Below are 72089 nucleotides of genomic sequence, written 5' to 3'. Positions count from 1 at the left end.
GCGTCTACTGTACCCCACTTCATTCATGTTTGTTTATATGGAAAACGATCAGTTGATAGGAGAACAGGAACCACATATTAGTGCTGAAGCTGCTGCTAGTGCTACCAGTCATGATGATACTAGTCCATCTACATCATCTACTAAAGCTGATGCCCAAGGGAATACAGTGCTTAAGTCAGGGCATCTACAGTCAGGTGCATAAATATTGGGACATTGACAGAATTTTCATATTTTGGCCTCTATTCACCACCACAATGGCTTTGAAATGAAACAAACAAGATGTGCTTTAACTGCAGAATTTGAGGGTAATTACATCCAAATCAGGTGAACGGTGTAGGAATTACAATGGTTTCTATATGTGCCTCCCACTTTTTAAGGGGCCAAAAGTAATGGGACAAACTAAACAATCCTAAATCTAACTTTCACTTTTTAATACTTTGTTGCAAATCCTTTGCAGGCAATTACAGCCTGAAGTCTGGAATGCATAGACATCACCAGATGCTGGGTTTCATCCCTGGTGATGCTCTGCCAGGCCTCTACTGCAAATGTCTTCAGTTCCTGCTTGTTCTTGGGGCATTTTCCCTTCAGTTTTGTCTTCATCAAGTGAAATGCATGCTCAATCGGATTCAGGTCAGGGGATTGACTTGGCCATTGAATAACATTCCACTTTTTAGCCTTAAAAAACTCTTTGGTTACTTTTGCAATATGCTTCGGGTCATTGTCCATCTGCACTGTGAAGCGCCGTCCAATGAGTTCTGAAGCATTTGACTGAATATGAGCATATAATATTGCCTGAAACACTTCAGAATTCATTCTGCTGCTTTTGTCAGCAGTCACATCATCAATAAATACAAGGGAACCAGTTCCATTGGCAGCCATACATGCCCACGCCATGACACTACCAGCACCATGCTTCACTGATGAGGTGATATGTTTTAGATCATGAGCAGTTCCTTTCCTTCTCCATACTCTTCTCTTCCCATCACTCTGGTACAAGTTGATTTTTGTCTCATCTGTCCATAGGATGTTGTTCCAGAACTGTAATGGCTTTTTTAGATGTTGTCTGGCAAACTCTAATCTGGTCTTCCTGTTTTTGTGGCTCACCAATGGTTTACATCTTGTGGTGAACCCTCTATATTCACTCTTGTGAAGTCTCCTCTTGATTGTTGACTTTGACACATATACACCTACCTCCTGGAGAGTGTTCTTGATTTGGCCAACTGTTGTGAAGGGGTTTTTTCTTCACCAGGGAAATGTGGTCTTCCGGATCTTTTGGTGTTGCTGAGCTCTCCGGTGCATTCTTTCTTTTTAAGAATGTTCCAAACAGTTGATTTGGCTTAATGTTTTTGCTATCTCTCTGATGGGTTTGTTTTTTTCAGCCTAATGATGGCTTGCTTCACTGATAGTGACAGCTCTTTGGATCTCATTGAGAGTCGACAGCAGCTGATTCCAAATGCAAATGTCACACCTATAATCAATTCCAGACCTTTTACCTGCTTAATTGATAATGAAATAATGAGGGAATAGCCCACACCTGTCCATGAAATAGCTTTTGACTTGATAGTCCCATTACTTTTGGCCCCTTAAAAAGTGGGAGGCACATATAGAAACCGTTGTAATTCCTACACCATTCACCTGATTTGGATGTAATTACCCTCAAATTAAATCTGACAGTCTGCAGTTAAAGCACATCTTGTTTGTTTCATTTCAAAGCCATTGTGGTGGTGAATAGAGGCCAAAATATTAAAATTCTGTCAATGTCCCAATATTTATGCACCTGACTTTAAAATCAAGAACCAATCTTTCACAATGGTAAAGAAAAAAACATCAAAAGGAAAGTTAGCTGCAGAAAGACATAAAATTGTCAATATGCCTTTCACCACATGAAGTTCCAAGGAAAGGATAAGGTCTTGGCCTTTATTTATGACTGGTGGTTCTGCCTCTTATGATGATGTAAGCACAAGTGAATATGCTGACATAGGAATCGAGGATGCTTCTGTGGAAGTGCACCAGGATGAGCAGGATATTTGTGTAGCTGACACTAATAAGGATGTTGTTGATGAGGATGTTGTTTGTATAAATCAGGCACCAGTGGAAGAAACAGTTATTGTCCCATGATAAGGAAAAGCCCATTGTCATGCCTGGGCACAAGACAAACAACATCCACTTCTTATGTGTGGAATTATTTCTACCCAAATCTGGACAACAATTGTCAAGTAATCTGTTCTCTTTGTAAAGCCAGAGTAAGTAGAGGTAGGAACCTTAACCATTTTGGTATCTCCTCCCTGTTACGTCATCTGCAGCACATCCATCCAAAAAGTTTTTTCAATATTCAGAAACTTTAACTAAAAAAACGTACCAACAAGCAATCCAGTGTCAGCTAGCTCCCTTCTCTCTGCTAGATCCAAGCACCTGCTGTCTTCACCACCAACACCTTCATCAACAATATCAATCATGAAACAATTGGTTTGTTTGGGCCCCCACAAAACAAGCTACCAATTGGCACCTGACATTGCTGGCAATGATCTCTATGTGCACAATCTGGCTTTACAGAGGCTAGATGTTGTCGCCATCATCATATAATTCCTCACCCTCATCAGTGTGTACATCATCTTCACACAATTTTAATTCATCCCTGCTGGAATCCACCATTACAGATGCCTCTGTAATTTTTGGATGTAATTGGCATAGAATTTGTAGTTCATTTTGATGGACATCATCTTTTCCACACTTTGAGGAAGTAACCTCCTACGCCGATCGCTGACAAGGTTCCAGGCTGTGCTGAAAACTCTTTCTGAGTACACACTGGAGGATGTGCAGCTCAAGTAAAGCAAAGCCAGTTTGTGCAAGGGCCTTCAGATTGCCTTTTTTTCCTGCCGGTAGTCAAATGGACTGTCTGACATGCCTATTTGCCATTGGACGCTATCATTAAAAAATGTAAAATCATCCTCAACCATTCTTCGAATGGTGACCATATCAGATGAAGTTATGGTAGAGGTCTCATTAATTGTAGGCAATTCCTTTAGACCCAACCAGATGTCAAAACTTGGTTGTGTTTACTCATCTGCATCACCATTGGATCTTTTGGGAAAATATTGTTTTTTATCGGCCGATGCACTTGCTGGAGAAACTGAAGGAGAAGCCATCGCTGCATAACCTGTCACTTGAGCTGACAATTTGCTTACCAACAGCTTTTTGCATCTCTTCAAATCTGAGTCCATTGGGAAGAAAGACAACGTATGACTTAAACCTTAAATCATGCGTTTGCCTTGTGTTCAGCTTGTCCACATATTTGTGGTTAAGTGGACAGTGGGTACAATGACATTTTGGAGGCCACTAATTAAGTTTTTTTTAATGTTCCTGTACAGGTTGGGAATTGCTTTTCTAGTGAAGTGGAATCTTGATGGGATTTGCTAACGGGGACACGGGACCTCAATTAACTGTCTAAAACCCACTGCATTATTGGCAGATATTGAACACACATCTAATACCAGCATAGATGTTATGACGTCAGTGATCCGCTGTGCAACTGGGTGACTGCTCTCATATTTGCTCCCCCTTGCAAAGTATTGTTTAACAGTCAATTGATTTTAAATTACTACTAGTAGTCTTCCTGGTCCTCTTCTGAGATGAAAATTCACTCCCATCAGCAGATATAGCCCTCAAGGATTCTTCTGAGGCAAGGACTGATGTGAATGATTTAAATATTTTTTTGCAAATGCCTCCCTTCCTCTCTCATAACTTTGCTTTGGAATCAAAAAATTAAATTAAATTTACTACTAATCAAATCTTCCTTTCTCTGCCTTCAACTACATACATACTCCAACTCACTCAGGCCTCTTGAATAATAAAAACATTTGTTTCTTGATGTGCCATGTTGGAAGTTGAACTGCCACAGCTGCTGCAATCTTTAACATGCAGTTGCTGAATGCCAAAAATGTCCAGAAATGTTTATGGCCTCAGACAGCATCTCCAGCATGCCCCTTTCACTTTAAAAAATATTCTGAACCACCAAGTTGATTTTGTGGGCAAAACATGGGACATATTGTTCACCCATGCTCTCCCCTTATAAGTTTACTTCGGAATCAAACATTTTTATAAATTTACTACCAATCAAAAATTCCTGTCCCTACCATCAACTACATACATACTCCATCTTCTTCAGTCCTCTTGATTAATGAAAACATGTTTGCTTATGTGCCATGTTGGAAGTAAAATGCCACGTGTTTGTACCACCCACTGCTGCCGCTTAGCTTAGTCAGCCAGATAGCTTAGTGCAAATTTTGGGCCTAAACCAGATTAAAACAATATTGTGAGCTGCGAGGTGGTTAAAATTTACTGGAAATGAGTGTAAAATAATGTTATTGAGGTTAATAATACTATAGGAACAAAGAAAAGCCAAAATATTGTGATTTTAGCTGTTTTTATGATTTTTTTTAGAAAAAAACAAATCCAAAACAGGCAAGGGTGATTTTGGCAAAACCAATCCAGATCCAAAACATGAAGGAGATACAAATCCAAAACCAAAACATGTGGGTCGGCGCATATCTCTAATAAAAACAGCTAAAATAATGTAACTTCCTTGGTCCTGTTTTTTGTTCCTACAGTATTATTAACATCAGTATCATTCATTTCAAGTCAATTTTGACAACCTCATTGCTCACAATATTGTTATCACCAATATTGGCCAAAGGCAGAAATTAGCTGGCTGGCTAAGCTAAGCAACATAGCAGTGGCACAAACACATGACAGTTTAAAAGAATATAGCACATCTATGAAAAACAATTGCAAGTGCAGATCACTTAAAGTTCACTTCTAACAAACATACTCAAGAGTCTATTTGCACTGGATTTCAGGTGCTAGCAAGTCATACTTGCCTACCCTCCCGATTTGGTCGGGAGCCTCCCGAAAATCGGGTGCCGCTCCCGACCTCCCGGGAAGAAAGGCAATCCTCCCGGCCCCCGGCGATGTGCCCGCACCCCCCGGCGCTTTTAAGTACAAACCCCGGCAGGAGGGGGGCCGGTGACGCGATTCGCGCTGAATCGCGTCATCGTGGCTCCGCCCCCGGCTGCACAATGCCATTAATCACGGCATTATGAAGAGGGGCGGAGCCACGATGACGCAATCGTGCTGTCACGCCCCATGCTCCGCCCCCAATGTCGCGTCATGTACCGGACCCCGCCCCCTTTGGCCGCGTCACTCCCCCATCCCTGTAAGCCCGACAACTCCCTCCCGGAAGGAGGGAGCTAAATGTCGGCAAGCATGTAGCAAGTGTCTGACAAACAAACATACACAGTGACAAAGATGCCTGCAGTCTTTTATATGCTTCCCACCCACTCCATCTACCTGCAATTGTCTAATGGTGACTAATATGTAGTATTACAGCATGAACTATAGCACGCACTCTCTCTATAAACTGTCCTGTGTGAAATGGCACCTAAAACCGCGAGGGATGAACTTACATGCAATCCAAAATATGCGATATCCGGTTTTTAGATCTGAATTCCAAACTTTCCAGAAGACCCGAGTCAGGACTCCGACCCCAAAGTGATTCCGAACTGGGACTCGGTTTGACTCAGAAATGGAACCCCACTTTTCAGGTGTGTCCAGTTTTCAGTAAAACCAAACCACTCATCTCTAATTTAAACCATACTGTACTTGCTGACATTCTGGCTACTCCCTACGAGAAGGGGCAGCCAGGTCAGCACAGCGGGAGAAAGTGAGGAAGCGTGGAGCGGCATAGGTGGATGGTGCTCGGGGTATGCCACCATGATTCAAACTTGCCGACATTTCTGCAGGGGGATCAGGGAGGGGGCTGGCAGGTCTGTCCAGCTGGGAGGTGGGGGCAGTTCAAGTAGGCGGAGCGGTGGCATGCCGACGCGATTCCGCCATAGTGGCCCTGCCCCCCGCTTTATAATGCCAATATTACTGGTATTATAAGGCAGGGGGCGGGGCTACGATGATACGATTCAATGTGAATCGCGTCATTGCACCCCCGGACCGCCCACTTTTGCGGCTGGCGTGGGGATTTGCGGGGTGCCGGCAGCCTTTCTGGGGGACTTGCCTAGTCTTGCGGGGTGTCGGGAGCGGCACCCGATTTTCGAGAGGCCCCCGACAGTCCTGGGAGAGTAGGCAAGTATGGCATGATTGCAACATCCAGGCCAGGCCCCCCACTATACAATGTCGATACTAATGGCATTGTAAAGTGGGGCGGGGCCACAATGAAGCGATTCAGCACGGATCATGTCATCACCCCCTACCCCCCCAGACCGCCCACTTGTACTCGAACCCACTTGTACTTGCCACACAATTTTTGGGAGAGTCTCCTGGCCGTGTGTGTATATACAGTAAATACAACTAACAGTAGAATCACAGTGACTTATAACAGTTTTATTAATATTTAAATGTTTTAAACAATTGTTACATTTCTGTGATGATTTCTACATAATTATTCTAAACTTTAAGGTGGCGCTACCCACTCTCTTTCCTTGCATTATCTACTCTGATGGGTACAGATCCTTCTCTAATGTGAGCTACAAAAATCCCTTATCTGGAGAAACTTGTATGTATTATTATGTTTTTAGAATTGTTTTATATATTTCACATTGAGTTTTTATTAATTACATCTGTCCAAATGTATATGTAAGCTCAATGTTTTTTTTATAAAAAAATTATATAAACACATTTTCAAGGTGACCCCTACAGAGTAGCTGCATGACTTGTCCTTTAATGTTTAACCATAAAAGATTGTGCCAAAGCTGCAGCCAAATCATGTGAATATTGAGAAATGCCAGAGGGCTGTTATCCAGATCTCTGGGACCTTTCTTCTATTACTTAGTCATGTATGTTCCTACGGCCAGAAAAAAAACAGAATTTACACCATTATGACAAATATTATACAATACGGAAGTATAAACCATTACAATCAATATAAAATTGGACAAGTAAAATGAAAACATATAAACTGTGCTATTTGCCTTGGAATATGTTAAATTAAAGCCATTAAAATAATTTTAGTAAATTCCTCATGTATACACATAAAGTCGTATAGCAGTGTATATGAATTTCTGCCAGTCTTTGGATTTATCTAGATAATCAATAGGGATCTCGTACCAAACAAGAAAATCACTGGGGCAGCGAAGCAATGCTCATCTACACAGCTATACTTCTGGCAGCAGTAAGCAGTGACCTACCGCATTGCCAGGTCACATAAGGGCACTGCACCTGGAAGCCTGCTCTGGGACTTCCAAGGGCAATTTCGTTGAAAAGAAAAAATAAATAACAATCTACAATTATAGAAAGAATATATATAAGCAACTGTCAGAAGAAAAAATGCTTTATTTTTAATAAGAAAGCAATTTTCTGTATCTCATGATGGCAATAGGAGGCCAGATGGCAGTACAAGTGCCACCTCTGTCCTTCATAAATATGCAGTAAATACATTATCCAGGCTTAGCATGAAGAAGAGCCCCTACAAGAGCCCCTACATGAAGAAGAGCCCCTACAATGGGCACCCATGACATTGACCTCAAAGATGTCCACAGATGGCCGTCTTAGGCTGCAAGGAATAGTAAATAATGAGAATACCAAAATCCTGGTAAACACACATTTTCACAGGATTTATTGATCTTTAACCTTTAGTTCAGTGTTTCCAAAACATGGTCTTCTTTGAACCCTAACAGTGCTTGTTTTACAGATCTCCTCAATATCACAATTGAAATAATTAGCACCATCTCTGGATCTTTGAAAATGTAATAGTCAGCAATGAATAGATTTGCACACCAACTAGGTGATCTGGAAAACACTGGACACTCCAGACATAGACACTGCAGCCTATACAGCCCCCCAAAACATCATGAGGAAGCTCTAGGAATTGCTGTTCTTTCATGCGTTTGTGACCCTGACACCCCCTCACCTTGGAAAGACGTCATTTGCTGGGGGCATGGCTGGCACAGGGCTGAGTGTGTTTTTTTGTGTTGCGAGTGTAATAACTTCCAATTCCAATTTCCCAGCTAATATATATGGTCCATGCGAGACAATTTCTGGATTGCAAGCATGGACAGTGGTGGTTTCTTATGATGCTAGTTTTCACATCCATGCAGGAAACAGTGGGCCTGATTCAGAGCCGGACGCTATTTGCGCTCGCTCGTCCAGAAAAAGGGGCTGGCTATTTAAATTAACCGTTCGCTCTTTGTGGTCTGTTCACGCCTCTATGTCTGAGCGAGCGAACAAAACATGCGAACGTAATTTTGAAAAAAACGCCCCCTGGCTGCTCACATCATATGTCATGTCCGCTATTTATTAGATTAATCGAGTACATCGGATGGCATATGAACTGCTCGCTATTCTTGTGGTTGGTTTTTCCTACCACAATCCTGCGAGCAGTTCTAACTATAAAACAACCAAGTGACGTGGTCGATGACGCTGCTTTAGTAATTATGCACACCCATAAAACGCCCGTTTTGACCTTTAAGCACGCCTGCGTTCTGATCTCCACTCCCCGTTTTCAAGCACCTTCCCCTGTTACCACCCACAAACGCCTCATTCTGTCACTCAAAATAGCAGGCATTCGCTATTTAGCGAGCACACGATTTTCGGCCGCACTGACTGGTTCGCGCATGCGTATTAAAATCCATACGCATGCGCAGTTGTGCGAACATCGGTCGGAACGAACGAGCGCCCGCTTACAAGCGGCTCTGAATCAGGCCCAGTGTCTTGGAATGTCACCAGCACCTATATCATGTCACTTCTGAATCACACCTCAAAAGCTTGTAAAACGCGCTCATCATTTTTGTGCAGCATGAAATGGGCCTTTACATGTCTTCTGATGAAACCGGGAATTCTCAAGCCTGGAGAAACGCGTCTAGGGATCTCCCCTAACTGGACACGGACACCTTTGGTCATTCTCCCTCTACTTGCATATCCATTCACACGCAGGGAGAGTCAGCTGAGAGAACGTTCACTACCGCTTTGCCGGAAAGAATACCTACACTTACGGAGCACCTAGCCTGTTCAGCAGACGGAGATTGCATAGCCGCTAGGCAGGTCGTCAGCGGCTCCTGTCACCACACTCAGAAACAGCCACGCCAGTGTGGAGCGCCTGGTCCCCGCTTGGAACGGATCCCGGTGCACTCCAGATACAGGCCTGACGCTACCTATACAGTGTTAGTACTGGCTACATCATTACAGGTGATTACAGATTTCCGGTTATTTGGAATCTCCTTTTGGCAATACTGTTCAACGTTCTTGCTGACATATTACCACAGTGGATTTATACAGAGCTTGTTTGTGGACATTATCATTTACTGGACCCTGGAGTGGTCTTATGTTACAACTTTTTCACCTTCCATATGCTCATCCACACTATGGGCTCTATGTATTAACATTATTTTTACTAAAATAAAGTGAAAAAGGGTGTTTTCACACCCTTTTCGCATTATTTTAGTATCACCTACAGTTACTAAAGGGCAATTGAAGTAGAATTTGTAAAATTCTACTCCAACCCCTAAGTATCACTTATTTTTAGTAATCAAATTGCATTTCCCATAATTGTAATGGAAAATGTGATCCAACCAAAGTTACTAAAAATAAATTGTAAAAATATATCGGGAAAAGGCCTGTGATAATAACGCCACCTGGAGGTGGCGTTATCCAGTATCTCCCCCGGTTACCGGCCTCCTGCTCTGCTCTAACGGGGAGAGCAGAGCCGGGAGTCGGTCCCAGTAATCAGCTGTGTGGTCTAAACAGACCGCAAGCTGATTACTGTAAAAAAAAAAAAAAAAAATAGTCAAAATTTTTTTTTACTTACCTGACTCCAGGGATCGGTGATCGGGCCTCCGGTGATGTCTCCCCTCCGGTCAGCTGGTCTCCCATAGTGCACTGCGGCCCGGTCATCAGGTGATCGGATCCCAGTGCAGTCTGGTGGGAGATCACCTGATTGGAGGCATGGAGGACATCACCGGAGGCCCGGAACATACAGGTAAGTGTAATTAAGGGAGAGGGGTCTATGTACAAAGCCTTGGATGGAGATAAAAGTACCAACCAATTGAGCACCCAACTGTCATTTTTCAAACACAGCCTGTGATATGGCAGTTAGGAGCTGATTGGCTGGTACTTTATCTTCATTCACTTTATCGCTATCCAAGGCTTAGTAAATAGACCCCTAAGACTTAATGGTGCTAGAATGGTTACACTGAGGGACAGCAGGTTGCGCTGTTACGTAAAATGGTGTTGTGTTATCACTCTGTACACAGTTATGTACTTGGTTGTTGTCGTTACAGGTATGTTACAGGAGAATGTATGTGATGAAGTAATGTCTGTTGTTCATGTAATCCTGTATTGTCTGTATGCTGTTAAATGAAACCAATTTATTACATAGGTTTACCACAAACATAGCTTCCCAGGGTGTGCCTATGAAAGAAGAGATACCAACCTCTTCTGACAAATGTGTAGATATAATATGTGGACTTTATGCTGCATGGACTGTATATCTGTATATCTCCACCTCTTGAACATTTTAAAGAAATAATTGCATGGATGATGTTAAGTTTGTCTCTAAGGAGGACTTAGTATACATGGGCAGAAAACCAATAAGTGTGAACATAAAGGATACACAGCTAGTGAATCCCTGGGTTATGGGAACATAATTTGCCATCAAATTGTAAGTCAGAAGAGATAGTAGAGAAACCAAGGTCATATAATTCTGTAAGTGGTAAATATTTTAAATAAACAGGTTAATAAAACCATGTGGAAAGATAGTGTATTTTCCATGTAAAATGTAATTAAATACGAACATCCACACATCCTTTATACCCACAATTTGACATAATAGAGCTCTAATGTATGTAATGTAAATGTACTATGACCAGGAGGGTTCAAAATACAAACAGCCAGTCAGAAACGGCTTGATATTGCTGCTGCTGCTGCTGCTATCATCATCATTATCAACACCACAACGTATACTTACACCAGGTCTCCACTACCTGCAAAATATACATCTCCTAAGAAGCTGAGAATGCATTGATGTTTGCATCTCCAAAGGGCATATGACACTTTTGTGCACACAACCTTAGTGTATTGAACTAACACATGCCCACCCATCTTATGTCTCTACAGGTGTAAGATACCCTAACATTAATCATGTACACATTTTGCCATGCAAAAGCAGTACAAATACACATATTGCTGCCCGAGGATAGGCCCCATGTCTTAGTAGTGATTTGTAGAAAGTAAGGGGTACATTTACTAAAGTGCTGGTTTTTAGAAGTGGAGATGTTGCCTATAGCAACCAATCAGATTCTAGCTATTATCTTCTAGAAGGTGCTACATACATGTTAAGTAGAATCTGATTGGTTGCTTTAGGCAGCATCTCTTCTTACTCCAAAAAACCTGCACTTTAGTAAATATACCCATAAGGGTATATTCTGATGATATATTGTGCGTTAGGTTCAAACAAATCCCCAAAGACTGAAGATAGTTTTCTAAATTAAGAATAGTTGAAAGCAGGAATTTAATCCTATCAATGCTGCTGAGAACAAACTGAGCTTACTGTTGATGAACTGTGTTCTCCAGAGACTGGTATGCAAATGAATGAGTAACAAGCTCACATATCCACTAGCATTTTGAAAACAACATGCTTCAAGTAATTAATGCTGGCTGATTTAATTCACTGAATTAATTAAATGTATTTCCTGAGTTAGGAATTTCCTGTTGTCTGCACCTGGATGGATGGTGCTACACATTTACATAAGTATGCCCATAATTCATGTAACCTGGATGCACCGTAATTATTAAGTGACCTGAAAAGTGCAGTCAGTTAGATGTGGAGATGAGCGAAGCATTTGCAAAATTCTATGTGCATGAAATTTTGCAACAGAACAGGATAATTTGTAGCGATGCAGAGTTCCAGCAATACCATTTTCGAGTTTAGTTTTTGCTTCGTCATTTCGTGGAATTCCTATTTCTCACTGTAATTGTAAAGTCAGATTTCACTAAATGTATACAGTAGTCAGGAAATAGAGCTAGGAAAGTTAAAGTCAATTTATTTTGCTGTTTGGTGACTATAAGATTGAAAATTGAAAGCGAAATTTGGTCAGAGCAACTTTCGGAATTCAGTAGTGAGGATCCATTAGTGAGGACAGTATAGGTGGCAGTATGGTAAGATCTAATAAAGATGTTATCAGAGAGCATTTGAAGACTGTGGGAGGGTCAGTTTGGACATGATAGGGAATTCCATAAGTGGGTATTGGCCACAAGCCTGGTGTGACAGGAAGAGTATTTTGAGATGAGATCTGAGAAGATGGTTTTGCTCAAGCCTTTATAGGTAATCTGTGTTATATTATGGAGGACACAGAGAGTCATTGTAAGGATTTATAAATTGGTACAACAGATGTAAAGTAGCAGGAGAAGATCAGTTGCGACTTGGTGTTATCCTCTACTCCACTATCTCCTTCACTCCCCACATTCAGGCCATTTCTAATTCCTGCCTCTTGCATCCCCAGAACATTGCCAGAATCTGATCCTTGCTTACCCCCCATGCCACCAAAAACTTTCTTCCACGCTCTCATTATTTCACCTCAGACTGTTGTAACCTCCTCCTCTCTGGTCTGCCTCTCTCTTGCCTCTACCACACTTCAATCTATCCATAATGCTGCTGCTCATCTGCATTCCTTTCCCTCTGCATGGCATCTGCCTCCCGTCTTCTGCTTCACTGGCTCACTATCATGCAGAGAATTCAGTTCAAGCTTCTCACCTTCACATTCAAAGCCTTAAACCATTAATCTCCTATCTACATCTCTAATCTCATCTCTCTCCACACTCTTTCACATCCTCTCCACTTCTCCTCTGGTCAGTGCCTCTCCTCCACTCTGGTCACTTCATGTCCTCATGCTTGCCTCCAAGATTATGCTTGAGATGCCCCCATCCTCTGGAACCCACTGCCTTGCCCAATCAGACTCTCAACCAGTTTATCCAGCTTCAAATGTAAAATATACCTTTTAATTAAAGCGTACCAGCCTTCCTGATTACTAGATTCTGTTATCCTCCAACTCTCCATTATATATCCTTCAAAGTTCATGCCTGTGATCATCACAAGGTTGTTAATGCTGACTGGGGAGTCTAGTATGTGGCAACATTATCATACTTGATGTGCGTTAAACATAACTTCCATCAGATGCATTTTTGCAACACACACATACATTTAGGATGCATACAATTACAATTCTAAATGACTCTATTATCCAAATAAATACGATTTTAAACTTACTTCATTTAGTGTATTATCATAAACAGGAGTTTCAAAGTATGCCACATGGGATTTTGATGCTATGTATCATTAATAAAATGGCAAAAATATCCCATACCATTGAAGGTTTATAGTAGAGATGAGCGGGTTCGGATTAGTTCAGATTTCCATGCCAAGTTCGGATTTTTCCCGCAAAAAAACGGACTCAGAAAGAGGAAAAACGTAATTTTTCATGGACAAACATCATCATTCCTAGACAAAAGTCCAGGAATGATGATGTTTGTCAATGAAAAATGATCTCTTTCTGACTCCCGTTTTTTTGCGGGAAAAATCCAAACTTGGCGTGGAAATCCAAACTAATCCGAACCAGCTCATCTCTAGTTTATAGGTATTTTTTGCTCACACAATCACTAATCAAATTATATATTTGGTTTAACGTAACACTTTAAGGATGAACTTAGTTGCCAAATTTCTGTCAACTGAGTTTGGGTCCAGTTTTGGAAGGAATCATTTATTGATGCAAGAAGATAATTATGAACTAGTTTTAATTGGTATAAAGAGGCAGGGTGCTGATTTACGCCATCACAAGATGTGTGTGTTGAAACTGGACAAAAAGGCTGCTGTCTCCCTGAAATAGATATACTATTCAATCTTGAACATTGTGGGAGTATCCTCTTGACTGGCTTGATCATTGTTTATCTTCTGAACATCTAAGAACCTCTGTATACTGTATGCATTAAATAGATTTTTATCAGAGTTAATAAACATCTTCTTGTTTCAAGGTGCTTATATCTACTTGTATCATTTTGCATCAGATAAGTGCAAAAGCCCAATCCATTCTCAGACTGTCTTATGGTTGAGCTCTGTGTTCCCAAGCACAAGCTCTCCTCTAGTCCATAGTAATCGTTAAGAGGGGAATAGGCCAACACCAAGCAGGAGGTTTTGCGGCAGCGTGACCACACATTTCCAAGAATTAACCAGTTCCAGGTGCTGTCGAAGGAGTAAGATACAGATGAAGGAGTCAGTAATAGGTGGTTGATGTGCATATAAACAAATAAACACTGTTAAAGTTACTGTGTAATTTTATATATATATATATATATATATATATATATACATATATGTTAATATATAATAAAAGAAGAGCGCTCCATAGTGCAAAGTAAACGTTGATTTTATAAAGCATCTGTTACTGATATAACATACACATCACATGGTACCGCTCGTACCTCATTAAAAACAGTGTGGGCTGGTTACCACGTGGTTTGATAAAAGATATACTCCACCGGATGTCTCTGGACACTGTCTGGGATGTCCGCCGGGCTCACACACCCTGCCGCTGGGTGCTGCTAACAGTCCGCCGCAGGTCGGACCTCGTGCGCTCCCGATCAGATCCACAGAGCATCGGGGATCCGTGTAGTGGACGTCACTGAAGCCCCACCCTAATGCGTTTCATCAGAGACTTCGTCAGAGGGCGGTGCTTCATGACATTCTAGGCTCTATACAAAGGCTGACTTAGCCAATCATTACGGGGGGGTGTATATCACTACATTTACATCCTCATGGTTTCACTTCATTTATTATCATTTATATGTGCTAAACGGACCTAGTTTTCTTTGCCGTTCATATCACTAGTTATTAACAATATGTGCCTGCTCAAATATAAAAACATATACATCTATACATAATACAATTGTAAAACTACATTATACCTATATAAAATATATTTTACAGATCAATATATAAAAAAAGGAGGTGTATGAACAAATGATCGTAATATAGCTGTGATAAACATTTTTTTTCACTGTTATTACTTTTCTACAACACGCATATGCTCAGACATTTATAAAGCTTTTCTTAATTCATACAAATTAGATTATTCTAAACTATTACATATGCTATTTTGTAGCTTGGTTATTAATTATTTAAAAAAGGTGTGATTTCTATCCCTTCATTCAGACCATTTGGTATTAAAAGTATCCAGTGCCAAAATCCAATATGTTTCCCTCTTCATCAAATCTTTATCATGGTCACCACGCTGATTTTTCACAATCATTTTGTCAATACCTTTAAATTTTAAAACATCAGGGTTACTACTATGATATTCTTGAAAATGCCTCGGCAGGCTATGATTTGTAACCTTGTTTTTTATATTTCTCATATGTTCTAAAATACGAATTTTTAGAACCCTTTTTGTCTTCCCTATATATCTTAGGCCACATGGGCAAGTAACCATATATATTACAAACATAGAATTACAATTTATAAAAAATGTTATCCTATGTTGTATACTGGAATTTTTTCCCACAAAGCTTTTTGCCCCACGTTCTCCTAGCTTGCAAACCTTGCAATTACCACAAGTGAAAAAACCTGATATTTCTCCTAAAACATTGTTTGCACATTTGAACGTGGGATACAAAGGGTCCAATTTGCTTTTAGACACATAAGACTTAATATTTTTGGCTTTTTTATAAACCATACTTGGACCTTTGGGGAGACATTTACCAAGTACAGGGTCTAATTTTAAAATATGCCAATTTTCTTTTAGAACTTTTTGGATCATCTTTGCCCCACTATTGTAATTGGTTACAAATGGGCAGAAGTGATCTTTTACTGATTCATGAGAGGTGGTTTTATTTTTATAAACCAACAAGTCCTTACGATCTTTTTCCCTAACTTTCCTTCTAGCTTTTGGATAACATCTACTGGATATCTACGTTCTAAAAAACGTTGATTATATATTTCAGACTGTTGATCAAATTTTTGAAGAGTACTACAATTTCTGCGTAATCGTGAAAACTGGGAAACCGGTATATTTGTTTTCCATTTCTCAAAATGGCAGCTAGAAAATTCCAAATAACTGTTTGAATCAACTTTCTTAAAGAATGTATATATCTCAATTTCTTTCGTTTTCTCAAATTCAGTCGTGTCAAATACCAAATCCAAAAATTCACTCTTTTTCATTAAAGGTATAGGTAAATGTTAAATTAAACAGGTTGTTATTTTGAGAGTTTTGAGAGTTTCATGAAAGAGTTAAATAACAACCTGTTCAAATGTGCAAACAATGTTTTAGGAGAAATATCAGGTTTTTTCACTTGTGGTAATTGCAAGGTTTGCAAGCTAGGAGAACGTGGGGCAAAAAGCTTTGTGGGAAAAAATTCCAGTATACAACATAGGATAACATTTTTTATAAATTGTAATTCTATGTTTGTAATATATATGGTTACTTGCCCATGTGGCCTAAGATATATAGGGAAGACCAAAAGGGTTCTAAAAATTCGTATTTTAGAACATATGAGAAATATAAAAAACAAGGTTACAAATCATAGCCTGCCGAGGCATTTTCAAGAATATCATAGTAGTAACCCTGATGTTTTAAAATTTAAAGGTATTGACAAAATGATTGTGAAAAATCGGGGTGGTGACCTTGATAAAGATTTGATGAAGAGGGAAACATATTGGATTTTGGCACTGGATACTTTTAATACCAAATGGTCTGAATAAAGGGATAGAAATCACACCTTTTTTAAATAATTAATAACCAAGCTACAAAATAGCATATGTAATAGTTTAGAATAATCTAATTTGTATGAATTAAGAAAAGCTTTATAAATGTCTGAGCATATGCGTGTTGTAGAAAAGTAATAACAGTGAAAAAAAATGTTTACCACAGCTATATTACGATCATTTGTTCATACACCTCCTTTTTTTATATATTGATCTGTAAAATATACTTTATATAGGTATAATGTAGTTTTACAATTGTATTATGTATAGATGTATATGATTTTATATTTGAGCAGGCACATATTGGAAATAACTAGTGATATGAACGGCAAAGAAAACTAGGTCCGTTTAGCACATATAAATGATAATAAATGAAGTGAAACCATGAGGATGTAAATGTAGTGATATACACACCCCCGTAATGATTGGCTAAGTCAGCCTTTGTATAGAGCCTAGAACGTCATGAAGCACCGCCCTCTGACGAAGCCTCTGACGAAACGCGTTAGGGCGGGGCTTCAGTGACGTCCACTACACGGATCCCCGGTGCTCTGTGCATGTGATCGGGAACACACGAGGTCCGACCTGCAGCGGCCTGGTAGCGGCGCCCAGCGGCAGGGTGTGTGAGCCCAGCGGACATCCCAGACAGTGTCCAGAGACATCCGGTGGAGTATATCTTTTATCAAACCACGTGGTAACCAGCCCACAATTTTTTTAATGAGGTACGAGCGGTACCATGTGATGTGTATGTTATATCAGCAACAGATGCTTTATTAAAAACATTTACTTTACACTATGGAGCGCTCTTCTTTTATTATATATTAACAGATCTATTGGACCCGGACTCTGGTCATTTAAAGGAGAGCTGCAGTCCTTGGACAAACAGATTAAGGACCTGGTGTTATTATACCTTTTACACTACGAATTATTCCAGTGTTTCTTTCTTGCTGGACTCAAGTGGGACTTAAGTGTTTGTGCTACAGTGCATGGTTTATTTCAAGCGCACCTTCTGATATATGTCCATATATATATATATATATATATATATTTTTTTTTTTTATTATTATTATTTTTTTTCTTCTTTTGTTTGTACCTATAGTTGCCTGTTTTAATCTCATATGTCTGAAACAAATATTCTATTTTATCATTTAATAACAGATTATTAATATCTTTACTCGCATAGTGTTGCCCAGGAATCATGTACCTTTGAATCATTAGGATAATTTCATTTCAATAAGACATTGTAAACCAGATGTACTAAAGTAAACATGTATTTATATAATTAAATTGATGCTCTAAAAGTTCACATACAATATAGTATATAATAAAACAGTATTTAAACTTCACAATATTAGTCAAAATACAATATAAGATATGCAGAGATGATTACAGAGAGAGAGTATGGGAGTGTGGGGGATGGAATGGCACATATTCTTTGTCTAAACCTCATGGCACAAAGATAAACTCCATTTTGAATGGGAGGAAATTCACATAATGCTATAGCTCTGTAATACCAACGTAATGCATCCAGTAATTCACATATCTATCCATCCACCTCCTTCATTACACCAACTTCATCAGACATTACTTGTAATACTATTATAAATATTCAAATTGGATATTGTATGCCAATTGCTAACAAAACATGGTAATAAACCTTAATGCATTCGCAGATACGATATCTATTAGTGAAATGTGTAACTCATTTCACCTTAAGCTATTTTTGGTAAATTGGACACCATTCTCACACAGCACAACTGTGTGATATCTTCAGGCAAAAATTGCATTATACTGTATAGTATTCCAGACTGCATAACATAAGCTGATTCCAATGTCTAACCATATCAACTTAATACCGACCTCACAATCCTTCCAGAATACAGCCAGCATTCACTAGGCCATGCTATTGTTCAGCACATGGTTCAATGGAGGGAGAGGGAGGGGGATAGCATGAATACCTTTGTTTAAACCACATGGAATTGGCCATATTAACAAACTACCGACACCATTCCAAATTCATCTCTCCTGTTTGAACTATACAATAACATCCATCCCTAGTATCACATTATACACACAACCCTTATTGTATCAAGTACATGGTTCAAAGCCTTATCACCAAAGGGAAAAGCACATGGCAGTCGCCATTCTCCTACAACAAACCACAATCACCAGCTGACATCAAACTGAAATATACACATTCTATAGATTACATTATTTATAATATTTCATAGGTATAAACTATCAAACAGTTCCATCTTATTTCTAACCACACCCTATTACAGCTAAACCACAAGAATACAACACGTACCAAACCTATCTTTCCCAGGCCATGCTATTATTCCAAGCACATGGGGGGAGCACATGGAATCCCTTGGATTATTTAAACCACATGTGGCAGCCATTTTGACAATATACAGCAAACAGTATATAGTACTTATGGGCCTATTACAATATCTGTGTATATGAACAAAGATTCTACTATAAATTCCTTTCCTGAATGTTGCCCACAAAACATCACATACTTACTATACCATCTACTGCATGTTAACACAAATCACTACAAGACTAAACTACTGTACAGATCACTACATTATTATACAAATCAAAGCATAATTAACCATCACCATCAAAACACATGGTTTCAACTACAGTTTCCCTGTAAGGCATGTGTGGGTTGAGGGACAGATATACTTATATAGAGAAAAAGAGCCAGCTTCTCCACTGAGGAGTGTTGAGATCCCATCCTTCTTGTATGGCTGTAGCAGCATGAGTGAGTGTCTGGGCTGTGTTCCCTCTCCGGTCTGTGTGGGAAATCCAACCATTCCTCATCTGTGAGGTGTGGCTTCTAGAGGAAGTAGACTCTTGTGGGGAGTTAGTTCTAAACCTTATTGTGTTAGGTATTCTGTCTGTGAACACCAAGAATCTCATGTCCAAATGTATTGAAATGTTAATTGGCTTGTACTGTGAGAGCTAACTATATGTGTTCAAATGCAACGGGACCAACCAAGCTAGTTTCTGGGCTATGGAATAAGTAATTCATATCATGTGACTATATAGCTGTATAAGAATTTAATATTCATTTATATATATTGAATGATTAATAATTAGTCTACAAATGGTGATATTAATTACACATTCTTTAACATTCCCCCTGTATCGGTTTGCTGACATTTGACAGATGAACTGACATACAGTATGTTTATGTATTATCATCATTTTAGTATATGTGTATGTATGTTTATAGTACAGGTGGTCAAAGAGAGAGAAAATTCAGTTTGGAGAAAATCATGATAATGTAAGTTTCACAGTTCAAAGTAAGAAGTAATGAAAGGGCGGAGAACTAATGGTTCTCCCCTGCGTTGCATACCTGGATGGAAAAAACCTTGTTTTTGTATATTTGTGGCTTTATGCAAGGATAAAAAATCTTCCATATGTGAGGCAAACCCTTTCCTAATAACACATTCTTTTACAGGCACCCATGGGTCTTCTAAGCGCATAATACACAATGACAACTGTGTCAGGTCTTGTTCACGTCCTGTTCAACATTTACATTGATGAAGTGGAGAAGTTTGAGCCAGACAGGGGAGCAAGGAGTCTACGGGGGAGTGAAGATGACAGAGTCGGCCGGACATAGAGGTCTATTGTAAATAGACCTCTATATAACAATGATTGTCAGAGACCTGCAAATTGTTCATACATTCTTTTTAGATAAAGTTACAGTTGCATTTTATTGGAACTCCACAGTGCTGACTGATAATCATTTTACAAAAAAATATGAGTTGTTCTGCTTGTCTATCAGTACTGAACTTGCAATAAATAAACTAAGCTGAAGTGACATTTTGAACTACTGTCAAGTCTATACTGATACAGTAATTGGTTGGGGTGAGGCATTCATTTGGTGAATATAGAACCAGTATTATAATCTAAAATAAAAACCATAACAACATGGCACTGTCATAGGATGGCACATTTCCAATAAGCCAGTTTGTCAAATATTTGCCCTGCTAAAGCTACCCCAGTAAAGTGTAAGTGCTGTTATTGTGAAGTGGATATGTCTCGGACCACTTTATCCACAAATTGTAGGTTCTACAAGCTCACAGAATGGATCTGACGAATGCTAAAGCAGTTAATACTGTACATAAAAACCGACTGTCTTTGGTAGCAATGTAAGCAGTGGCGGCTCCGGGGCTAGGGCTGCAGCGCCGTCCAAAATTCAAATAGGGGAACCATACCAACTGCCAGTGAGTCCCAGCCGTTTATGTTTGGCAGCATTTGAAATGACAATTGGTGTGGCTCCCCTATTTGAATTTTGGACTGTGCTGCAGCCTCACCCCTGGAGCCACCACTGAATGTAAGCATAAGCACTATTCATATAGAGCTTCATAAATTGGGTTTCCATTGTTAAGTAGCTGCACACAAGCCTCAGTGTGGTAAAAGGCAAACAACTATTGGACTCTGGAGCATTTTAAGATGCACTCCCTGGAGGAATGATTCACTCTTCATCATGTGGCATTCTGATGGACCAATCTGGCTTATATCTGAAGAATGGTCCCTGTCAGAATGTGTAGTACCATCTCTATACTTTGGTGCAGAGAGTCTGGGACTGTTTTGCATAGTTTGGTCTTGGCCCCTAAGTTGCAATTGAGGAAAACTTAATGCTATAATGTACAGTTACATTCTAGAGAATCAGTGTGCTTAACTCTGAGGCAGCAATTTGGAGAAGACCTTAACATGCTTCACCATGACAATGCCACCATGCAGAAAGTGAATACCATTGTAAAATTATTTGGCAACGTTGGTGTGGAGGAACTTGACTGGCCTGCACACAGTCATGTTGAAGACCTATGGAAAATATAAAAATTAACTAAGCCATATCTCCCATCAACAGTGCCTCGCCTCAGTAATGATTTTGTGGCTGATTGGATACAAATTTTTGTAGTCATGTTCCAAATTCGAGTGGAATGCTTTTTCAGTGTTATGAGTGTCTACCATGATCCTGAGCCTGCAGAACCAACATGCTGAGTGCTTCCCCTATAACAACCCCCTTTCCTGGAACTGCTATCATAGTACTCAGGTGCTGCAATGACTGAAAGTAGTGCAGGCTCACAGACACATATATTTAAAGGGAACAAGACATTTAAATGACTAGATGGATTAAGAAACTAAAGCACTAGCTGAATGTACCATTTAAATGTACCATTTAACTAAATGGCACAAGGAACTAAATGAACTGAATATGCCAACTAAATAAGAATAACAAAATGATACTAAAACTATATATAGAAAATAGCTAATCAAATCTTCATGATAGCACTGGTAATTACAAAGAAGAATATGCTAGTAAGTATTCTGAATAGCACAGACAATTGCACTGCATGAGAATACTGAGCACATCTTTAGAATAGAACAGGTTATTTGCACAGTGGAGAAATGCTAATAGGTAAAAAAAAAATTGCAAATCACAGATAATTGCACTGTAAAGAAATGCTGGCCAGATCTTCCAAATAGAACAAATAATTTGAACAGTAGAGAAATGCAGGACATAACTTTCAAGTAATTTACACAATATATAAATATAAATATATATATATATTGTATGTAATACTGACAGGTAGCAGTCTTTCTGCATAAAATGGAAAATAACAATGTAGGGAAATGTTAGTCAGATTTTTCAAATATCACAGATGATTTACACAGTAAAGAGATGCAGGGCAGACCTTCTGAATAGCCCAGATTAGTTGCACTGTAGAGACACTGACAGCGCTCTGGACTCCTAAACAGCACATATGAGTAAACTGTAGAGAGATGTCGGGCAGGTTTTCTTAACAACCCAGATTAATTGTACGGTGAAGATATGCTTGCAGATCTTCCACATAGCACAATTTGCACAATAGAGAAGGTAGCAGGTGACAGGTAGCAGGTTTTCTGCATAGCACAGGTAATAGCACTATAGAGAAATATAAGTCAGATATTCCAAATAGCACAGATAACTAAATTGTAGAGATATGCTGGACAGGTCTTCTGAATAACCTAGATCAATTGCACTGTGGCAAAATGCTGGCAGATCTTCCTAATAGAACAGACAAATGAGCTCCACAAAGCAGCTGATAGGATCAGACCAATTACAACCCAATGCTCTAAACTCAGCTGCAGCAAACAAGCTTCAGAACACAGCCCAGCATGATGACTCCTGGTCTACACAACTGATGATGGCCAGGAGACTGATTGAAGCTGCTAGAGCTAACCTCAGCAGTAGCTGCTGAACTGTGCTTCTTCTGGATTCTAACACCCAAAAGAGTGGAGGTTGTTAGAGCAGCATAGGTAGAACTAACTTCATAATATTGCCCATGTTTTGGAAATAGATATTGATATCCATATACTTTTACTGTACTGTACAGTATGTACTATATGTGTTATGTTCATTTAAGTACATCTATGATGGAAAACATTAGGCCAAGAGAAATTAGCTAAAGGAAACATATCAGGAATATAAGGGTGCATAAAATAAAAAAATTTTGAGTGTTACATGGAAAGGCATAATGGTGATCCTAATTTATTACATTTTTGTATGCATTGTATATAGCAAAATGTAGAAAGACTTACTGTACATGTATAGAGGAAGCGGTCATAATTAGATACATCTTGATAATGTGAGTCTACGCCACAATATGATCACATGTGACAGACTTACTATCCACCGTTATGCTGCAGATCTCTGAGTAATGCTGGGTGATACTGTGATTGCAAGTTTTGTTAGGTAATTTGCAATCATTTACCTAACATGAATTCCTTAAACATTTATGTTTTTACTGATTTATACATGATGCTAAATATTTAAATTTATTGTAAGTCTGAGGTGTTGACTGTTTCTCATTTCAGTACAAATGTAAGCTGCACTGGACTTGCAAATAATTAAAATAGTTCAGTTGAAACTTTTTTTAAGCTGCTGCAGGTGAAGTACTTTATCTTGTTATTTAGATATACTGGGGAATATATGCACCTTTCATCCACACTCATTACCTGCTCACATTCATGGTTACACAGATTTTCAGACTGTACTTACTGTGTTCAATGTCTTACTTTGCACAACAAGGGGAATATCTACTAAAGTGCGGGTTTATAGAAGTATAAGTGTTGCCCAAAGCAATCAATCAGATTCTAGCTATTATCTTCTAGATGGTGCTAGATAAATGATAAGTAGAATCTGATTGGTTGTTATGGGCAACATCTCCACTGCTATAAACTCTCACTTTAGCAATATACCTCCAAGACTTTCTTCTAGCTTAGAAACTATGAAGTGTGCACTAAAAATTATTGAACAACTTATGGAATTTCCATAAGATATTCTAACCAAATACCTCCCATCTACACAGTTCACACAAAACTTACGTGTTCTGTTTGTACACTTATACCACTCTATGACCAGAGGCCAAAATTGCTGTGTGACTGGATCATATAGCCCTCCACAAACTTTGTCCCTTTGAAATCTGGCTTGACCAATGCAATATGTAGCACTTACCCTTATGTAGCAGGGCCTTCTGACCTCTGCCTGTCTGTTTATACCCAGTTTTGTTTCATAACCATTTTAAATAATTATAAATAATTGTTACTAAGTAAAAAAAATAAATAGAGCCTGATGCGTAATTGATCACAAAACAAGTGTAATCCATTCTAAAAAAAAAAAAAAATGTGTACACAAAAAATACTGTGTTTCTGCCCATATACACATTTTGAGATGCATTTGGTTCCAGATCGGCAGTACATGAGCCAGTTTTATGCCAAGTACATTTATACTAAATCTGGAAAGATGTGCCCAGATTTGCATTAGAAGCATATAGCATAGTATACCATGTTTACAGCAAACCTATTTATGCTTAAACCAATCCAGAATGTATGTATGTATACATATGGTATAGTGTCATTTATGCTCATTAGTGAATAAACAATACTCACAGTAAACAATTACCTCATATTAACCCATACACTGTCTCATAATTCTACATGAAGATATAAATGTTACATTAACACTGCATATTTAGTTCACTGCCAAATCCTCATTAGGAACTTTTTTGGTTTATTTGGAACATGATTATTAATATTTTATTATGTATGTATATATTTATTGTCTATGTCAGGGTTTCCCAAACTCGGTCCTCAAGGCACCTTAACAGTCCAAGTTTTAAGGATAAACATGCTTGTGCACAGATATTATAATCACAATGACTGTGGTGACAATTAAATCACTTGTGCTTAAGCATGGATATCCTTAACAATAGAATGCCCAGTGGGTTCTGCGCAAAACTTTTTTTGTCTTCTAATCTCTATTCTAATTTGTTTTGCGGAATAAACTCTGGTAACTTTTATTTATTTTTATGACTTAGCAGAACGAAATCACCTAAATTAGTGTTCATAGAATTGTATGCTTTAATTTTCATTATTACCTACATGGTTGTCAAAGACTTGCCTCTCGCTCTGCCCTTGGACCTGGATGCAGGAAAAAAGCCAGGTGCCCGGCAAGCAAACCTTGGACCTCCTTCTCTTACTGGTCCAAAGAGAAGGTGGGGAGGATCTGCAACTACAGCTCATGCTTCTTCTCCTACATGGCTGAACATACTGATCACATATCCTTGGCTTTTGATGAAGATAATGATTCACAATTGGTTGCCGGCAATGGTACCATATCGACAATGGTTACATCTGGTAATGGTGTGTCAGGAATGCATGTGCAGCACAATGTTCTCAGGGAACTGCCCGGGCCTACAGAGTATGCAATGAAAGACATCGTCGTTGGTTGTCCGGCAAGTGCATGGCGTTTATTCTTAGATACATTTATGCTAAATCATATAAAGAAATATACTATTACTGAAGCAAGAAGACAGACTGACAGTGAAAATGTTATGCTTAGCGATGAAGAACTTGAAGCATTCATTGGAGTAATGTATGCACGAGGAGTTGCAGGAACTAATGATCTGCCTGTTCATAGCTTATGGACGGATAACTGGGGTGTGCCTTTGTGTGAAAAACAATGTCAAGGAATCGTTTCTGTGAAATATTGCACGTCCTTTGTTTCACTGAAAGGTCTAGTTGCTCCAAACGTTTACAGGCTGACAAATTTCCTCTATTTTCAACAGTATGGAATAAGTTCATTGAAAACTGTTTTGCATTGTATAGGCCGGGAAAATACATCACTGTTAATGAGCAGTTATTTCCTAGCAAGGCAAGATACCCTTTAACTCAATTTAAAGCCTCTAAACCCAGTAAGTTTGGTGACAAGTACTGGCTAGCACTAGACAAGGGCCCTGATTCAGACCCACTCGCAAGCGGCTGTCCGCTCGCAAGTGGGTCGATGGTCTGCACTGAGCATGCGCACTACGGAGGGAGCTCCGTCGTGCGCATGCGCCAGACGCGACGAGCGAAGGAAAGTCCTTCGCTCGTTGTGTCTGATCAAAGGGGGCGTGCTGTCGATGTTGATTGACAGCACGCCCCCTTCGGTGGGCGTGCCGGGGGCGTGCCTCCCTGACGGGGGTGTTCCCAAGGGAACGCCTACCGTCAGAAGCCGGCCCACTGACATCACTAGTGATGTCAGTGGGAGTGATTTTAGCTCTGATAGAGCCAAAATCACTCCGGGCCTTGCGTTTGAAAACCTCAACCGCCGGCTCCGGCTCGCAGTTTCGATGGTCGCGATGGTCACAACCATCGCGGCCATCAAACTGCACGCTCGTATAGGCTGTGGGTGGTGACCCACAGCTATACGAGCGTCCAGGAGGACGCTCCATTTTTATGGAGGGCGGCCCTCATTCAGAGCGTGCGCTCTGCTCAGAGCGTACGGCTCTGAATGAGGGCCAAAGAAAGTAAATATTTAACAAATGGTTTTCCTTATACCTGGAAAGATGATTCACAGCCAATTAATGAGCGAGTGTCGGACCACGTAGTATTGCGACTTATGACACTGTTTCACAACAAAGGTTGAAATGTAATTACTGATAATTATTTCACATCTGTCACACTTGCAAAAACCCTAAAAAAGAATGGGAACAGTCTTATAGGGACTATGAACAATGTAAGAAGAGAAGGCCCTGCGCACATAAAATCTATGAAAGAACCCCTATACCCAACAAAATTATATTATATAATAATATCACCATCTATTAGGGCAAAGCAAAGAAAAATGTTGTTATTCTGAGTACTCCTCATTCAGATGTGACAATCTGTGATAATGCAAAGAAAACACATGATAGTGTCAAATTATATAATGATATTATTGATCATATAGATCATATGGTATGGAAATATACGGTTCAGACAAGCACTAGGCGATGGCCTGTTCAATCTTTTGAAAACACTCTTGATTTAGTTTTTACAAACGTCTGGATCAAGGACGTAACGTCAGAGAGAATTTCTCGTAGAGTTTTCCTACCATGGTTAAAGAACTTTCAGAACCGAATATGAGGTCTAGAAATGTCCTTCCTTCTTCAGAGTCTAATCAAGAATCCGGTCAGGAACCTACACAGATGACTAAATACTGTCAAGTCAAGGTACAGTGCAATAAAAAAAAACAGTGGGAACATGTATTAACTGCAAAACGTCTGTATGTGGCACTTGCACAAGTAAGGTTGAACGATATTGCAAGAATTGTACTGTCGAAGTCAGATAATTGGATATGATCGCTTGCAATTATTATCTGACGATCTGGTCGTCTGTGGTCTGATAAAGAGTAAATCGGATGCTACTCTGCGTCGGCGCAATCCAATGCGCACTAATGTGAACCAACCACACACATACACTGATTTACACAACTCACACACGCAGACTTACTGTATATGCATACAAATAGACGCTCGTATGTGTATCCACATGCGTACACATAGACGCTCACAGGCGTATTCACATACATACATATGAACATTTCCTATCTCAATGCACAGATGCACATATGCGAACGCATATGTATATAATGGTTCCTATTCACAATAAGTTAATAAAGAGAGTTATTAAAGGTATTTTTATCAAGTTATTATGATGTGAGATGTACTTAAATGAGATCTAAGGTTTAGAACATAGTGGACATGTTATGTTTGGTATCATACTAAATCCCTGTTTATTTGCAGACATCCGTTTCTATCGGCAAGGAAATTGCATCATGCGTCTGCTAGTTATGGATGATAGGGAGTTATTGAATAGAATGTTATCTCCTGTCTGTAGTGTTGCAACTAGTTTAAACCAGTTGTTCGGCGGGAAAGATACACAAAAGAACTGTTGGAGAGCTGCGCTATGCCCCTGATGACACCGTATGTACTGACCAATGACCAGATTATCCAGAAGCAAGAACCAATGGAAACCTGTCAACTAGTTTCTTTGTTATCATAGAACTCTGTAAGGTATATAAACGGCATCCTGATTCAAGTATACAGCCATTCTCTTGGATGACCGCAGGCTTCTGGATTGATGACTGGGACCATTGTGCACGCGTATGTATCGGCTTGTACTATTTTATTGCTTTTTACTCTAAGTGTTAAATCTGTAATCGTGTTACTTTTTTATTACATAAATAACTTTTTTGTGCTTTGGAACCACACGATTGGACTGGAAAGCAATTTTTTCTTAAGCGACTTGCAGCGCTAAATAGTGACTATTAGGAATTAATAGTACAGAAATATAAGACTTAATAATAATGTATTACAGGTTTTTTTTTATAAATATATTTAATAGTATTATTGCAGTATTTTTTATTAATGGAAAAGGAAAACAAATTGTTAAACATATTTATTATCATTTCCTATAAACCAATACAAAAATATAACTATTTTAGGCAAGTAATATTGGAGTCTATTTGGCTCCATTTGGGCATCTAAGGGGGTCATTCGAATTGGGCATTCTAGTGTTAAAACCTTGAGGACCGAGGTTGTGAGGTTCTATGTATTGACCATTGCCAATGTTATGTGACTGCTCCCTTTGTAACAAATAAACACTTTTCCACCCTTGCTATTAATACCTTATTGGGTAGAAGTATACTCTATTCTTACTGCAAAACTAAGACCCCACATAAATCACACTGTTTATGAATAATGCCTCCATTGCAGAAACTATGTTTAAGAATAGAAACACTTTATGTTTTCTTCAAGTAAATCCAAGTACATGAGGATGTTGTCCAGATAAGCCTACATTGTTCCTGGTGCAGGACTTCAACATGTGCCTTATGCCTGTGTCTTTACACTGTTGGAGTAAGTTCTTTATCATCAGCATCTATGGATGATACAAAGGGTATATATATATTGTCAACAATAATAATTTAGGTTCAATAGACATTTACAAATTACACACTATATACTGTAACCCATTTTGGTGAACTGAGATTGTTGTTTTTTCATGCAGCAAAGCAACAACTATACATAGCTGGATTTTACAGAACAAAAGCCATCAAGTCTGTTCCCACACCCAGAATGTATGGAAAATCCAGCAATTACACAACTCACACACATTTGTTTGACAAGTCTGTTACAGAATGCTGGAGGAGTGCACTTTGCAAACATATTCACCCAGATTTGTTTACGCCTACACAGTCTCTGAAGTTACAACTACATAGTAATTTGGTTTAGCCAACATTGACTCATCTAAGGCCTACATAGTTATACCTACATAAACAACATGGTTTGCAAATAAGAGAAGATTTTCATCCACAAAGGCCATTGACTCCTCGGCCATGTCACCTCCTCAGACACTCTGTCACCTCCTCAGACCCCTTCCACTCCTCCAGGACATGGGCCATTCCTGTAAACTGCTCTCTGTGTTTCAGCTCTAGGAAACAAACATCATTAAATGCACAGCATTTAGGCAAACTTATGTCCAAGTTAACAATACAGGTTGAGTCTCCCATATCCAAAATGCTTGGGACCAGGGGCATTTTGGATATCGGAATATTCCGTATTTTGGAATAATTGCATACCATATTGAAATGTCTTAGGAATAGGACTCAAATCTAAACACAGGATGCATTTATGATTCATATAAACCTTATACACACAGCCTGAAGGTAAGTTTATTCAATATTTTCAATAATTTTGTGTCTCAAACAAAGTTTGTATACATACATGAAATTCATATTTGTGTCATATACAGCTTATACACACAGCCTATAGGTAATTTTATACTTTATTTTTAATAATTTTGTGTCTTAAACAAAGTTTGTGTGCATTAAACCATCAAAAAGCAAAGGTTTCACTATCTCAGTCATGCTAAAAATATTCCGTATTTCGGAATATTTGGATATGGGAGACTCAACCTGTACTATATGTGCGAGGGCTGATTGAAAAGTAATGAGCCTCTGCTTTTCTGTCCCATAGGTAGACGTGGCAATGCTATGCTGGTTATTGTGAAGCTCATTCATCGATGTGTCTGAACCTGCGGTTGGACTGCCATAGTCTTCTTTGTTTGGTCACAGTGAGTGGAAGATCTTCATACGTTTCGTCATGGCGGATGAGGAAGACGTGTCTGTAAGATTACGTCAGAGATGTGTGATTGAATTTTGTGTTCAATTTGGAAAAAGTGGAAATGAAACTCATGAAATGTTACTGCACTGTTTTACCCAGGTACACAGGTCCTTGCTCTTTTTTGCTTTGCTCCCACCTCAGAATCAGGCCCATAGGCTCTTGTTCAATCTGCACAATCTGCAGTGTCCACGATGACAGGAGGTGGTAGCTGAAAGCGAAGTATCACCTCTGTGTTTGGCACACCAAAGAACCTTTCTTGTGAACTGTAGACACGCTGTTATTGCTGACAGTGGAGGTGGCAATGTTGTTGGCCAATTTTTTTTTTTCAAAACGTACTAATAAATACTGCTAATTTAAAAAAAAAAAATAGCATAGTGTTAGCTAAAACCTTAAAAACAAAATAAGTAAATACATATGATAGACTAGCAAATGATATAATTATAACTAAGGCAGTTATAATCAGTAACAAACAAACATTACTGATAATAGTTATTTCTGGGGGGTGGGGTTTAAAATTACTTAAAGACAGGGTAAGATGTTTAAATATTTAAATTTAAAAGTGTCAATATCTACACATAAAGTGAATACTATCACATAAGCCTAACCAAATAATTGTAACATAATTTCCTAAATATAAACCTTGCAGCTTTGTCAGTGTGTTAATAAACATACCTCTATAGAACCATTGTGTGACTGCAAAAACAAGTGTGTGATCAATCATATAATGTAGCCTGAAGCAATGAAGGAAGTGGGTTCTGCTGGTAAGGTAATTCCGCAAACACCCAATCAGAAGTAATCAGGTAATGCTGCCAGTCGTCATCATAATGAGTAGGGATGATTCGGCCCTGGCATTTGCTCTGTAGGCATGCTGGGAAAAGGGGCAGCTTGGTGAAGCTGTCACCTGCAAAAGAGATGGCTTTAAAAGGATATATATTAACATCCATGCTGGCTGGTCTCAGCTGTATTTTTGTGAATGTGCCCTTCCTGTTCTTGAGGTGTGTCAGTACACCAGACGCCCCCTCTGCGGTACGCTTCACCAGTCATAAGGACTCGTAAGTCATAAGTAAATGAGCGTTAGTATGTATGTATGTGTGCATTTTCTGTGTAAGTACAGTATGTGTGGGCAACATCTCACTTTATTAAATATACCCCCAGGACCAACACAATTTGAGGCACTTCTTGACAAAAAAAAAAAAAGTTTCAACATGATAAAATAAGAAAATGAAACAAACCATAAACAAACCATATCAAGTATTTGGAGAAAACCCACTAGTCAATTTAAAGACAACAGTGGGGAAGTAACTCATACAACTGGAGAAATGATCAAAAAATTATTATAACTGCAGTAAAATTCTCTATAATTAACCTAGGGATCTTAGAGACCACCCAACATAAAGCAAAGAGGAAAAAACTAATCATGGGAAAAAGGCTAATTGCAATCTCTCTGAACCCTTATTTATTTATAGTAGGCTCTAACCAGGGGCAGAACTATGGGAGACAATTGAGGCACCTGCCGCCGGGCTCTTGCTCTGAAGGGGCACCTCCTCCATTGTCCGCAACATATTCACCCCATTTAGGGCTGTAACTATGTACCCGGAGTGTACCGTCACGGCAGCCCAATACATGGCACCTCTTCCTGCCACCTGAGAAGCCACCATACACTAGTGGAGAGCTCCAAGTCAGACCATCAGCTGCTGCCTTCGTCTATCTATAGCCTACCTGCATGCAAATTTCTACATTACAGTGTCAGCGGCTGTCACGAGGGGGGACAAGAAATTATAACTTGCCTCCGGGCGTCTGGGATGAAGTTACGCCACTGCTTCAAACTATACAACAAACAATTAGAAGAGCACAAAGATGTGTCCTAGAAGAGGAGGCAAAATAGCCTTTACAAAAGACCAGTAAAGAGAAGGAACATATTATATAAGGGAAATATTTAATTTGTCCAAGATAGTTATAATAGTTAAATAAGCTTTTATCTTTTGCTTACACTTGTACTCCGACTGCATGTCATCTTAATGTAAAATACATTTGTTAGAGTTCTGAGTGGCCAGAGACATTTTATTTGATAGGATAACAAAACTGGGACTCAGAAAATGTATTGATCTGTTAACTCTAATGGACCTGAAGGCAAAAATGTAAATACTTCCTTACTGAGTAAAAGGAAATTACTAATTTTAACTACTGTAAAAAAAATAATGAAAGACACTGAGGGCTCGATTCAGAGCTGCTCGCTAGATGTGTATGCTCGCACCCAACGTATGCAAATTCGGCTAAGTGACGGCATGGCAGGCGATCACACAGCAAGGCATAAGCACGTCCACTATGTCCTGGCGTGCGGTCGCTTTGTGTATGTAGATGCCCACCAGCCTGTCTTAAGAGGCCCAATTGCGCACGTTATCACAAGGAAGTGCATGCAACCAGTGGCGGAACTAGAGAGTTGTGGGCCCAGGTGCAAGAATATGCTTTGGCCCCCCCCACCCATTCCTGGCACCCCAACATTTTTTCACCACCCCCCACCAGTGATTAAATACAGTGTCTGTCCTGCTGCCCAGCCTTGTTTTCTCACCACCCCTCACTGCCCCCCCAGTCAGTAAATTCAGTCTGTACAACCCGAGTGTGTCAGCCTCGTTCTCCCCCCAAGCCCCAGCGTGTCAGCCTCATTCTCTCCCCCATCCCAGCATGTGTCCCAGCCCCAGCGTGTCAGCCTCATTCTCCCTCCATCCCCAGCATGTTTCTGCCTCGTTCTTCCCGCCAGCGTGTCCCAACCCCAGCAAGTCAGCCTCTTTCCCCACAGCCTCAGCGTGTGTCAGCCTCTTTCCCCCCAGCCCCAGCGTGTGTCAGCCTCTTTCCCCCCAGCCCCAGCGTGTGTCAGCCTCTTTCCCCCCAGCGTGTGTCAGCCTCTTTCCCCCCCAGCCCCAGTGTGTGTGTCAGCCTCTTTCCCCCCAGCCCCAGCGTGTGTCAGCCTCTTTCCCCCCCCAGTGTGTGTGTCAGACTCTTTCCCCCCCAGTGTGTGTGTCAGCCTCTTTCCCCCCCAGCCCCAGTGTGTGTCAGCCTCTTTCCCCCCAGCCCCAGCATGTGTCAGCCTCTTTCCCCCCCAGCTCCAGCATGTGCCAGCCTCTCCCCCAGCCCCAGTGTGTGTCAGCCTCTTCCCCCCCAGCCCCAGCGTGTGTCAGCCTCATTCCCCCCAGACCCAGCGTGTGTCAGCCTCTTTCCCCCCCAGCTCCAGCATGTGCCAGCCTCTCCCCCAGCCCCAGCGTGTGTCAGCCTCTTCCCCCCCAGGCTCAGTGTGTGTCAGCCTCTTTCCCCCCCAGCCCCAGCGTGTGTCAGCCTCTTCCCCCCCAGCCCCAGTGTGTGTCAGCCTCTTTCCCCCCCAGCACCAGCATGTGTCAGCCTCTTTCCCCCCCAGCCCCAGCGTGTGCCAGCCTCTTCCCCCCCCAGCGCCAGCGTGTGTCAGCCTCTTTCCCCCCCAGTGTGTGTGTCAGACTCTTTCCCCCCCAGTGTGTGTCAGCCTCTTTCCCCCCCAGCCCCAGTGTGTGTGTCAGCCTCTTTCCCCCAGCATGTGTCAGCCTCTTTCCCCCCAGCCCCAGCATGTGTCAGCCTCTTTCCCCCCCAGCCCCAGCGTGTGTCAGCCTCTTCCCCCCCCAGCCCCAGTGTGTCAGCCTCTTTCCCCCCAGCCTGTGTCAGCTTCTTTCCCCCCAGCCCCAGAGTGTGTCAGCCTCTTTCCCTCCCAGCCCCAGCATGTGTCAGCCTCTTTACCCCCCAGCCCCAGTGTGTGTCGGTCTCTTTCACCCCCAGCGTGTCAGCCTCTTTCCCCCCCCAGCCCCAGTGTGTGTGTCAGCCTCTTCCCTCCCCCAGCCCCAGTGTGTGTCTCAGCCTTTTCCCCCCCAGCCTCAGTGTGTGTCTCAACCTTTTCCCCCCCAGCCCCAGCGTTTGTGTCAGCCTCCCACCCCCCAACCCCAGCATGTGTCTCAGCCTTTTCCCCCCCTGCCCCAGTGTGTGTGTCAGCCTCTTCCCTCCCCCAGCCCCAGTGTGTGTCTCAGCCTTTTCCCCCCCAGCCTCAGTGTGTGTCTCAGCCTTTTCCCCCCCGCTCCAGCTCCAAACATTTAGGTAATGGGGACCAGGTCGGCGGGCAGCGGCACTGTTGGATGCAGGCGGCCATGGGCCCCTGCACCACAGCGGGCCCCGGTGCATGGCACCGGCTGCACCGCCGCTAGTTCCACTCCTGCATGCAACCATCGGTACAATGGGTACCATCGGAAGCGAACGCAGCGCTTGAGGTTGCCTATACCCTGCTGCAAGCACTTCAGTGTGAAAGACAACCAAGTGGCATGTACTATGATGCTGCCTGTTAATTATGCATGCCTCTGAAACGGCGTTAAGATGCTCAGACACGCCTGCGTTCACACCTCCACTCCCCCGTTTATAGTGGCCTGCCCGTTACCACCCACAAACGACTTCTCCTGTCACTCACTCTTCTGGGCAGTCTATGCGCAGCGAGCGACCGCTTCCCGATCTCTCCCACTGGTTTGCGCATGCGCACTGAGATGCATACGGATGCGCAGAATGCGAAAATCGAGGGAATGTTTCTTAGCGACCGGGTCTGAATCAAGTTCTGTGAATGGATTGCTAATGATACTATATTCCCATATACTGAGTCATACGCATCTAAGTGATCACACCTCCCCTGTTGTCCATCCACTAGAGCAGCTATCATCATAATCAACAGTAACACCAACCCCATGCTAGGTGCATGAGATGCGACTGAATTTGGCATGCACTGAGTATTCATATGATTCAGAATAGGATGCAGTACTGGCTACTGTAGTGTATATGCACATGACACACCCATGGACAGTTTCTCTTATCTGTGACCACCATGTTGCTGCTCAGTTGACACTAAGTAGCACCCATTCAGCAGCTGCAGAGAAAAGATGTGAACAGGTCAAAGTCACTTGTAAGTACTTAGAGATGCATATGCAGTCTGCAAAGAATGTGTAAATAACTTCTAAATGTCTAATTACCAAATATCTATGAAGCAAGTTAATATGGCAGGGGAAGGGGTCACATCACCCACATATAAACCAAGTCTGCGGATTACAAGTCCCAATCATCATCACTTCAAGGGGAATCCTGCACAAATAAACAAAAAAAGTACCTTCCTCGTAGGTCTGGATGACTGGTGGGGTCTTGCAGCCAGCTGGGGGACAGATTCCAGGTAATGGCGATAGCGTGCATGCCAACATCAAGTTTGTAAATGATAATAAAAAAAGAAAGAATTATAGTATCGGGAGGGACTTTAAGTGTATCTGTCTCCCAAACTCTGGCTCCTAGAAATATGAGGGAACCCTCAGGAAGTCAATGTTTGATGATCAGTATGATCATTAGACATAAACGCCCTACATGACAAAAAAATAATGGAGTCTTGTGATGGGATAAGAATTCCACCAATTTGGTTTCTAATATTTATGGGCACCCACATTAGAAAGAAAGGAGTCCCTTAGTATTTACTGTCATAGGTGATCTTTATATGGTTGTGAGGGCACTATGGGGTCAACCCCATTAGTTGCGATGATCTCGCGTGTGCGAGTCTGGATTCGCCTAATATTGCTCGCAGCCCCATAGAGCTCCAAGCAAATTTATGCAAATCTAAGCTCGGGTCGGGTAGCGAATTGTGCGAGATATGGTGCCGGTGAGCTGCCACTCCATCACCCCTTTGGGCGCTGCAACTCCATAGCATCGCTTGGTACTTTTGGCGGGACTCCCGGGTGTGAGGTTCTGGTTTTGTTGTGGACCCGGGGTGGTATTAGGACACTGAAGCAGACTTAAAGGAAAATGTGGCACTTTTAATGAGTGGTTTAGTAGACATGAATATGGCAACACAAAAGTCCAGATAGTACTAAGGTGCTCTTTGAACTGTAGTGAGGCAATGGGAAAGTCCAGGTAGTGACAGACAGGAGACAGTCCAGTATTCCAGGTTTTGTGAGGCTGAAGTGAAGTGCAGGCTGAATAAAATAATATCCCATGGAAAAGCAAGTGGAGGCAAGGTGCAGGGTACAGGAGACTCAGGTACTCAGGCATGGGAGAGGTAAATGAAGGAGGCAGGGGAATCCAGCGGGGTTGGAGCAAGCAAGGTGAAGCAGGCTTAGGTGGGGATTCCAACGACAGGTGTACGAGCACAGGAACTCTCTCTCAGTTTCCGCTGAGAAACACGTTGCACTGGCAATGAAGGGAAGCTCTGAACTCCCTTAAATACCAAGTGCTCTGCCGTGACAGGTCAGAGAGAGAGCACATGACACACCAGGATAGGGAAATTAGGTCACATGGCCAGAGGCAAGATGGCAGTGCCCATGCCGAAGTGGAACGGAAGCACCGCCAGGCTTAACCAGCCCAGAATGACAACATGCCTGCATAGGACCACGCACAGCCAATGCTCCCCGCCAGGCACCAGCACCACCGCCAGACGCTCCTCGCCTTATCATCCTCACAGGTATCACCCGCCGACCGCCATGCCGAGAAACCCTGGTCATGACACCGGGGACTTTGCAAGCCGGCCCCGCGGAGGATCCCAGACTGCAACTTGGACGTAGGGGACAGATAAGGCGGGTTACCACTTGCGGTAGCCCGCAGCTGGGCAGTCTTACATCCGGTCTCAGGGGACAGACCGGAGGTGCTGAGAGTGAACACTGGCCTCAACATTGTGATCCACTAGACCACCAGGTTACATATGGTGCAGGAATACAAAAATCAGCCAGGGGAGGTCAGCTTTCTCTATTACAGCGGCCCCTCCCCAGCTCAAGGTTGCCATTCCACTTCGGTCTGGTTGCTCTGAGCTGCTCTCCTCCTTGGACCCCATCCCCTCAGAGGTCTCTGGTGACCATTTTCTGCAGGCTCAGACTCAGCTCTCTCTGGAAAATGCTGGGTCTGGTCCCCCTACATACCTCTCCCAGGAGTCAGGTTATGTATTGCTATAGCCTACCAGACATTGCGTCTGAGTAGTTGAATGTTTCTGCATAGTATGTGACTTTTGCTAGCGCTGTCTGTCTGTATGATTTTTCGAATCAGTCAATCTATGCCTTTCCCTTTCCTCTCACTATAACCCTATCATACCGGTGTATTCAGGGTCTACTATACTTCACTTTTACTTATAAATGTGAAGACTGTCACATACTGTTTGGTGGCACTCTACACAGTACCATATTCTGTGCTGTGCTCTCCTGCAGCTTATTTATATATAAGCAGGATCACTCTACTGCATACCCATTTGTATACACTGACGCATAATAGCGTTTGCATACACATTTGTATTTGGTGTATTCTGTCGCATATTAGTGTATACTCTGACTATGTCTAACAAAGGCAAAAGTAGCAAGCAAGCGACTGCACCTAAGACATTAATCCTAAGGTCCAAATGATTTTCTAGCTCAGTGGTCCAGACTATGGGCCTGATTCAGAGCCGCACGCTCTGGCAGAGCGCTCGCATAGCTGTGGGTGACCACGCACAGCTATCAAGACCATCGCGACCATTGGGCTTGCGAAGAGACCCTTGTGGTAGGGTCTCGTGGCCGCAAGCCCCAGAGAGATTTCGGCTCTAACAGAGCCGAAATCTCTCCACTGACATCACCCGTGGCCTAGCTGAAAGTGCATGTAACTGCTCTGTCCATCTGGTTTCAGCGCAGAATTGCTCCAATGCCGGATGTACACACCTTTCTTCAGGGTGTCCTCCGTATTCAACCTCCCTTCGTCCCTCCAGTGGCACCGTGGGATTTGTCAGTGGTTCTCTAGGCCCTTCAGTGCCCTCTGTTTGAACCCCTGGAATCTGTGAAACTCAAGTGGCTCACTGTGAAAACTCTCTTTCTTCTGGCTCTTGCATCCACCCGTAGGGTTTCAGATTTAGGGGCACTTTCCTGTCGCTCCCCATTTCTGATCTTTCATCGGGACAGGGCTGTTTTTCGAAACTCGTCCTGACTTCCCTCCCAAGGTTGTTTCTCATTTCCATAGTAATGAGGAAATTGTAGTCCCGGCCTTCTCATCACCAGACCTTTCGGCAGATGAGGCCTCCTCAGATGTGGTCCGTGCTCTCAGGTTCTACGTGGACTGTACAAGTTCTCTTCGGAAAACAGATTCCCTATTTGTACTCTATGGATTCCACAAGGGCTGGCCAGCTAACAAACATACTCTCTCCAGATGGCTTTGCATGACTATCTCACAGGCTTACACACATATGAGCCATTCCTGTGCCAGCCACCATTTCTGCTCATTCCACTCGCTCTGTGGGACCCTCGTGGGCAGCTCGCCGTGGCGCCTCAGCTGAACAGCTCTGGTCTTCTGTCCACACCTTTCTTAGGTTTTATGCCTTCAATACCTTTGCCTCTCAGAATGCTTCATTTGGTTGCAGGATACTCCTCTCAGCTCAGGAGCATCCCTACTCTTGAATACTGCTATGGAACATCCCCATGGTATCCCCGTGGATCCCTATGGACCCTGAAGAAAATGAGAGTTATGGTAAAACTTACCTTTATTAACTCTCTTTCTCTGAAGTCCATAGGGTCCACAGGGCGCCCGCCCTGATGCCCCTGTCTTCTCTGGGTTGGGTTTCCTGGTCACCGGTTTCCTGTCTATTTGATGTGAGAGTGTGATTCTTCTGTGTACCAGTCTTCCTTCTCTCCTCCTCCTGCCTTGGGCTTGTTAACCAACTGATTTGCCTCTGGATCAGGGGAGGGGTTTAGGGGGAAAAGACCGTTGCATCCTGGCAGTTAAGAGCTTAACTGTTTGGTGTCCGGTCCTTATCCACCACCTACACCCCATGGTATCCCTGTGGACCCTATGGACTGCAAAGAAAGAGCATTAACAAAGGTAAGTTTTACCATAACTCTCATTTTTTCACACTCTTCCACCTTTTAAAAAAAGCTCATTCTCTCTCAATCTTTCCAAAATGTGTTTGATCTGAATGCTGCATTAATTAAGAAGAGTAATTTAATATATTGTCCAAGTACTATACATCAAGGTTCCCAAGGAAACTCTGAGGTCGTTATTGATCAGGTCCTGAAAGATGGCAGGGGCACTATTTAACTCATTGTGCATCACTAAATATTCATAGTGTTCCATGTCATTACAGTAAGCGTTATCCCACCCATCCTCATAGGAGGTGCATATTAATCAATATCTGGGATTATGTCACCATTTTCTTTCTGACAAAGAACAGGCCCACTAGTGGTAATTCAGATGGTCTAATAAAGCTCTTTTCACAGTTCTCAGCAATATGTTCTTCCACTGACTTTAACTCAGGAGCAGATAAAGTGAACAACCAATCTCTGTGCAATCTAGCTCCATGCACCAAATCAATAATGCAGTTATATGGTTGATGAGGTGGCAGGTAATCTTTTTATAAAAGGCATCTGAGAGACTGCAATATTCAGGAATACCCATTAATGGTTCAGAGGCAGTATGAATTTCTAACTTCAGGCAGGTACCAGAGCAATCCTCCCCCAACCCCCCCCCCCAATGGATAATCTGCACAAATGATCATCCAGTTGCCTAATTTTGCTGGGCAAACCAGGGATATCTCAAGATCACAGGATAACAATGAGAATGGATGAGGTAGTGTTCACTCGCCATCCGGCACCCCCCCTCTCTCTCCGGCGGCCACCACGGCCATTTTCCAGGTGTTTTGTGTAGCGCCTCTCTAGCCAACGTGGGAGAGGTAAGTATTAAAAAGTATGGGTGCAGGGTGTGTAATGTGGGCCCCCCCTGGACGCAAGGGCCCGAGTGCACCGCACACCCTGCACCCATTATAGATACGCCCCTGGTAGTATTATAAATGTTCAGAATGAAGACACCAGATTAACAAAGTTAAAGTAGCAGTCTTGAGTTTAATCACCCCTCCTGACAGGAAAGTCTCCTGTGGTTTAACCTAGAACCGGAATCTAGAAGCAACTTCATGGTCTAAAGACTTACCTGCAGCCCCAGTGTCAATTTGGATTGGACTGACTGTTTCAAGACGATTATGAGAAGCTGTACAGAGGGTCTGATCAGCATGGATCACAATTGCAACCATGTACGCAGATCGGCTGATGGTGCGTACTGCGTATGCACTGCCATGCACATGCGCAGACAGCATTGCGATCGTACTGTGATCACGCAGATATTAAGCCATCACAGAATGAGTGACGGGATGTCAGCGTTTGGGGGTGGTGACGGGAGTAATCGGAGAAACGCAGGCGTGCCTGTCAGGTTGAATGCCATTGCATGGGCGAGCATATATTAGCTACTGCGACGGCAGGTCAGAGCTGCGTGAGGATCCGATGTTACTGGATGTTACCGATGTATACGCAGACTATAAGCTATTACGAATGTGAGAAAGAGGTAGTGGGCGTCTCTATGCTGACTGAGCGGTTGCAGACATTACCATATTTTCGCAGCAGAACTGTGTGTGTAATTACAGCTGCTAACGCAATAGCGATCCATGCTGAATCAGGCCCAGAGTTTGGCACTAGTCTGTGTGAATCACCTGAGGGAACCTCTCTGTCCTACCTCAAGTACTGATGTTATCTGGCTTATTAGGACAAGTGCGCACAATATGCCAGTTTTCTCCATATTAGAGCACAAGCCATTATGCCTTCCTGGGGGTCCTTTATTCTGAAGGATGCCCATATCTGCACAGGCTTAGGGTCATCATGTGGCTCAGGACTCCGGAATGCAGAATTTATTCCAGCAAGGCCATTTTATTGAAAGCATTCTTTGAAGTACCCAAATAGCTAACTGCATATGAACTTATAATAAGGTACAGGTTGAGTCTCTCATATGCAAATATTCTGAAATACTTAATATTCCGAAATACGGAATATTTTTAGCATGACTGAGATAGTGAAACCTTTGCTTTTTGATGGTGCAATGTACACAAATGTTGTTTAAGGCACAAAATTATTAAAAATAAAGTATACAATTACCTATAGGCTGTGTGTATAGGGTGTATATGAAACATAAATGAATTTCATGTATGTACACAAACTTTGTTTGAGCCACAAAATTATTGAAAATATTGTATAAAATTACCTTCAGGTTGTGTACAAGGTGTATATAATACATAAAAGCATTCTGTGTTTAGATTTGGGCCCTATTCCTAAAACATTTCATTACGGTATGTAATTATTACAAATTACGGAATATTCTGATATCCAAAATACCCCTGGTCCCAAGCATTTTGGATATGGGAGACTCAACCTGTATAACAAATCTTGCTTATGCACATTGCTGTAATAACCAAAAAGTAGGTGGCCATGCTATATAAAATACGGGGGAGACGGGCAGTGTCACTATGAAGGGCAAAACCTGCTTTGACAATAATTAATGAGAGAAAAAAAAATACAGTATTGTTTTTTTTTCTAAATAAACTTAAGCTCTAAGCACTATATTATCCAATTATTTATACATTATTTGTCTAAAAAATTCATATACTCTATTGAAATTGATATAAAGCTAATCCAGTCTGATCAAAACTGCTCTAATAAAAAGTGGGGGAAAAAGGCAGACTTAATGACACATCAATGCTTTTTACATATATGAGCAAAATACATTTGAATAATTGGCTCTGACACTGTCTTTCGGCAATAAGCATGGCAACGTTTACAACGTGAACTATTTCACACTTTATGCAAATAATGAAAAGACTACTGGAACATTATATTCTTTGAGCCTTATAAAGAGCCTACTATCTGCTCTGCTAATATTCACAATGTTTTCATTGTGATTCTTTTATTTTAATAAACATAAGAAGACTAAGTTATTATTATAATTTTTTTATTCACGAGGATCTCCACAAGGGTTCTGTAATGCTGAACAGGTGGAGTACATATGACAATATGTTACATGAGTACACACTAGTACAGATTAGGTAATCTAAATAGGATGCAGTTATTATACCTACAGCCTGCATCCTGGCTGAGAAAATCCCGGTGCAGGAATGCCACTACCCAGCCAGAAGATCGGCGCCGGAATACCGACAATAGTGGAGATGCCAACGCCGGAATCCCGACAGCCGGGATGCCGATCGTAAGTATAGCGGGGCTGGTTAGGTCTTAGCCATGGGGGTGGGGGGGAGGGATAGGTTTAGACATCATGGGGGGGATAGGGTTAGGTACCCCCGAGGGGGGGTTAGGGTGAGGCACAACTGGGGGGGCTAGGGTTAGGCACTAAGGGGGGAGGGTTAGGTTTAAACACCAAAGGGGTTAGGGTTAGTGTTAGGATGCAGGAGCAGAGGGTTAGGGGGAGAAGGGGGGAGGGTTACCATACTTACTGGACCCTTGCCGGGATCCTGAGCATCGGGATGCAGCTGTCGGAATATTGACAGCAGGCATCCCGACTGCTGGGATTTCATACCGATTCCAATCTAAAAACATAATTACAGTGTGCAGTTAGCATTATTATGTACGTTAGACAGAGGGGTGAGGGCCCTGCTTGTACAACACAACAATCTAAAGGGCATATAGGTGGACACAATAGGGAGAAATGGACAGAATAGAAGAAGGCAGAGACTGCAAAGTCAGGTGAATGGGTGGTGAACTAGAATTAACAAAATGCATTTAACAGCCGTGTTTGAAAGCTGGGAGACTGGGTCAAAGTCTGTCACAACGTGGTACGTCATTAGAGAAAATGGGAGCATCCCAGAAAAATTTCTGAATGTGAGAGTGGGAAGAGGTAACCATATAAGTGGTGAGGTGGCAGTGATTAGCAGAATGAAGAGTATAAAGAACAAGGAGTTGGGTACGGAATGCCGGTGCTCGTGATCCCGGTGGTCAAAATCCTGACGCCGGCTCCTGACGGGGTTAGGATAGCAACACTTGTCAGTGAGTATCCTAATCCACCCACCCTCCCTGCTGCCTAAATCTAACCTCTTCCCCTAGTGCCTTAACCTAACCTCTCCGCACCCTAAACCTTACCCTACCCCCTTAGTGCCTAAGCCTAACCCACCCTCTAGTGCCTAACCCGAGTACTTACAGACAGGATGCCGGCATCGGCATCCTGACTGTCGGTATAATGACCACATCTGGGAATAAGGGAGAAAATGAGGCAGGGGATGTAGGGAGGAGAGGTTTGATAGCTGAGAGAGAGAAGCTTGGATTTGGTTTTAATGGGTATAGGGAGCCAGGGGGGTAACTGGCAGAAGCATAGGGGAAAATGCCGGATTTCCAGGGTGGATTTTCCAAATACAGTTATCACGACAGTACTTGTACTACTGCAATACCTGTCCTATTATCACCATTTAGAATGATAGCAATGGATTAAGCTAATTTATTCTTTGAAAGTATGTTTTAAATGAACAAAAGTTCATAAATATTTGTTATTTGTTTAAAATAAATTCAGTCTATGCCGGTGTAGTTACTGATATCAGGAGGACTGGGAGAGACCCTGTGGTACAGATGGGCTGAGAATAGACCGATATACACACAAAGAGGAGTAAGAAAGTGACAGATATTGATAAATAGAAGGCAGGGGGCAGGCATGGGGTGAGAGAGAGATGAGACATACAAAGGGGAGAGAGATTTGCCTACGGACACACAAACAAATTGTGCGGGGTGGGGGCAGAAGCACACATGTGGAAACAGATACACCTAAAGAGCAATCTTACCTCTATTAATAGCAGGGAAGGAGGAAAACATGTCTGTCCGTCTGCTCTCTCCTATTCTGCTGAACACAGTACATCTCACAACACTTGCTCCTCACAGTTACATTGTAAAGCTGGCCACACGCTAGACCAACTTTCATCCAACCATCCAACTAGTTGATTGGTTGGAATGAAAATCTGGTAAAGTATGGGAGTAACTGATGATCAGCAATTTGCTCCTAAATGCCAGAAAACATATGAAAATGGTCGTTCAGACAAGTTTGTTAAATGTTTGATCTAAACAATTTGTTCAAACAACAGTTTTTGTCCATTTTCTGGTGTTTGGGAGCAAATTGCTGATTGTCATTTGCTTTCATACCTTACCAGATTTTCATTCCAACCAATCCACTAGTTGGATGGTTGGAAGCAAGTTGGTCTAGTATGTGGCCAGCTTAACAATCAGAGAGATGTATCAACAGGTGAAAATAGTGGACAGTTCAGAAGTTGTTCGTAGCAACCAATCAGCTTTGAAGTTGCATTTATCAAGTACATTATCTAAAATGATAGAGGGAAGTTGATTGGCTGCTATGGGCAACTCCTCCACTTGTCCACTTCTTTACTCTTTTCACCGCTTGATACATCACCACTTGTGTGCTTGATTGAACAGCAGGTGCTTAATATACTCACTTGGCACTGTTTCCAATTTTGTCACAGAAGAAGGAACCAGAAAAAAGTGTCTAAAAGTACAGCCCACTGGAGGATGCTGGGGGACAGTTTCTGTGCCCCTCAAATGAAGTAGTCATGGGCTGCCTTACCTATGGCTAGAAATATGCAACATGTGAGGCATGCCGCTGTCAGCAAGGAGAGGTGATGATTCTAGCACAGGAGGGTTTCTGTAAATATTGTTTCCAGGTACCCAGAAACCACTGCAAGTACATCACTGTAGGAGGTAGAGCATCAAGAGAGGAACATGAGGTGGGCAGCAGAGTTAAGGTTAGATTAAAGAGGGGCAAGGTGGGGGTTTGGAATCCAGAAAAGACAGTAACCTACTGTATGTGAGAAATGACAGTAATCTAGGTAAGAAATTATGAGGGTGCAGATAAGAGTTTAAGTACCCTCCAAAGTGAAAAAGGTCCTGATTCTTGAAATATTGTGAAGGTGGAATTACATGATTGGGAGAGGGACTGAATGTCAGGGAGAAAGAAAGGGTCAAGGTATGGGTGACTCCCAGACATCTGACTTAGGGAACAGAGGGAATAGAGATGTTATCAACAGAGAGGGAAATAATAGGGAAGGAGGAGGCCCTTGGAAGGGGGGGGAATGTTTGCTTCAGTTTCAGAGATATAATATTTCAGAAGGCGTTATGCCAGCCAGGAGGAGATGGCTGAATGACAAGAGGTAACATGGAAGAGCAAAGAGGGAGAGAGATCAAGAAAGGAATGGGAAATTTGTGTATCATTTACATAGAGGTGGTATCAGAGGCCAAATTAAATTATAAGCTCACGGGTAAAGAAAAGTAGATGAAGAAGAAGAGAGGACACTGACTGGAATGGGAGGTTGAGGTTAGTGCAGATGTGGAGAAGGAGCAGTTAGACAATTAGGAGACAAACCAAGAGAGAATGGAGTCGCAGAGCCCATTGAAGTGGAGGAGGCGGTGGTCAACTGCTCCAAACGCCACTGTGAGATCAGAGAGTATAAGAATAGTAACATGCCTGCATCACCATGAATACAGTCCTCGGGCTCACTACATTCTAGTGTCTTTATAGTCTATATATTCATTATAGTGTCAATAGTTTCATGTAATAATAACATGCAAGCTTAATGTAAACCTGTCAGTGTAGGAATGTATTTAAGGCAAATATATTAAATCAGTATTCATTTTTGTATACAGGTATTAGATACCAAGTTGCACAAATTCAATTAAAGGGCTTTAACCTAATTTTGCTTTAATCTTTAATTATTATTTTTTTCCACAGCCACCTAAAAAAGAAATAATAATATACATTCATAAACACATGTTGACAGTTTTATTGAAATGATGGTGTTCATGACTCTTCACAGTTTTAACTTATATTGTGTGTTTTTAAAACCTGATTTATATATCTTTTTTATTTCTTTTTTTCGCCTTTGTAGACCTAACTGCTGTGGATTTTTCACATGGCAAGCAATTGTATTGAGTCTATTTATAGCAGGTTGGAAATATGAAGTGACTATATGACTAAGCGAAGGTGTGTTGAAAATAATTGTTTGTTGTGTCCTGTATACAAGCTCTCAGGATGTGGTTTGTACATGTGCTAGTTTTTGTGTGGGCAGAACTTTGTTTAAAGCATACATTTTTTCTTAAATCTCCCTTTGTGTCATACATCAACACCAAGTTTTAGGTTGCTCATATGTTGCTGAAAATGTGACTTTTTTGTACTGTAAAGTATTTATTAGATTCACTTTTTCTCACACTATACTTCCTATATATGTAAGCTAAAAGTATTGCAATATATATATATATATATATATACTGAGTACTACCAGAGGGCAGTGACTGTTTGGTGATTACAATCTCATGTGCTTATAAGCAAGGCTTTAATTGGATGTTTTTTTGGGGGCAACACCCAAAGGTTGCACACTGCTTATGACACCAGGTCCTTAAAGGATTAATCAGCGGTGAAAAGTTTAAAGTATTTTTATAAGGGTGCAAAATCTGTATTCTGATTGTACTCCTGAGGAAGTCCTGTTTAAGGGACGAATCCCGTAGGGTTATTGGTGCCTTACCCATCTGTCCTACATCAGGTTTCCGCCATCAAGCTCACACCCTTTGGGATGGTTGGTGGTTAACATCTACCTAACAAAGGCGTTGGCTATTTGACACCATTGTTTTTTATGCAAGATACTTTTTCTAAATATGTTTTAATAATAAAAAAACAAAAGATGAATGATTGTGTCAATTACTAATACCAGGCCATTTGCCCATTTTTTGGGTGACATTTTGGTGTGAGGGTATATTTACAGGATATTTCCACTCACCTTAATGGTTCCTTACATCATTTGAAGAAAAAACTATGTGAATAACTGTTCTGGACTGCTTTGATTCACCTCCAATTGGAACAAGTATAAGTATTTTTCTTGAAGATACTGACTATCCTTGATTTTATTTTACCATTTCATCACATTTATAATTGATTGTTGAATAATCGCCCTCAGGTCCATCTATATATTTTTATTAACTGATAGGTTCCCGCTGACAGGGGTCCCGCTTTGAGGTGCTGTCAGTACTGACCTTGGCGCAAAATAAGTGTGTCTTGTGGATAGATATATATTTATATATATACTAATGACACCCCGTCTTCGACCGGGAGCAATTTCAACTTGCCACAGCCTCCTGCATCCCATGACATCCTACACCCTGGGCCGGCGCTTTCATTAGGCAGCTACCTAAGGATGCCGGGACCTGAGGGGCGGGCTGCTGAGTGTCTTGGAGAGAAGGCATTGTCTTTCCTCTCACGGAAGCCACTCCTGCAGGCTGAGAGACCCAGTGAATCCCCAACGGCGGCCGCCCATCTACATTTGCTTCCCCCCCCACACCCGGAGAAGGCAAAAAAAAACCCACACACATACAGAGAGGCTGTGGCAACTGGGTCTGGTGTCGGTGAAGTCACTGTGTCACTGGCCGACCCACTCTGCTGCTCCGCCTCCAGTCTTCATATCTCCTGGTGATTTTCCCTATGCGCCCCTCCTGGAGCGGATTGGGCTGCCGGGATGCCGGGCCAGTTCCGCTCAGCCCGCCCTTCACTAAATAAACCCCCTCTCCAGGATTCCGCTGCCACTTCCGGAACGTAAGTAGCCGACAGCCGGCCTTTCACTATCTGACCCCCCTCCCCGGGATTCCGCTGCCGTGAACAGGCAACTGCACAGCTTTTGCGAAAGCACAGAACTTGATAGTTAGTAAAGTTTTACAAAAAAATGGCCGACATAGCCTTTGCTCTGCTTCCAGTCCTTCCGCGGCCCGCCTCCAGCCTCCTCACGGACTTCACACCAGGTAGCAGGTGCGATGCGGCCAGCAGCAAACTGCCCAATATTACTGTGCTCAGTGTACTGTGGCACCAGGTAGGCACAAGCAGAATAATAAATAATATTAATATGTAACATATTAAAGTAAATCTATATATGTGATATAAATATATTATATATATATAATATAGCATGCATATATATATATATATATTATATATATATATATATACAGTATATACACAGGGGCGTTTCTAGAGAGGAGGGGGCCCGTGTGCAGTCTCCAAAACGGGCCCCCTCCTCTCCGCCCGGCGGCCGGCAGTGCACTGAGCTGTGCGTGGCCAGCGCCGGAGTTATAGACTCTGGGCACTAGAGTGTGCCCAGAGTCTTTAGTGTATGCACAGGTCACCGGGAAAATGCCTGCGGTGGCCATTTTCCCTGTACTGAGCATGCGCAAACGACGGGAAATGGCCGCCCGTGCCGACGTGGGACTCCGGAGAGGTAAGTATTATTATGTGTGCAGTGCGGGGCCCCCCTGGATCCAGGGGCCCGTGTTCCCCGCACACCCTGCACCCATTATAGATACGCCCCTGTATATACAGTATAGGAACACATATATATATATATATATATAATGTAGCAAAGGCTCGGACTGTCTTAATACAGTTCAACCTAATGGACTGAATGAGATGCTGCCTCTGGCTTGTTTTATTTGAACTCCCTTATCATGTTTCTTGACCTTTGATACATATGACTTTATTGTTGCATATATTCTCATATTTTGTTTTTCCATTTCTGCTGTTATCCTTCCTGCTTTATTGGCTATTGTGTATGTAATTGCATTGATATTTATAATGTGTTCCGTTTAGTTAATTTCTATTGTATTGGTGGTGGTGGCACGGATCTTTGATCCTGGTATTGTGTACTCCGTTGTCATAGTGAGCATTACGTCAAACGTCGTGCCCGCCGGACTAGGTGCCACGGTGACGTCATAGACAGTCTCAGACAGACGCGGTGTGTTTCACTCATGGTGTCGTATTTAGGTAAGTGTTGTTTTGTTTATTCATTGCTTCCTGAAGAAAATCGTGTATGGTTGAAACGTTGAAGTAAATAAGTGGTTTTTATACCCGACTTGTAATGTACTTTATTGAGGAGTGCCGCTGCCAACCTACTACATTTTATATATATATATATATACTGTGTGTATGTATGTATATATATATATATATATATGTATATATATACATATATATATATATAAATATATAAAAATATATGTATATATAGTTATATGTGTATATATACACAAAACGAGATGTAGTCAGCATCCCGGTGTGCGGGATGTCGATGGGCAAAATACTGCCGCCGAAACCCAACAGCATCAGGATCCCGGCACTAGAAACCCGAAGGTAAGTATCGGGCGTTAGGGGGAGGGTTAGGGGGGGGGCACAGGCAAAAGTTTTGCCTAGGGTGCCTAGAAGACTAACGCCGGCCCTGCCTACGCCGTGTCACCAAAACACCTTGCTTCTCACTCCTGCTCCCTGCATCTCTCCAGTGTCACCACAACCCTCACTGCTGCTGGCCTGCAGCTGGCTGGGGCCCGGCCACTGGGATGTGCTGGGAAGGACCGGAGGATCATGGATGAGAGATTTGTATTGCAGTTACCATAAGCATTAGTAGCACCATGTCCCCAGGGCTGGGGCACCTGTGCATATTTCAGAAGCCTCCATGCATACCCCTACCAAGCGGCCGAACATGGAAATGAGCGAAGTCCTCTTTGCACAACGTACACTGTATTTCCTGTTCAGCTTCCTCGCCATGGTGCCCTTGTCCGAGAAGAGCGCCGATTTCCATGGGAGGTGCCTTCTGTTCACCGAGGTTGTGAGGCTGAGCAGGAACATTACACAGGAAAGGGAGCACTTCACGATGGAGGAATGGTGGGCAGAATCCGCCTGCAGGTTCTGCGTAGGGATGGACGTCGGAATTTGATGGTTACTAACCATGATGGTTTTGTTCCAATGGTAGTGTTTTTACTATTTGATGGTGGCAGTCTGATGTTTGTCACCATCGAATGGAAATCATTAGATGGTGTTCTGATGGGTTTTTTTTTTTGGTAATTCCTGATAGCTATGCTTCCCCTGGCTCCTTCCTGGCTACTGTGTCTACATTAGGGCATCTTCATGGGTTCGTTGGAGACTGACCCTCATTCTCTGTCTGCCTCAGACGTGACCCTGCTTAGTCCCTGACTCCCTCTCCTCACTAGGCTGCTGCTAAGCAACAGGGCACATTGCTATCTCTGATTGGCTTTCACTGAATCAGAGAGCCAATCAGATCACAGCCTTCGCCCCTGTAGCAGCAGCAGTCACTCACTCACACAGTTTTCTCTGTGACTTGCTTTATTCCAAGCCTCAGTGTCAGATCTTCTGCTGTTTCAGCACCCTGGCCAGCTCCTATACAGAATCTTGGTGCAAGATTTTTTATCTGTGACTTGCTTCACTAAAATCGTCACTACGCAGCTCCTTTTTGCCACAGATGTATGGTTCATACACCTAATCATTCCTTGACCAATGCTGTATAGTGAAAACCCCATAAAAATCTGTCTGGTGGTTCAAAAGATTAGCCCGAATGAACAAACAGACCCTTAAAAAGGGTAATTTATTTTATATATATATATATATAGAGAGGGAGAGAGAGAGAGAGAGAGAAAGAAATACCGAACACAAATACTTTAGTATTCTATTTCTATAGATACTATTTGAAAGCATAAAATTGGTAATTTTGATTGCGTTTTAAAATTAATAAAAAAACCAGCTGTTGTAATATTGAATTACTAACAAATCTTCTGATTAAAGGACCTGTTTATCATGTGTGAACTGCTGTTTCCACTTTAGTATGAGAATTTTTTGTATTGGAGGCATGTAATAAAGCTGTAGCACCAGAGATAATGGAGGTATTTCCTGCATTAATGGATGACCCACGGGACATATCGATATATATGGGAATAGCAATGTAGTCCAATACCATGCCCTGAAAAGCTTTTAGAGCTTGGCCCCAACAGATAATGCCAGTTTTCACAGAGAGGTATCTTTGGATCCATACCTAGCAGCCTATACTGTGCAAATGCACTGTAGTTAAGTCAGGCCAGAAGCCAATAGTAGAGTGATAGCAGAGGTGGTGCAAGAAAACTTTGCTTGTTAAAATAAAGCATTTTTTCCAGTGCAGTATGCATGTGTAACCCGACACTGACTTGCCGGCAATGTGGCTTCCACTTATTGCTGCTAGTCAGTGTCACTGGGGAGCTGGGCATTGTTCATCTGGTATGTAGTCAGGAAGCCAGCAGTCGAAATGTCGACTGCCGGCTTCCCGACTGTCAAATCCCGGCATGGGACTAATGATAGGCGTAGAAATCCCGACGCCTATCATTATCCCACCGAAATCCCGACGCCCGGCATACCGAACGAAGGTAAGCCGGGCGTCGGGACATCTTAGACGCAGTAGGGGGGGTTAGGTTTACGGACTCCCAGGGGGACTTAGGGTTAGGCACCCCGCTGGTGCGAGGGTTAGGTTTAGGGTGCAGAGAGGGGGTGTTAGATTTAGGCACCCCTGGGGGGAGGTTAGGCACTAGGGTGAGAGTTTAGGGTTAGGCACCCCTAAGGGAGGGTTAGGGTTAGGGGGGAAAGCAGTAGGTATAGCCTACTTACCTCCGCTGTCTGGATTTTCCCCCGGCGGGCTGCCGGCATCGGGATTTCAACCGTCATACATACTGTTTCCGTTCAGCTACCCTAGCAATTTTAATTGGTTAAATGAGCCAGATATATATTTTCACACGTTCCTCTGGAGCAATCCGATTCAAGAATGAGGGCATTTTTCTATATGGATATCAACCGATCATTAAAAGAAGAAGATTGTAGGTAAGTACTTTGAAACACTACAGAAAATGTAGGTGGACAATGTTTTTTTTACAGTGGCAAAATTATTTACTAATTGGACCACTATTATTTATTTCTTTACTCAATGGAGACACTTACTGATTTCTGTATTCATTGGGGAGACTATTACTTAATTCTGTATTTAATGTGAACACTATTAGAATTTTTTTTACTGAATGCGGACACTAAAATGTATTTCTATATTCAAAGAGAACACTACTGTTTATTTCTTTATTCATTAGGGTCACTAATATTTCTTTCTTTATTCAATAGGGTCACTAATATTTCTTTCTTTATTCAATAGGGTCACTAATACTTATTTCTTTATTGAAAGGATAAACTATTATTTATATTTTGTATTGAATGTGAACACTTTTAGAGAAGTCTTTATTCCATTAAGGCATTTTTAGTGATTTCTTAATTCAGTGGTAACAGTCATATTTATTTTTGTATTCAATGTGAATACTATTAGAGGAGGCACCATTATTTATTTATTTAGTCAATGGGGACACTGTTATATATTTCTGTATTCAATGAGAACACTATTAGAGATTTACCCTTTCATTATGTTTTATCAGTTTATCATTCAGTAAACATTTTAACAGTCTTTACTATCTCCCTGGTATACACCGGCTAGGAGTGCCAAGGTGCGCCCAGCGCTACATAGCATTACTCCACTAATCACTAGCTGCAAGGCTCAAGCAAACAAACCAGATGCTCAGTAACTGTGGGTTTATTTAACCACAGCTTGAAAACTTCACAATTTGTAGTCTTACCATGGAAACATATGAAAGTGACAATATCTAATGTGGTAATATGAGAACCAACAGTTTTTCAGTGGTTTGGCTTTTAGTTAATCTGGTGGTTTTGTTTGACAACCACCAAGAAAACTGCTAAAACCCTGCACTTTAATAGCACCCCTCATGAGAGGATTACAAATGTAAACAGACTTCCAATCAACAACTGTTATATTTCTAAAAGTCACTATACTATTAGGTATTGCAGAGAATATTTATACAGTACATACATACAGTATATACGTACATTATTGTTATACATAAGCTGCATATTGTTTGATTGATTAAGACTATGTCATAAGCAACCTAGACAACTACTACCCCCTTAGATCTTAAACCTAAACTATATACACTATGAGATGTTATAAGGTTACACTTTTCTCTATTAAATATAGAAACAATTGGTTGGCCATGAATGAATTGCAACTCCCAGCGCTGGGTGTGGTATAGTTAATCGACATTCAGAATGTCCACTACAGAATGTCAACATTGTCTGAATTTTGATTTTCAGTATGTCAACATTTACAGAATTTCGACATTTCAAATGTAATTTTGGCACTGACATAATGTCTACATTAATAGATGAAAATTTCTACCTATATGCACAGTGAAAATGGAGAATGCTGTCAATACCACACTTAGCCAGAACTTCTCATCAAGCCTCATATATAAAGAAATATCAATAAATGAAGTGCAATATGATGCAATAGAAAGTCGGGGGTTGTTCAGTGTGCCGCAGTGCTTCACAGCCGGTGGTCAGATTATGTACTGCAGTGCAGACCGGGAAGCGCTGTCGCTGAGCTCTTCTGGGAAGTTCAGGCACGCCACGGCTGTGACATCTGTATACACGGTGGCGTGACATCACAGGTCACGCCCGCTCAGCCAGCCAGCCATCCCATCCACTCCACCAGCCTGCCCGCTCCACCATCCAGCCCGCCCACCCTCCCGCCCGCACTCTGCTGTGCTGACAGCTCTGCACTGTGTCAGCCGATGAGGGACAGGTAGGTGCCAAAAAAATTATATTTATTCTTAATGTGGGAGCCAGTGTGAAGTGTTATTTTTTGGGGGGAGCAATGTAGGTTTTTTTCTGTAGGGGTCAGACAATGTTTGTTTTTTGTGGGGAGCAATGTGATTTATATGTATCCTGTGTGGCCAGCCAATGTGATTGTTTTTCTTGTGGGGAGCAATGTGTTTTATTTGTTTCTGTTATTTTTTTCAGGGGGACCAGTGTATGTGTTTTATTCCTGTGGGGGGCCAATGTATGTGTGTTTTATTTCTCTGGGGCCAATGTATGTGCATTTTATTCCTGTGGGGGCCAATATATGTGTGTTTTATTTCTCTGGGGCCAATGTAGTGTGTTTTATTCCTGTGGGGGCCAATGTATGTGTGTTTTATTTCTTTGGGGCCAATATAGTGTGTTTTATTCCTGTGGGGGCCAATGTATGTGTGTGTTATTTATTTGGGGCCAATGTATGGGTGTTTTATTCATGCGGATGCCAATGTAGTGTGTTTTATTCCTGTGAGGGACAATGTATGTGCATTTTATTCCTGTGGGGGCCAATATATGTGTGTGTTATTTATTTGGGGCCAATGTAGTATGTTTTATTCCTGTGGAGGCCAAAGTGTGTGCTTTAATCCTGTGGAAGCCAATATAGTGTGTTTTATTCCTGTGGAGGCCAATGTAGTGTGTTTTATTCCTGTGAAGGCCAATGTGTGTGTTTTATTCCTGTGGAGGCCAATGTGTGTGTATTATTCCTGTGGAGGCCAATGTGTGTGTTTTATTCCTGTGGAGGCCAATGTGTGTGTTTTATTCCTGTGGAGGCCAATGTGTGTGTTTTATTCCTGTGGAGGCCAATGTGTGTGTTTTATTCCTGTGGAGGCCAATGTGTGTGTTTTATTCCTGTGGAGGCCAATGTGTGTGTTTTATTCCTGTGGAGGCCAATGTGTGAGTGTGATTCCTGTGGAGGCCAATGTGTGTGTTTTATTCCTGTGAAGGCCAATGTGTGTATTTTATTCCTGTGGAGGCCAATGTGTGTGTATTATTCCTGTGGAGGCCAATGTGTGTGTTTTATTCCTGTGGAGGCCAATGTGTGTGTTTTATTCCTGTGGAGGCCAATGTGTGTGTTTTATTCCTGTGGAGGCCAATGTGTGTGTTTTATTCCTGTGGAGGCCAATGTGTGTGTTTTATTCCTGTGGAGGCCAATGTGTGAGTGTGATTCCTGTGGAGGCCAATGTGTGTGTTTTATTCCTGTGAAGGCCAATGTGTGTGTTTTATTCCTGTGGAGGCCAATGTGTGTGTATTATTCCTGTGGAGGCCAATGTGTGTGTTTTATTCCTGTGGAGGCCAATGTGTAAGTTTTTTCATTAGTCGCACACGCCGCATCGTGCGGATGGTGTGCCCTGGCAATTTTAAATTCCGGCGTAGTGTGCCTCAAGCTGAAAAAGGTTTCAAATCACTGCCCTATGCTTTCAGCTATGTGAAGTAGGGAATACATGCATCTATTTTAGACAAATTCAAAGAAAGGAGGATACAGTGGAATTGTACTACATACACCCAATATGGATTCCAAAGAGGGACAATCTACTATCTGAGGGCCTGATTCAGCAAGGATCGCAATTGCAAAGCTGCAGAGGCAGTCAATCAGGCAGAGGCATTTCAAGGGCTTGCGTGCGTCTTAGTAGGACCCATTCTGCACACTGCAGAATGGGTCTTGCGCATGCGCAGATTCGGAAATCAGTATGGCCGGCGGTTCAAATCCCGACAGCGGCTGCCCGACACAGGAGGAAATTCCTATCATCTAGCGAGGTAAGTAGAAATAATCTAATCCCCCCCCTCTAACCCTAACCCTCCTTTAGGGTGCCTAACCCTAACCTCCCGCCCCAGTGCCTAACCTTAATCCCCCCCTCTAAGTGCCTAATCCTAACCCCCCCTTCCCCGCTGCCTAAACTTAAGTCCCCCCGGGAGGAGGTGCCTAACCCTAACCTCCCCCCGTGGGGGCCCAACCCCCTCTTCTCCTAGCCAAACCTCCCAAAGGGGTGCCAAGCCCTAAATCCCCCCCAGGAGCCCCAAACCTAACCCTCCCCCCCACGGCTGTCCGCTGTGGTGCCCGGCATCCCTTCGGTCGGGGTGCCGAGTGCCGGTCTCCCGGGGTAGGTAAAATGACATGCGTCTGGATTTCGACGTCTGTCATTTAACCCCTGCTAGGATTAAGCAGTCGGGAAGCGGACGGTCGGCATTGCGTTCGCCGGCTTCCCAACTGCTTCCCCGCAGATTCCCGATAATCGCTGAATCAGGCCCTGAAACCCAAGGAGTATTACCTTGATGGGGACATTTTTTCTTTCTTTCTGTATAGTGTAAAACAGTCTCTTTAAAAGGTGATTACATTTCAGTATAAGGTGTGCCTGGATGTGTAGGGCCCATATTTGTGTTTTATTGAAAGCTGTGTGTTTGTGGTTTAAATGCCACCATATTGCACTTCATATATTGCTATTTCTTTATAATGTCTACATTGCCATAAGGTTGACATTATTAATGTCGACAGTTGGCATGTGATTTTCAATGCAGTTTCCAGCTAACCATAAAAATACACCTAACCCTAACTACAACCTAACCCTAACACTAAAATTGTGTGTCGACATTAGAGCTGTCGATGTTTGCAATGTCAACATTCTAACAATGGGCCTGATTCAGAGCCGCTCGTAAGCGGCCGCTTGTTCGCTCCAAGCAATGTTTGCCCAACTGCGCATGCATACGGATCGTTATACGCATGCGCGAACCAGTCAGTGCGGCCGAAATTCATGTGCTCGCAAAATAGCGAATGCCTGATAATTTGAGTGACAGAAAGAGGCGTATGTGGGTGGTAACAGGGGAAGGTGCTTGAAAACGGGGAGTGGAGATCCGATCGCAGGCGTGCTTAAACGTCAAAACGGGCGTTTTATGGGTGTGCATAATTAAAACAGCAGCGTCATTGAGAACGTCACTGGGTTATTTTATAGCCAGAACTGCTCGCAAAATTGTGGTAGCAAAAACCAACCACAAGAATAGCGAGCAGTTCATACCCTGGTCGATGTACTCGATTAATCTAATAAATAGCGGACATGACGTAGGATGCGAGTGGCCAGGGGGCGTAGTTTCCCAAAAAATGACCGCAAGTTTTGTTCGCTCGTTCAGACCTAGAGGCGTGAACAGACCACAAAGGGCGAACGGTTCATTTGAATAGCCACCCCTTTTTTTTGAACGAACGACCGCAAATAGCGACCGGCTCTGAATCAGGCCCAATATTAAGAGTATGTGAGTGTTGACTTTGTGAATATTGACATGTTGAATGTCAACTATCTGTACATGTCAACATTCTGTATGTGTCGACATTCCCATCTAAAAAATCCTCTGTCTCATAAGTGAATGAGGGAGGTGTGACCTGATCAGTAACAGAGTGTATACTGTACATCACAGTATATCTGTATGTTGTCTGTTTACTGTCTTTGTGTTTGTGTTGTTGAAAAAAACAAGAACCCACAGCTTTTGCGAGTGGCCAGGTGATGGTCGCAATGGTTGCAACCATCGCGACCATCGGGCTTGCGACAAGACCCTTGTGGTAGGGTCTCGTCTGCTGCAAGCCCCAGTGAGCTTTCGGCTCTAATAGAGCCAGAAGCTCACTATTGACATCACTGGTGATGTCAGTAGGGCCGCCCACAAATGGCAGGCATTCCTTCAGGAACGCCTCCGTTTGTCCAGCCACCCCCCCCACCCTGCCTACAAAATGGGGTGAGCTGTCGATCAACATCGACAGCCACCCCATTTGTAGCGAACCCTGGAGCGAGTTAATTTCTCACTCGCTTCGGGGCTTGTGCACGCACATTGTGCACGACGTGCTTGTGCAATGCACAAACATCGACCCGCTTGCGAGTGCATAGCGCTTGCGAGCGGGTCTGAATGAGACCCAGAGATTGAGCAATGTGTTCACACTACAGAAAATGTGTTTGACCAGAGAAGTGATTGTGTTATGCAAATGTCTGATGATTTGAAAATGTGAACAAAATGTTGAAATCCATGAATGCAAAGAATATGGGCCTGATTCAGAGCCGCTCGTAAGCGGCCGCTCATTCGCTCCGAGCGATGTTTGCCCAACTGCGCATGCATACGGATCGTTATACGCATGCGCGAACCAGTCAGTGCGGTCGAAATTCATGTGCTCGCAAAATAGCGAATGCCTGATAATTTGAGTGACAGAAAGAAGCGTATGTGGGTGGTAACAGGGGAAGGTGCTTGTAAACGGGGAGCGGAGATCTGATCGCAGGCGTGTTTAAAGGTCAAAACGGGCGTTTTATGGGTGTGTCACTGGGTTATTTTATAGCCGGAACTGCTTGCAAAATTGTGGTAGCAAAAACCAACCACAAGAATAGCGAGCAGCTCATACCCTGGTCGATGTACTCGATTAATCTAATAAATAGCGGACATGACGTAGGATGTGAGCGGCAAGGGGGCGTAGTTTTCCAAAAAACGACCGCAAGTTTTGTTCGCTCATTCAGACCTAGAGGCGTGAACAGACCGCAAAGAGCGAACAGTTCATTTGAATAGCCACCCCTATTTTCTGGACAAGCAAGCACTAATTGCGTCCGGCTCTGAATCAGGCCCTATGTCCAGAAATTAGAGTCAAAATTGAATGCAAATGAGTTTTTTGATAACATGCTACTGGTTTGTTGTAATCCAGAGGGGAATGATGGTATGCCCGAATTACCAGTCCCTGTCCAATTTGCCATACACTGTGCAATGAATGAAAAACAGGAAGTGTCTGAGTAACCATTAAAAGGGGTGTTGCCCAGTGAAGGGGTGGTGATGATGCCTTTTGCCTTGCCCAGCGAGACATGAGAGTTAGGCAGGATTGCAGTTATAGACCATGCTCCTGAGACTGAAGACTTCCCTCGTGACAACATTAAATTTACATGGCAGGATCAGCATGTCATTGTTGATTTTAAAAATGCAAAAAGTGAACAAGATGTGTTTTCTGATGAAACATCCATTGCCGATGATGTTCATGGTTTACTTGCTAATTGTGAAGGAGGGGTTGGTGGGTACACACTGACTAACCACAAGGGGCATACATGCAGTACAGACACACTGTCTGTGGGAATATTTTGTGACAAAGTTGCAGATTTTGTGTTTGTTAATGAAATTTGCATCCCAATGTATTTCCTTACAAAGCCTTACCAGCCAAAGGTTTTGAAGCAGCTGAAAGACAGTTGCCGATGACAATGACAGAAACTCTTATGCTGATTGAGGAGATCTACTTGCTGGCCGTGTGAAATTTAAACCAGTGTTTGAACTGTCCATATTGGATTTCTCTATGAGAACAGCTCCACGGTGGTGGGAAGATTTCCAAGACAGAGAGCATTATTGGTTCATGGACTATGGTGCTACCTTCACCCACACAGGATTGTTGTGGATTTGTGCTGAACCAAAGCAGCTATCTTTACAAGCTGACAGCCGAAAGACAGAAGAAGGGGCTAGTGAAATTGTTGCATCTATGACTGTTTTCCAAGTCACTGACAAGACTGGATGCCCTGTAAGTCTTCACACTGAGTAATGGACATTTGAAACAAAGTATATATGGACTGCTGTCCAAAGCTGGAAGAACAACGTGGGATATGCTGATACTATTATTCTTTTATATCTTGTTATTTGTTGTAATAAATGACATCTTTTTTCAAGATACTGGTTTGTGTGGCTTAATTAACTTTTTGTATCCAAGAACCTTATTTCGTTCCACCGCTAACTGTACATTTTACAATGAAATGGTTACTTGTGAAACAGGCAGTGGAGGGATGTCTTTAAGACTGCTTTTGGCTTTTCCCCCCTGGATCAGAGTGTAAAATGGCAGTAAATGAATGGATAACCCTGATAGCATGTTTGGGACATTTGTGAAGCTGGTCTGCAAATTAAATATGTCACAGACCTGGCATTTCCACAGACATTGTTTTCATTTTTAATGCTATTCCGCATCTACTTGAGAGCAAAATGGGACTGGACTGTGCTGGCATCTGTTATAAAATTGGTTCTAAGCACATCTTTATACAAAACCTGGGCATGTGCAATTGCCAATCCCTGTGGGTTGACATTATGAAAATTGTTTTGTTGATACCATGTAAATGGTAAGTCTAATCTGGGTAAAACCAGATGCATTGTGAATGTGCCATTTGTCAGATTATGTTGTGCAAACTGTTAAAATGCGCATATTGCATTGGGAAATATCATAACACACAAAAATACAATTGAGTTTGATTTACCAAAGATTATTTGTAGTTGCAGAAGTCACCACTTGATGTATCTGTGAGCTGGTAGTCTCTGCATATCAAATAGGTACAATATATGCTCTTTTTCAAAAAGTACACTTTTTTTTTTTACATTGGTCACACAAAAATATTGTTTTTTACAATTAACCTATTACTCTAGCATTGCCATAGTCACTAAATGAACAGATTCACCTTGGACAACATTTTCGTACTTGAATTATTAAATGGGAGAAAATGGTTGTGAAAATTGTCTCAAAAACTTCATAAATCCTCATTGTGATCTCATTTGTGTATAATGTTGTGTGTAACAGTAGCCTTACAATTATTTGCAGCACCTGGGTAATAATTTTTCCTAAAACAGAAAACTAAAAGGGAAGTACAGTATATGAAAATAAAATAGCTGTTGGCTGCCTAGCCATGCCACTTCACTAGGTATATATGGACATATTCATTAAGCATGTTTTTCCAAAAAACATGCAGAAATGTTTTTTTCCTGAAAGTTTTCCATGACCTTTAAGTATTGTTTAGATTTATTAAAGCCATACCAACACATTACAAGGACAACACTACCGTTGCTATGTACTGTTTGGGAACAAACTCATCAAGCTTCTAAGAATAACTGGATAGTTCCGACGACTTTTAAACCACAAGGTCAGGGTAAGACAGGGTTAATAAATATGGGCTGAGTTTTGTTAGTTCAACTAACAGGTCTGATGTTTATTGTTGTCCGATGGTTGTAAGAAGGGATGTGGTATAGGAGGGTGAATTCAGTTTAGAGTTTCTTTACTGTGTTAGTTTGGTCTCTTTTCTGCAGACTTTGGTGCAGTTAAGAACTATACTTTGGTACGCTACTTCTTCTTGATGTTGTGATATATTACCGATTTTTCCAAGTCAACCGTCCTTTCATACCTTTTTCTTTCTTTGCCACTTCTTTTCTCTTATTTCTATCCTTATATTTTTATTTATTTTCCTCCTTCATCTTTGCACTGTTTCAGGTATGTTGTGCTGTGTCGGTCCCCGCTCATTTTACTGACAGAGTGGAGCCTGATACCGGGGTCATGTTTCCGGCTTGCGGTGTCTCTTGCAATCGGTCAGTGGCTAGCTCTCCTCCTGATGCTAGGGTACTAGCACAGAAAAAAAAGTATTCCTATTATGGGGCACTCATGATCTGATCACTTGTATGGGTAAAATTATTAAATTCTGATCGAATTTTTATTTTTTTTAAACTCGATTTGAAATTTGGGTGATTTGATGCTTCTGAAACTCACAAATTTACAAAGAAGTGAGTTTAGCTGTGATCGAGTTGGGCGTCGGTGAAGCAGATCGAGATTTCTCCTCCGAGTAGCAAGTTTAGATAGAGATTTCTCACCCGAGTAACAAGTTTAGATAGAGATTTCTCACCCGAGATTGCAGTGTCTTCTCCCTGCCAAATTCTCCCAAACAAGCAGCCTGCACATATCAGTGAGATATGTGAAGGCTGCTTGTGTGTTGTATTTGTCATAAAAGGGTTTAAAGTGGAGAAAAATGATGTAGAGCCCTCCAAAAAGAGCATAAGCAGTCCCAGACTGCTCAGCCAGTCCTGGTTCCTAAAAATATGGGGGAAATAACGAGTAGGATTACCCCATATTTTAGGAATCAGCACTGGGCTTCTGAGCCTGTCCTGGTTTTAAAAACTATGGGAAAAAAATTGCAACCGCCTTTTAATGCCACAGCCAGGGGACCCTATCACCTAGTCTCCCCGGCCAAAGCATTATCACCCCAAGCAGGTCAGCCTAAGCTAGGGATCTCAGGGGAGGTGGGGGACCTCAATAAAGGGGTCCCTCATCGCCCGAGCACCCCAGGCTTAGTCTGAAGCCCGTGGCTCATCCCCGCACCACTGGAGCGGTGGGTGCGGGGGTAATAGTGGTGTCAATAAATAGAAACATTTGTTTTATATCATGGAACTACAGGTGCCAGTGTGCCTGCCCTTTGGCACTTGTGGAACTACAAGTGCCAGCAGGTGGCCGGCACCCGTACCCCTCCTGTAAAGAAAATAGTTAAAAACCCACAACACACACACACCATAGAAAGTAAAGTTTTATTTCACACCTACCTAACTCACTTACACATACTTACCTGTTTCCCGACGATCGGTCCACTTCTCCAAGTAGAATTCCATGGGTGTACCTGTGAAAAAATATTCTATACTCACCTTTGTCCTTGCGCTGGTCTCCGTAGTATCCCTGGGTCTTGGGAAAAAAAACAGACTGTAATGATGTATTTGCTGCTTACACATACACTGCTACCTGGCTAATGACAGGACAACCCCCCATGGAAACTGTCAGAAGCCGGACCCGCCAGCCAATCAGCGGCCGCTAATTGCGGAGCCAGAGACAGTCAGCCAATCAGCGGCTGCTCTATAATTAGCGGCCATTGATTTTCTGCTGGCTACGGCTCCTGACAGTTCACACGTGGGGGTGTCCTGTCCAGAGCCATAACTAGACTTTTTGGTGCCCTGTGCCAGAAAGAGCATTGGCGCCCCCTCATTTTTTTGGTTGCATTATGTCCTCAGGGACATAATGCACCCAAAAAAGTGCGATGGCTTCATGGGGAAGGGCCAGGGAAGAGATAGGAGAGGCCAGGAGATGCTAGGGATGAAATAAGAGGAAGCTACCGCAAAGAATGATAATAAACAGAAATTTGACAGGTCCAAACAGCACCCCCTGACCTGTGGTGCCCTGTGCGATAGCACCGCCGCACTACCCTAGCTACGGCCCTGGTCCTGTCATTAGCTGGGTAGCGGTGTATGTTTAAGCAGCACATACATCGCTAAAGTTCGTCTTTTTTTTGCCAACACCCGGGGATGCTACAGAGACCAGAGTTGTATCTTTTTCATGAAAAGTACTTCAGAGTTTTGCCAATGGGGAGTTTATTCGAGTTTGCAATCTCACCCAAGTTTATCAGTAAAAAGAGAGAAATCTCACTCGAGTTTGCTTTTAGTAAATTTGCGAGTTGAAAAAAATGCCTAAACTTACACAAGATTGCAATCTTGACCAAACTCGAATCTTAGTGAAGACTTCCCCAGGGGAAGCTGACGTTGCACAGGTTCCGGGAACTGCCCCTGGAGACGCTATAGACAAACAGTAGACGATGGTGTAAACTACTGGTGCTAAACTCCGAAAAGCTTTGCTTTTTGGAGTTTAGTACATAGGGGTCAGATCGTAGTCCCTATTGATAATAATGGGGACTGCAATCTGAAGTGCTAATTAGCACTTTGCAGGAGATTTCTGTGAAGTCTCTTGCAATATGCCATTAGTAAATAGGATCAATACATAAAATTATGCTGAAACTGCAGTTTCTGCATAATTTTATGTAAATAATGGCTTGATACATAGGCCCCTTAGTTACAGGTGTTGCACATTGGGTATGTAATTACACTCACTCAGACACAATTGTTGCATATTGTGAAAGCAATAAAACAATATAACATCACAACAATACGTCTCTAGATATGGGAGATCTTTATTATTATTTTGTATGAGAACAGGACACTCATGCATGTGTGCACAATGAAGGTTTATAAATGATTTATAGTAAATAGGAGATATCCGAAATAAGCGGCAGTGGGAATTGTGAATTGATAGCAGTGACTTACGCGATGCACACTCCAATTTTTAATTTAGAAAAAGACAGTATTTATTATATTAATTTGACAACACTTAGTCCAGATATTAGATTGTACATATAGGTGATATTAGATATAATTCTGAATATCATAGATATAGCCGGTGGTCATATTTTAAATCACTTTCACATTTTTGTTTTCTATTTTACAAGTATAAAATCTTATAAAAATATAGATATTTTGCTTGTCTTTTTTAAAAAATGGAATAAAAGTTATGTTTTATATAGTAATTATTTTTTGAGTATTATATACAGTATTAGTCACTAAAGACTATACACTTGTTCAATTATAAGAAAGATAATAAGTAAAAGATAATAAGATTAGAAGTGATCAGTTCATGAGAGCCACATACAGTAATAGAAATACTCTTTCTTTTTCTGTACTTTATATGTTGTCATTTATTTCTGGACTAGATAGGAATGATATAATAGGGGATAGAACGGATAGAACGGTTATGATTGATAGGTCAGTGTGGATATACTTTTCCTGTTTGTGCTGCATCAGGTTGATGATTCTGCTCGTGTCAACCGACAGCTGTCGGTCCTGGCGACATGCTGATGAGAGGGCTCTTTGAGTATTGGCAGAGCTCTTTCCCATGCAGGTTGCGGGGGGCCGTTCCCGATGCACTCTAGGTTACGGGATAGCACGTGCATTGCAGAGTGAGGAAATCATAAGCCTGAACTTTGAACTATGCCTGGAGCCAGTGATATCCATTCAATCCCCTAATGAGGGTGATACTCTGTTATTCATGGGCTTGCACCGAGGGGTTTGGTGGATGTGCCCCAGATAATGCTATAGCTGATTTGGGGATGACAGTAGCTGAGCGCAGACATGTGCCTACTGGCCTGGGGATTCCCACATGTAGTGATAGTTCTAAACACAATAGGCATGTGTGCAAAAATTGCCAAGTGTGAGCATGCTAGATGCTCTAGTAGGGTCAGACAGAATTACAATAGTAGTATTAGTACCCCAAGATTGGGGTGGGAGCTGCATATGTGTTCTTGGCTAGATTGCATGGTAGAATTTGTAGGGGTAAATATGTTGATATTTTTGCTCTTATGTCAAAGTCTAAGAATGTTATGGAAGCTGCAATGTTAAGAGGTGACATTGGGGGAGGGGGGTTATAGATTGTATAACAACTGTTTACAAGGTTTTCGTAGTTTGCTATTTGGATATGCATCCTGTGGAGTAATTTAATGTGATTCATTATATTAATTTAGCGCATGGACTCTTCAGATCATCATGGGGTTCCTCTTTGCATCAGTATGATCAGGAATTTCATAGGAAGCAGGATGGTTTTAGTGGTCATAGATTTGGCTGCAAAGACTTTGAAGTTTGGCTTCATGTTGCGCAGTTGCCCTATTCTATGGTGGAGCCTGTGTTGTCATGACCTCTCCAAACTCCCACTTTCTTTACTTAGCGTTCCTCTGTGGCTACTATGCCAAAGGGCCTTTGTTATGCTTTCAACAGCAGCATGTATAAGCTAGAGGCACGGTGTCATTTTCAACACCTTTGTCTGTGATATAGCACATCTGACCGTATTAATGACATACCCGGGGTTCCCGGGAAGTCAATTCAACTTCTGCTGCCCTTGGCCCCTAAACAATCTGGGTCCAGGCTGCCTAAACAAGACACAGTCTTCCTTCAATTTTTTTGCCATGTCCAAGTGTTTGGATTGGCAATGATTGCAGGAGGAGGATACATTTTTATGCTATCATGTGTCCGAGGGGTTTCAACTCCCGGTTTCAGTTGTTGTTCATACAGCTGGCCTAGGAATCTAAGGTCTGCTCTCAAATTGTGCCATAGTCAAGGATAAGGTCATGCAGGAGGTGAGCTTGGACCAGATGGTTGGGACGTTTGTTACCCCTCCTTTGCTTGATCTTGCTCCAATTGGAGTGATTCTAAAGATGTCAGCATTTTTTATCCATCAGGTGAGTCCATCAATTAAGCAATTTTGGAGGACGTTTGCCATGTCAGCTACAGTATCAATCCTTTGAATCAGGTCTCTGCATTGTGCGTTCTTTTGATGTCGGATCATTAATGTGTAAGGTAGATGTGGAGTTGGTGTGAATCCTGAATCTTTCAGGTGCATGGATTTTAGAATGGCTTTTATGTGGACAATACTTATCCATGGGTTGCTCAATTTCTTGTATCCTTTTTGAATGCTCTAGCACCTTCCTTAAATTGTTTATTATACTTGTTATTATTCACTTGTTTATCTGTGTCGGTACGGGGGAGGCTAGGGTAGATCACTGCTTTAACGATTTCCTTTGTGTTGGACCAGCTGGTTCTTTCCATTTCAGGCAGTTGCTTTTTTCTCAGCAAGCCCTTGTAGCAGAGTCTGCAGTCCCTGTAATGCATGTAGAGTAGAAAATGTCTCTAGCAAATACAAAGCATACTTGCCTCCTTTTTGTTTTCTACCCTCCAGGAGAGCCCAGATAGGAGATGCTGCTGACTTGTGATGGGGGGTGGGGCCAAAATGACTGGTTTCTCATTAAATGGTGTCATATTGACCCCACTCCCTACCCATAGACCTGCGAATAGCAACATTACACTTCCCATCCTACCCACTTAACTAAGTAGAGATGAGCTGTTCAGTTTTCTCAAACTGAACACAACCAAACTTAAAGGATCCAAGAGAATCTAAGTCCCAGCTCGAGTCTTCCCACCAAGTTCAGTTCCCAGAACGAGACAAAACTAATTTCCCGGCATCGAATCTTGCGTGTTTTGGACTGCATATAAAAGTCCATCCCTCGTGATCGTGCACCATTTCACACAGGAGAGACGAGTGAGAGGGTGTGAACAGGGCCGGCAACAGAAATTACGGGGCCCGGCACACACATTTATTTAGGGGCCCCCCATCCCTGGCTGGGGGGGAAGAGAGAGAGAGAAAGGAAGGGGGTGAGAAAAGGGGGAATGAGAGAGAGAAAGAAAGGAAGGGGGGGAGAGAGAGAAAGGAGGGGGGAGAGAAAAATGGAGGGGGGGAGGAGGGAGAGAGAGAGATAAGGAACAGAGAGAGAGAGATAACGAACAGAGAGAGAGAAATATAAGGAACAGGGGAGAGAGAGAGAGCACTCACCTTTCACCCAGTTCTTCTGCCTGTACGGAAGGGGATCTATCTCTTCCCTGTGCCAGGAGTCGCATTCTATGTCACGTTGTCTGTGCCGGGGCCGGACACTACAGTGTGACGTCAGGCCTCCTGCATCTGCAGTCTAGGAGAAGAAGGTGGGAGGAGGGGAAAACAGGGGAGGAGATGAGAAGGGAGGAGGAGTGTCGGATCACCTCCTTCAGTGCTATGGCCCCCGGCACTGCTCCACTATACTGTATGAGTCAGTTTGATTCATTACATTTCTGACTGTCTGTGGGCACCTCGGGGGCACCTTGAACCTGGTGGCCCGCTATGGCTGTGCCCCTAGTCCCCCCCTGTCGCCGGGCCTGAGTGCGAAACTGAGGGCTGTAGTTGTGCAAAACACAACATTTGCATGCCATCAGGGCACTATTAGGGTGCCATTAGGAGCAGTTTAGATAGGAGTACAAAGTGTTTTACACTACGTAGACAAAAGTGATTGGACATCCCCGCGCAAGCGAAAGGCATACCATTGCACACAAGTTCCAAATGGCCACTAATGTGTAGGAGGCCCATACACTTACAGTTCTATGGAAACAACAAATGTTTTTATCAGGACGACAATATCACCTGTCATGTTTCCTGGGCAACGCTGGACTGGTATACAGTAAATTCGGTAACCCGGATGGACTGGCCAGCTCCTTACCCTATTGAGAACCTCTGGGACGAATTGGAGCGATGGATGCGTGCTAGGCAGACTCTACCTGCTTCAGTGTGACAGTTGGTCACTGTACCTAAGGAGGAATGGCAAAACATACCACCTGCTGTTATCCAGGAACTTGTAAACAGTTTGCCAAGAAGGGCGTCTGCAGTAATCACTGCACGTGATGGACCTACAAAGTACTGACGTCAATAAAATCTCACTGATCTATTTGCTGTCAGTGTCAAATCACTTTTCTCTACATAGTGTATAATTAATAGTAGTACTTGTAGCTGGAGTAAGTGCCTGAAAAGGGTGACAGTCAGTGTGTTTGTTCTGTTTGTTACATACACTGCATGTGCACACTCACGCACTGCAAACAAACAGGCTAGTGTACTGTGGCCCTGATTCCGATCTGGACGCAATTGTAACTGCATTTGCGATTTCACTCGCTCCACAATTGCGAATATATACTGTTTATCTGATCATAGGGACGCACACTGCTGCCTTCTCATATCCGTACGATGAGCAATAACGTAATAATCAGAAACATTGTTGCAGATTGGGCGTCCATCAACCATCTGAGTAAGTATAACCAATCTCAAACAGATCGGCTCTCCTGACATGAATAGGGCTCTCCAGCTGCAAACAAGATCACAGTGGCTAATATATGCACACCCAGAAAACTGTGTTTAAATGGACCCAACACAACACAAGCCTGCGTTTTTGTAGTTACCACCCATTACCTCCCCCAAACGTCCACTACCTGTCAATCACTCTGCGTGTAAATCCTTTTTAGTGATCAAAATCGCAATTTAATCACTGCACAATGCAGCTTATATGCATGTACAATGGCGGACCATCGCTCATGTGCAATGGACTTTGCATCCAACCGGAATCAGGCCCTGTGTGTGGTGTAGAAAAAAAATTAAAAAAGGCTCTTGTTTATTTGTTAAAATGAACCTCTCAAGAAGATCTGCAGTATTCTGCTTGTCAGTCACTTGCATATGAGGGCAGAGGTAGTATTAATTTCAAGATTATCTGTCCAGAAAAATACTCTGCTGTGACTGAGATGCACCCCAAGAAGACCTCTTTGCTTTGAGTGTTTTCTTGTTATAAAAAAAATATATAATTGCAATATATATATTGTGACACAGTCAGATTAGGAGGTCCCTCTCCTGGGTAGGGGACTCCTTCCTTACACACACACACAGCAGCAGGGAAGCAGCACACCAGTCTGGATGCGAGTACAAGCTGGTCGGCGCCAGTCTTTATTGTACAATGTCAGAAATAACATAAAGAAAACATAAACATAAATCCTAGCCCTGTCGGGGCACTAACTTCACAGGTGGTTCCCTCACTACCAGAACCTGGCAGGGCCTAATGCCCTCACCAGCAACAAAGGCACAGCACAACACTCACAGTTAGGTTTTCAAGTGTCTCTGAGCAAACTCCCTGTCTGCTCTCCCAGGTGAGACACTCAGCCCTAAACACACAAGGCTTATATTGGCCACTCTCAGGTGGGAACCCTAACAAGCCTGTTACCAGGCTGCGAGAACCCAAACCTGGAGTGGCCGTGGGTGGAGCCCTCCCTCTCCTCTCACCCACAACCCCCAGGTCCCAAACCAGCTTTTCAAAAAGCCGAGACTCAAGCCTGCTACACTGCAGACTTTCTCCTGGGGGTTTAAAACACATAAGACAGGAATCTGGGACAAATGTACCTGCCACAGACCACTTTACCAGTGATCCTATCACATATCCCCCCCCTTTGTTTCGACCTGTGGGGCGGAACAACTGAAGCCCCCAAACAATGAACGCATGACAACACGTCAGCACTGGCCAGCTGGCTTCCTGGCCTGTGTTCCACTGAAAATTTAAAAGTTTGTAACGCCAAGAACCATCTCGTAATTCTCGCATTACTGTCCTTATTTTCGGACATCCACTTCAAAGGGGCATGGTCAGTGATCAATTTGAATTTTCTTCCAACCAAGTAGTACCTGAGAGCCTCTAATGCCCACTTTATGGCCAACGCCTCCTTCTCCACTGTGGCATAGTTTCTCTCATGTACATTCAACTTTCTACTTAGATAGAAAATAGGGTGTTCCTCACCCTCCTTGTTCTGAGACAGGACCGCTCCTATACCTACTTCTGATGCATCGGTTTGTACTATGAATTCCCTTTCAAAATTAGGAGTCATCAGGACTGGTTGGGAATACAACGCTACTTTCAACTCCTGAAAAGCTTTCTCTGCCTCAGGACTCCATTCTACCATGACTTTTTGTTTGCCTTTGGTCAAGTCAGTCAGTGGGACTGCCATGGTGGCAAAGTTGGGTATAAACCTGTAGTACCCCGTAATTCCCAAGAAGGCTCTCACCTGCTTCTTATTCAGAGGCCGTGGCCAGTTTTGTATGGCATCAACTTTATTGAGCTGAGGCTTTATCAGGCCTCTGCCAATGGTGTATCCCAGATATTTTACTTCCTCCATGCCTAGACAACACTTTTTTGGGTTGGCTGTCAAACCTGCCTTATAGATGGAGTCCAACACTGCTTGTACCCTGGGTAAGTGAGACTGCCAATCAGGACTATGAATGACAACGTCATCCAGATAAGCAGCCGCATACCGTCTATGGGGCCTTAGAATCCTGTCCATCATTCTTTGGAAGGTAGCAGGTGCCCCATGTAGCCCGAAGGGCAACATCTTGTACTGAAACAAGCCCTCTGGCGCTGAAAAAGCTGTTTTTTGTTTGGCGCTCTCGGTTAACGGTACTTGCCAATACCCTTTGGTTAGGTCAAGAGTGGTTAAATACCTTGCCGTCCCTAGTCTCTCAATCAGTTCATCCACTCTTGGCATCGGGTAGGCATCGAATTTTGAAACACTGTTCAACTTTTGGAAGTCGTTGCAGAAACGCACACTCCCGTCGGGCTTTGGAATCAACACAATGGGACTTGACCATTCACTATGTGATTCTTCAATAACCCCTAACTCTAGCATATTTTTAATTTCTTTCGACACCGATTCTCTTTGTGCTTCTGGTAACCTATAGGGCTTTAGATTAACTTTAACCCCTGGGTCAGTGATGATGTGATGTTTAATGACCGAGGTTTTCCCAGGTACGTCAGAGAACAGCACCCTATTTCTAATTAGAAACTCCTTGACCTCTTGTTATTGAATTGCCGACAGGGTTTTTGCCACTGTCACTTCGGGAACTAAGGGCCCTGGATTTACCAAAGTAGGGCCATTCAACTGCTCCACGGCAAAGACCTCTCTTCTGACCTCTAAATCAGGCAGATGATCAACTGGCCCAACAACACTTCCCACCACAATGGGAGGCACATCAGTTGGCGGGCCACCGTCACGCTCCGCATTCTCTAGTTCACCAATCATAGTAGAAAAAGGGAGTAACTCTGACTCAGAAGAAACTCCCTCCTCCACTACATCGACCACCTTCTTAAATGGATCGGGGTTGTTCACCTCTGGAACAAAATGGCTTTCCCACAACTTCCAGAAGTGAGCAAAGTCTCTCCCCAATATTGTATCGTACACCAGTCCATGCACCAAACCCACAGAAACTATAGCAAAGCCACATGGTGTCTCGATGTTCACCTCGGCAGTAACATAATATCGAGTATCCCCATGTATGCAGGTCACACCAACAGTTTTCCCCTTATGCCTCAAGGGGTTCACCAGCTCAGCTTTTATAAGTGTCACCAAGCTACCCGAGTCTAACAGTGCCTCTACTCGGTTGCCATCTACAGTGAGTACACACGTGCTTATCAGTCTCAGCCTGCCGGTCAGCCGTACAGGCTGTCTGCGCAAAGAAAGACCCCCTGCGGTAGACATGAGCAGTATCACATTGCATAGGTTCAGTTGTAAGTGAACAATTAGCGGCAATATGGCCGAAGTCACCACATCGGAAACACTGAGTCATATTAATGTCTATTCGTTTACGGGGCAAGAACCTTCCTGGCCTGGCAGGCCTGTCTCCAGGTTCTACACCCTCAGTCTTAGGTACATTCCACCGCCCAGCACCCTTCTCCCATGGAACAGTCTTACCAGTGTCTGTGGGAGTTCGCCGGTGCGCCATCGGGGCTCGGTGGGGCATACTCATCAGCTCCTCAGCCGCCAAGTACCTCTCCATCAGCTCGACCAACTGGTCTGCGGACTTAGGGTCTGCATGGCTCACCCACTTGCGCAGAGTCACAGGTAATGATCGCAGGTACCCGTCTATCACGACCCTTTCCACGATCTGTGGTCCCGTCAGCGTCTCGGGCTGTAGCCATTTTGAGGACACATGGACGAGGTCATGCATCTGTGAACGTGGAGGCTTGTCCCTATGGAACTCCCAGCGGTGGACCCGTTGGGCACGAACAAAGGTGGTGACTCCCAAGCGAGTTAGGATCTCCTGTTTTAGTTTTTTATAGTCCTTGGCATCAGCCAGGCATAAGTCGAAATAGACCTTTTGTGGCTCTCCAGACAAAAAAGGTGCCACCAGACTTGCCCACTGCTCCTTGGGCCAACTCTCCCTTTCGGCCGTTCTTTCAAACGAGGTGAGATAGGCCTCCACATCATTGCCCGAAGTCATCTTTTGGAGGAAGTGACTGGCTCGTACGGAGTGAGTGGTGGTGGGAGGACCAGTAGTAACATCTCTGGGCCGGGCGACCAGGTGCTGTACCACCTCTCTTATGGCCTGGCTGTTTTCCGCTAAGGCCTGGCGGGTTTCCTCGATGGTGACCTGTTGTTGCCTCTGGGCTGTCTCCAAGGCCAACAGTTGCACCCTGGTGGATTCCTGCTGAGCCCTGGTA

The 72089-nt window shown here is 42.6% G+C and overlaps 1 pseudogene; it reads left to right on the top strand.

The window, feature by feature from the left end:
* Positions 1-25434: 25434 nt before the first annotated feature.
* LOC148505449 (uncharacterized) lies at positions 25435-27196 on the top strand (annotated as a pseudogene).
* Positions 27197-72089: the final 44893 nt, after the last annotated feature.

Source organism: Taudactylus pleione, unplaced genomic scaffold (assembly GCF_031769625.1).
Source record: "Taudactylus pleione unplaced genomic scaffold, aTauple2 ptg000454l, whole genome shotgun sequence".
NCBI lineage: Eukaryota > Metazoa > Chordata > Amphibia > Anura > Myobatrachidae > Taudactylus > Taudactylus pleione.
The sequence above is the reverse complement of the archived record's forward strand: the minus strand, read 5'-3'. Positions and strand labels throughout refer to the sequence as shown.